Source organism: Periplaneta americana, chromosome 5 (assembly GCF_040183065.1).
Source record: "Periplaneta americana isolate PAMFEO1 chromosome 5, P.americana_PAMFEO1_priV1, whole genome shotgun sequence".
In the NCBI taxonomy this organism is placed as follows: domain Eukaryota; kingdom Metazoa; phylum Arthropoda; class Insecta; order Blattodea; family Blattidae; genus Periplaneta; species Periplaneta americana.
Window position 1 is genome coordinate 181,685,937 of NC_091121.1, and position 72,089 is coordinate 181,758,025.

Genomic DNA, 72,089 nt, shown 5'->3' on the forward strand with positions numbered 1-72,089 from the left:
TGACAGCGAAATAAGTGTAGTGCCGAAAGGTACTTGTGCAGGTATGAACCTGTCATACTCGTGGGTCTTAGCTCGAACTTAGGGTTAAGATACAAATTAGATTTACTTTAAATGTTATTTTAAGTGACCAAGGTTAATTTAATTTAGGATGCTCCTTGTTGTTATTATTATTATTATTATTATTATTATTATTATTATTATTATTATTATTTATTATTATTATTATTATTATTATTAATTGTTTTTATTAGTTATGTTTATTATTAATTGTCATTATTGAGTGTAATTAGTTACCACTGCCACCGGGTATATACCCATTTGTAGTGTGAATACACATACATACATACATACATACATACATACATACACACACATACATACATCCATTGCACAGACAGAGTTATGGACATAATGTTACCCCATTGCAGATAGGAGGAAAGAAAATCAGAGAAAAACGAGGGGAAAAATAAAGGTGAACAAAAGAGGATAAAAAGAAAATGAAAGACACCTGGTGGAAGAAAGAAAATAAGAAACCATACAAGTATGAAGAGGAAACAGAAAACAGCGACACAGGAAAAAAGTAAAATAAATAAGAAAGAAAGCAAAAAAAAAAAAATATTAAAAATATCGCGCTATTTGGATCGTCACTTAAGATGACTTTGAGGACACCAAATATGGAAACTGGGTATTTTTAGACAAAGTGTAATTTCAGTAAGTTTCCACAACATTTTCAATCTGCGTTTACATTGGAAATTTATCTTTTGAAGACGTGGAGATGTTCAAATATCTTGGAGCAACAGTAACAAATATAAATGATAGTCGGGAGGAAATTAAACACAGAATAAATATGGGAAATGCCTGTTATTATTCGGTTGAGAAGCTTTTATCATCCAGTCTGCTGTCAAAAAATCTGAAAGTTAGAATTTATAAAACAGTTATATTACCGGTTGTTCTTTATGGTTGTGAAACTTGGACTCTCACTTTGAGAGAGGAACATAGGTTAAGGGTGTTTGAGAATAAGGTGCTTAGGAAAATATTTGGGGCTAAGAGGGATGAAGTTACAGGAGAATGGAGAAAGTTGCACAACACAGAACTACACGCATTGTATTCTTCACCTGACATAATTAGGAACATTAAATCCAGACGCTTGAGATGGGCAGGGCATGTAGCACGTATGGGCGAATCCAGAAATGCATATAGAGTGTTAGTTGGGAGGCCGGAGGGAAAACGACCTTTAGGGAGGCCGAGACGTAGATTGGAAGATAATATTAAAATGGATTTGAGGGAGGTGGGATATGTTGATAGAGACTGGATTAATCTAGCTCAGGATAGGGACCAATGGCGGGCTTATGTGAGGGCGGCAATGAACCTCTGGGTTCCTTAAAAGCCAGTAAGTAAGTTGAACCAGACACAGCAGGTTTGCGACAACCAGGGATGGAAGTTTGGACACCGTACCTGTGAAGTTAAGTACGTTGCGTCTTATACAAGTCGTGTTGTTTACATCAAATCAGAGTGATACAGAGCACTGCTATGCTAGAATAAAAACATTGCTTGGTATAGTCAGGTGACTTAAAACAAACGGGGTCTAACACACATTTACGAAAGCGACTTACCTCATTTTCCTGAAGAAAATGGTGATACATCCAAAGTTGCGGAGATACTGTGAGTTGCTTGTGTGAACAGATTATAGTATATACACAGTAGACTACTTACTTACTTACTTACTTACTTACTTACTTACTTACTGGCTTTTAAGGGAAGGCAGAGTGAATATTTCAAAATCCACAAAATTTATCCGACTTGTTTGAAATTGATCATGGATACTAAGTACGGTATGTTATTAGTAATGGACATACCAAGTTTCAACTTTAAGTACAATAGTTCTGTAAATATTAATAATTTTGTAAAACTTTATATCGTTTGATATAAAATGCTCCATGCACCATATTGTAAGAGATTTTCAATATTTCTCTTTATTTATATGTTGAGAGAAGGTATATAAATAATGATAAGTATTAGTTTATTATGTGAATAATATAGTAATACAGTTATCTTGGTTATAATTTCATACTTTTAAGGGCACAAAATAAAAAAAAATTACATCGGAATATCAAAATAAAGATAATAAAAATGTAAAAAACCAAATGTTTATTTTTTCTTCAGTTTTGTTCGAAAATTTCACCTCTGCCTCCCCTTAAGGAACCCGGAGGTTCATTGCCGCCCACACATAAGCCCGCATTGGTCCCTATCCTGAGCAAGATTAATCCACTCTCTATCATCATATCCCACCTCCCTCAAATCCATTTTAATATTATCTTCCCAAAAGTCTGTTCCAATTCCTCATAGAAGCTATTCTTTATATGGTCGTCTTTCTCTTCTGTAGGGGCATGTGCCTTTATAACTACGATATCGCACCATCTACCCTTAAGTACTAAATACGATAACCTATCACTGATAAATTCGACCTTTTTTACTGCTGATGTTATTCTTTTATGAACAAAGAATCCTATTCCTAATTGGTGATTATCGTTTCCTTCCCCATAATACAACAAACAATCTCCTATTTGTGTTATGCCGTTCCCATCTAACCTAACCTCCTGTACTCCCACAAAGTCTATTCTATATCTAGCTAGTTCTTTTACTACTAATGTTACCCCTCCTGTTCTATATAGACTTGTAACATTCCAAGTACCATATCTCAAAACCTTATTCCTTTGCTGTGGTCGTGCCAGAGTATCAGTCCCATTCCGAGGCTTATTTGAAGGATTCGTAACAAGCTTTTCTTTTTCACGGTGATGGATTGTTAGCCCTCCGCCCAACCCCCAAGCTGGAGGACCACCCCTCATCGGCTGTCCGAGAATGCTTATTCAATACATTCACAGCTACCCTCCATATCTGAGGCCGTCTCCTCTATCCGCAACCTGAGGACGCGCCATGCCGTGGTGATAGAGACCCACAATACATGGGTAGACAACTAGTCAGATGATCTATATTCGTGCCTGCACGCAATCTCAAATCTGTGTTTTGGTACGAACTTCCTACCTTCAGCGATAAGTTATAAATTATGTAACATACATAAACTCCATATTCGATAGCTGTAATTGGAAACAATATTTTGCAGTAGCTTTTCTACAGCTTAAAGTAGTTATTTTTTACATAATCTTCGGAAATGTAGATACCGCTTATGTTGAAACTCGAGTTTCTATCTCAATGGTAGATGCTATGTAATCCACAACGCCTTCTTCCGCAAAGGATTTCAGTGGCATTTTTCGTTGCATATCTTAAAGATTTGCCCTGAGGCTATCGCATAAGACGTTTTTACATCAAACAAAGAGTACCAATGAACACCAAAGGAAGAGGCGGAAGGAAAGAAGACTAAAGAAAAAGAAAGATAAAAACAGAGGAAGGATGAAAAGTAAGACGCAAGAAAGATATAAAGGAAAATAAGAGTACGAAATAAAAATATAGATAGGAAGGAAGACAGGAAAAGGAAAGGAAAATGGTGGAAATAAACGACAGAGTGGGATTAAGGCATAAGAAAATCCATGTTGAATCTTTCGTACACTGCTTTTAACACTTGAATATAAATAATTGATTAAATGTTAATTATGTAAGCATGTGCGGCTTACAGCTGTTTCGGTGCTACTTGACACCATCCTCAGAGCGTACTAGATCTCGGCGCTATCTCAACTTCGCTGCCTGTTGTGTGGGTGCGTTCGTGTGATGAAGAGTTGTGTCAAATAGTGTGTGTGTTCTGAAATTGATCTGTGTGTTGAGACAGATAGCATGCAATAGTTGCGACAGTTTCTACATTGGACAGACAGGCAGATCTGGATCAAATATCCTATTTTAATTATGTAATTACTTTATATTTATTTCTAACGGGTGCAGCGGAGCGCACGGGTACGGCTAGTTATTAATAAGAAAATAATACAAAAGTAAAAGGAAATAAAGAAAAGAAGTAAAGAAAAAAGTAAAATGGAGGAAATGAGAAGTTTTAGAAAAGGAAACTGGAAGCAAAGGGAAAGGAAAGGTGGAAGACAGGAAGAGAAAGGATAAATATTCTACAACTAAAAAGTGCAAGTATTAACCTAGATGTTTTATAAAAGGGCTTACTAGTGGAAAGTGTTAAGAAAGAAGGACTGGCGTCCATGAGGAAGAAGAAGGGGTTCCGTCAACTACAGCAGGGCACATCCGATCGAAGAGGAATTTGTTTACATTCTCCAGTTGATCATCTGTCTCGAGCCTGCCATGAAAATCCACAAAAATGTCTCCCTCCAACCCTTCTTGGTCGTGCCTTAAGGGCCTCGCACACACACACACACACACACATAACTTGGGAGACGACATGAAACGAGCACTTGGAGAGATTTAATGGAAAACGGGAAGAAGCATCCATATAACATAAATGCATCCTTCCCGTTCGTTTGTAGTACACTCGATTTTGCAGGACACTTTCCCAACTCTTCCACTCCACTGTATATAAACAGAATCGTAAAGGTTGTCTGGAAATCTAGCGCAGTTACATTGCAGTTGGGTCTCATTTATAAAGTGGACAAGTTCTGATAAGGCTGTCCATTTCGTTTGCTTTAAGGTTTCTTCTCTTCCTTCTTCAACATACAGAAAAAAGAAAGTGGGAGAAAGAGAGAAAACAAAGCAGAAGAGAGAAAATGAAGAAAAGTGAAGACAAAGAAACAGCTATTATAAAATAACGATAGATAGAACAAAGCAACATAAAGAGAGAATATAGGAAGGAAAAAATAAAAAGTCAATGAGAATGACATATTATCAGAATTGAGTAAATAAACTGTAAAGGAATAATAATAATAATAATAATAATAATAATAATAATAATAATAATAATAATAATAATAATAATAATAATAATAATAATAATATTGTTACGAGAAAATCCACAAACGATTAGGGAAAACACGGGAATTTTACTGGAAGCAAGTAAAGAGATAGGTTTAGAAGTAAATACCGAAAAGACAAAGTATATGATTATGTCTCGTGACGAGAATATTGTGCGAAATGGAAATATAAAAATTGCAAATTTATCGTTTGAAGAGGTGGAGAAGTTCAAATACTTGGGAGCAACAGTAACAAATATAAATGATACTCGGGAGGAAATTAAACACAGACTATATATGGGAAACGCCTGTTATTATTCGGTTGAGAAGATTTTATCATCTAGTCTGCTGTCAAAAAATCTGAAAATTAGAATTTATAAAACACTTATATTACCGGTTGTTCTTTATGGTTGTGAAACTTGGACTCTCACTTTGAGAGAGGAACATAAGTTAAGGGTGTTTGAGAATAAGGTGCTTAGGAAAATATTTGGGGCTAAGAGGGATGAAGTTACAGGAGAATGGAGAAAGTTACACAACACAGAACTGCACGCATTGTATTCTTCACCTGACATAATTAGGAACATTAAATCCAAACGTTTGAGATGGGCAGAGCATGTAGCACGTATGGGCGAATCCAGAAATGCATAGAGAGTGTTAGTTGGGAGGCCGGAGGGAAAAAGACCTTTAGGGAGGCCGAGACGTAAATGGGAAGATAATATTAAAATGGATTTGAGGGAGGTGGGATATGATGATAGAGAATGAATTAATCTTACTCAGGATAGGGACCAATGGCGGGCTTATGTGAGGGCGGCAATGAACTTCCGGGTTCCTTAAAAGCCGGTAACTGCTGCTGCTGCTACTGCTACTGCTACTACTACTACTACTACTACTACTACTACTAATAATAATAATAAAATAATAATAATCCGTGGCGCTACAGTCGACGAAGGGCCAAGACCGACCAGCCGGCTGCTGGCCTCACAGCCACATACCGAAGCAGAGGTGGACGACCATCCAACCAGAATGGAGGTACCGTGTGGTTAGCACGATGAGTCGTCCAGCCGTTATAGCTGGTTGTCGGATTTCGCTACCTATCGTAGCTCCTCAAGTGCATCACGATGCTGGGTGGGCACCGGTCCCATACACTGGTCGAAATTTCATGAGAAAATTTCTTCCCCCACGAGGAATCGAACCAGCGCGCATTCCGTAACGCGGGTCCTATGCAGGATGCCTTAGATCACGACGCCACGGCGCGGGACGTCAAGGAATAAAAGAATAAAAAATCACAAAATGAGAAATTGGGAAGATGAAAGGAGAAGCGAAATAAAATATAGAAAACACCGACAATTCGTCAAGAGTTGTTTGACGTTCATCTTGAAATAAATTGGGCTAGACTTCTGAAAAAATCAAACCAGTAATCAAGGCAAACGGGATTCGAATCGATGCCCAAGTATACGATGACGTTACAAGCTCCTTACCATTAGGTGGCTTTGAAAGAAGATAATGCAGGAAAAAATAGAACGAAAAAAACAATGAGAAAAGAAGGATAAATAAAAGATAAATAAGAAAAAGAAATACGAAATAACAAAAGAAAAGTGTGTGGCAAGAAAGTCTAAAAGAAGCAAAGGTAGCAAGACGAAAAGGAAGAAGTAACGACAAAACAGTCCGCACCTGTGAAGTAACGGTTAACGCGTCTGGCCGCGAAACCAGGTGGCTCGGTTCGATTCCCGGTTGGGACAAGTTATCTGGTTGAGGTTTTTTCCGGGGTTTTCCCTCAACCCAGTATGAGCAAATGCTGGGTAACTTTCGGTGCTGGACCCCGGACTCATTTCACCGGCATTATCATCTTCATCTAATTCAGACCCTAAATAACCTAAGCTGTTGATAAAGCGTCGTAAAATAACCTACAAAAAAAAAAAAAAATAAACGACAAAACAGATCAATTTATTTCGCTGGTCATCCTTAGCAATGCGATCTGAAGCCTTTTCGACCTAAGATATCGATGTTCTGTCTTGTCCGATATGTTGAGAATGAAACTCTAGGTTTCCTCCGAATACTTTGCTTTAGCTCTCATAATTTCAAAACTCTTCATTGTGGAATAATGAATATCACGTTATATTTCAGTTAAGCGTTATGCAAACATGTAGAAATTACGCTGATGAGATTGAACGTGGCAGTCCAAGCATTGAACTTAGCCTCTAAAGAATTTGCTGGGGACACACATAATATACTGTGTCCCAAAAGCCATGGTGGGGTTTCAGAGGATTGTATTTTTTTTAAATGAATACAAATATAATATATGCTGATTAAATCATATACATGGGCTATAAATGTATTTAATCAAATTGAAGACATTAACCCATTAATGCCCAGCGTATGATTAAAAATACGGGGTGAGAAATATTTTTTCATTCATTTCCTTTTGACTCCAAGTTAACATTTTTTTTCATGTAGGCAGTACATGGATGTGGTTTAAGATTCAAGCATTGTTGAATGCTCTGTGATCGTTTCTCTTGTTGGTATGAGGTTTCGAGTTTGGATCTTAAAGAAAAGAAAACACTGATTGGAATAAAGCTGTTTATTTTCATTATAAATTATATGATGAATTATGAAACTAATGCTAATATTACTTGTTAGGTATTCGTGAATAATTCAGGCCATTTGGCGTACATGTATCTTTGTATAGAAGCATAGCAATTTCAGTTTCTAAATATGGTATGATATATATATCATAGAATCTATGGAAGACATGTATCAATACCTTGGCATTTTGTTTTTGTCTGAATATCTCTAATTGCCTTCGCGAATAATGTACTGGAAGATTTCTTCCTGATAGCCATAACATTCTAATTGCAAACTGTATCACCAGAAACAAATTTGAAACAATTCATCATTTCCTTCATTTCAATCACAATAACACAATTGACAAGAATGATAAAATATACAAACTTAGGCCCCTCTTCAATCGTTTAAATGAAATGTTCCAGAACATGGTTGACATTGTTCCAAATTCATATTCAGTTGACGAAGCAATGGAACCATATTTTGGTCATCAGAGTATCAAGCAATTCATACGATGAAAAAAAAAAAATGAGATCTGGGTATAAGCCTTCGTGCTTGACGACGCCTGCAGGGTACCTTATAAAGTTCGAACCGTATACAGGGAGAGTCGAACGAGCACCAGGGGTGACTCTAGGAAATGCTATTGCATGGATGCTTTGTGTTGGATTGCTACCTGATGACAGTAAACTGTTTATAGACGATTATTTCACTTCCTTTGGGTTATTGTAAATATTTTCAGCAGTAAATATCACCTGCTTTGGAATTATCACAGATGATAGAATTGAAAAGGCACCTTCAAAGCATCTGAAAAAAATTCGTTAGAGGTACTTGCCATGCCATCAAAGACACACCTAGTAATCTGACGATGGAATGACAATGCTCAGGTCACTATAGCAACAAATACAGCAACACTAGATGTAGTTTCTTTAGGCTCATGCTCACGGTGGAGCACTAAGGATAAGAGAAAAATAGGTGATGTGGACATGTTTGGCAAATTGACAGGACTCTATCGACTTTGACTATGGTCCAAGAAATTGTACTGGCCACTTATCAGATTTTATATCAAAGGATCAGTAGTCAACTTGTGGATGCTCTACAGACAATATCAGAAGGTAATATCTTTGCTGGAATTCACAAGACAAATTGTAAAGTCATTGCTTGCAACACCACTAATGGGCATTTCCAAGACTGTAACACCTAAAGGGAGAAACCAAGTTCTGAATGAAATACGTTATTATAGACTTGATCACCTAGTTGCCTGGTAAAGCACTCGGCGCAGTTGGCTTACCGTGGGAAATGTGACAAATTTTGTTGTGTCAAATATAATGTTGATCTTCATCCTGATACTTGTGTTCTAAAATATCATATAAAATGAAAAAACCGAAAAAAATGTTGTTGAAGTATCTAAAATAATAATTAAAGTGATTAGACATGGATATATTGCTCAAATATTAGTTCAAAATTCCTTTCTTACATTGTAGGAGCCTATTAAGTATTTGTATGAAATTGATACTGTAACTGCCCAGCGTATGTTATATCATACAGGTCATATCTACCATACCGGAAGAGACAAAATTGTAATTTTTGTGTATTTGTACTCAGTAAGGTGTAAAAATTATAATATTATAAAATTATACGATTATGAATTCCTTTTTTTTATCTGGGCATTAATGGGTTAATACGTTTCTAATTTTCTTGTTATATGTTACTGGGTTACATATTAGAAGTTCTGGGTGTAATTTAGCTAAAGAATTATACAACCGAGGGCCGAAATTAATGCTATGCTTTAGAGCAGCAGATGTGAGACATTTAGGTTCTACTAATGTTGAATTATTATTTCGTCTTGTGTCATGATTATGTGTCTGTAATACAAACTTATTACGATTTTTATCATAAAATTTTAACAGAGTATATTTATAAATTTGTTCAATACTAAATACAGTAAATTCAGAATAAATTAATTTAGTTGGATAATCAGAACGTTTCTTCAAAACAAATTTTAATTATTCGTTTTTGTAGTAAATTTAACGGACTAAGATTAATGTTTGTACTTCCATCCCAAACAATAATGCCATATTGAATGACAGACTTGAATCATTTTGACTTTCCTTTTCTAACAATTCCCATCAAATAAAACCATAATTATTCCATTCCCATTATCTGAAAAATGTAACAAACCTCCTACATTTATATTAAGTATTAAATTAGATAATTATGATTGTTGTCTTATACAGTGTAAACGTCCGATTATTAAAGAGTCCTCTGAAGTTAAGTATTTAGGCATAATTTTCGATAATCAGTTAAAATGGAACCAACACATTAATTACCTTTGTAATAAATTACGTAAAATAGTATATTATTTTGTTTTATTGAGGAATTACTTGTCAATAAGTTTATTACGTACAATATATTTAACTTTATTTCAATCGGTAATTATATATGGAATTATAGCATGGGGAAGCTCATTTAAATCCAATTTTAATCCACTTTATTTATTACAGAAGAAAATAATTAAAATATCTCTTCATAAACCTATTGATTTTCCATCTGAAAATTTGTTTATAGACTTTAATGTACTTAACGTAAGACAAATTTATTATATTGTATTAATAAAATTCATACGTAAAAATCGAAATAATTTTGAATTGTATTCTCATAGTTATGAAACAAAAGGTGTGAATTCTTTAAGATTGTTTGAACCAAAATGCAACACTGTTAGCATTTAATCATAGTAGTAATTTAGGCCCAAGAATATATAACAAATTTATATTTAAATATCCTAATATTGTCAATTCTAATAGTTCTAGTATTAAATTACAAAATTTATGTATGGATTTTATAAAAATTGAAAAATTGTAAATTTAAATTTATATATTATAATTGCATAGTAGACATAAGACAAATTGTATTGTATAATTATTAATTTCAATTCAGGAATCCGCCCCTGAGCACGAGTTCTCCTCTTTCAGGGGAGAGCTAAAATTTTTCTGTATATATTATATTTTATGTTACAATTATTAGCAAAATAATACATAAATAGATAGATAGATAGATAGATAGATAGATAGATAGATAGGTAGGTAGGTAGGTAGGTAGGTAGGTAGGTAGGTAGGTAGGTAGGTAGGTAGGTAGGTAGGTAGGTAGGTAGATAGATAGATAGATAGATAGATAGATAGATAGATAGATAGATAGATAGATAGATAGATAGATAGATAGATAGATAGATAGATAGATAGATAGATAGATAGATAGATAGATAGATAGATAGATAGATAGATAGATAGAGAGATAGATAGATAGATAGATAGATAGATAGATAGATAGATAGATAGATAGATAGATAGATAGATAGATAGATAGATATATAGATATATAGATAGATAGATAGATAGATAGATAGATAGATAGATAGATAGATAGATAGATAGATAGATAGATAGATAGATAGATAGATAGATAGATAGATAGATAGATAGATAGATAGATAGATTAGATAGATAGATTAGATAGATAGATTAGATAGATTAGATAGATTAGACAGACAGACAGACAGACAGACAGACAGACAGACAGACAGACAGACAGATAGATAGATAGATAGATAGATAGATAGATAGATAGATAGATAGATAGATAGATAGATAGATAGATAGATAGATAGATAGATAGATAGATAGATAGATAGATAGATAGATAGATAGATAGATAGATAGATAGATAGATAAATAAATATCATTTCTTATTCTTTTTTATTGCATTGTTTGTCAATTTCTTTAACGTTTCGTTTAATTATTTCTCTTTTCACCACATTTTTCTCTCGTTATTTGTCTTCCTCTATCCCTTCTTCTTTCATTATTAGTTTCTTTATATTATTCTTTATTTTGTCCTTTCCTCTTTTCTTACGTCTTTCCTATTCTTCTCTTTTACTAAATAAATTTGTTGCTTCAAGTTTACTGTAAAAAGTAAATACTTTGTATCCATTACTTGAAAGTAATTTCTCGAATTCGTCTTGAAGACCATGAGCAGGATATGATAACACTTTTACACTCATGACGTTAAACAAGAGAACATCTACATGAAAACTCTCTCTAATACAGCCATGCATTCCCCCACCCCCACTGCTCTGAACCTTCTGCAGTTTTATTTTAACTCGTGTTGTAAGATAATTGCAGTTTTATGGAAGAAGCGGAGGAGTGTCGAAGATCTTGGCACAATGTCCTACAAATGTAACTTGAGGGTTATTAAAGATTTAACATTTCATTCTGCAGAGTTCCGTTTTACTGTAAAACTTAACAGTTGTGAGGAAGAATAGCATAGAATATTCCAGAAAGACATTCTGAACACCTCTTGCTGATGTGAGGAGTAAAATATCACCGGAAATAATACAGGTCAGGCTCCGACAAGCGCAAAATAAACTTTATAGGAAAAGAAGGAAAGTTACGTATGGAGTTCTCAGTTTTAGATTTACGACAAGCAACGGAAATCTCGCCCCGACTATCTGTGTGTACACTGTTTATATCCCACTCTCTTTATTTCGTCGTTCTAGTTTGACTCGCGGTTGCCATTTTTCCTATCAAATATAAAAGGTTCGCGAGTTCAAATTTGGTCGACGGTGGAGAATTTTAAAGAACGATAAAATTCTAAGGATGTTTCCTTCATGAGCTGAGGGTCCCGTGTCATAGATTCACGGTGCTTAAAATAGCCCTATTTGAGGCAAAATTTGTCGCCCTTTTATCACTCATGTAGAATTTCTATGCAGAATAAATTCTGCGTCATTAAATAAAATAATATTAAACTGAATCGGTTAATTGAAAAACGACATATGTCCTTAGGTATAAGTTTTGAGAAAACTGCAAAAAAAAAAAAAAAAAAAACTGTCTTCAGCTTATAAATATTGGATGTATGTCCTCATCGCTTCAGGGTGAATTTTTTCATAATTACAATATTTCTAGGTATATTCAAGAACCTTTTATTATATTTGAGAGTGTCTGAGTGCCCTGACGTTCGTGGACATGTGTTGTTTCTCAAGTATCCGAGATGTTTTCAGTCAAAATCATAATAATCTGTATTTATGTTGTATGTAAATTGATAAGGACAAAAACTATTAAACAATAAATTTATAACATGATGTATTTTGTCCTTCATATTAGAGAATGAGAAGAAAAATTCTAAAAAGTTTCAAAGTGAAAACACTGATATCTTATTGAAGTCCCACACTACAGCCCCTCATGACATCACTTAAAGTGAATATTTCTACCTTCTCATACAGACATGCAAATATGTGTATTAATGCTTAGAAAGACAATAAACTCATTTTGGCTAAAATGGACTTGTGTGGTTTCTCAATTAACCGATACAATTCTTTTTAATCTTTGTTAATGTTATATTAGTATGAACAATGAGTCACAGCCATTTATGTAATACGAAAGTTGATCATCAAGTAAGATTCCCTGTTTTGCTAAGAGTTTCACATTTTACGCACAAATTACATATAGAGTGTTGAACTGTTAATTAATTACTACTTTTCTAGATAATCTCTTAGATGATTTATGCACTTATCCCATCGTGGCACAAGTTTTAAGATTCCCTCTCTGTAGAAACCTTGGTCCTGATATTCCAACAAATCTTGGACAGGACTCTGTAGAGTTGCATTACCCTGAAATTGTCTTCCCCCAAGATGTTTCTTCAATAGCCAAGAAATGAAAATCAGATAGGGCTAGATCCGGGCTGTAAGGAGGATGCTCCACAATGTTCCAATGAAAGGACTGAAAAAGTTACTGTGTTCGCGGGATGGTAATGTCGGATCTTGTTGATTCATGAGCAGTGTGTACATATAGGAAAAAAATTAACTTTCCCAAGCACGCAAGGAACTATTCCCAAAGCAACCTAAGTTAATAATAAGCCCTTGTAGTTTTAACTGATACACTTACCTCACTTCTAGGAGATTTTTGCGAAAGATATCTCACAGACGTACCTGAAAAACAAAACAAAAAGAATTTACTAAAGATGTTATTAAGTGGTCCGATAGGATATTATCTGTTGTGACAATATTACAATGCCAGTTGGTTTGAAATATAAACGTCAACGTATATGCCCAACTTGGAGTCAGGCCACAAAAGGGAAACACTGTAGGAGAGGAGTTCGATCCGGTGTTGTGGATTGAATTCGGCGTAGCTCAGTGGTCAGAGCGCTTGGTATGTAGAACCAAGGACCCGGGTTCGATCCCCGGCGCCGGAGCGAATTTTTCTCCTCAAATATTGAAACAAAAAGAAGTCAATCATGTGAAAAGTTTTCACTGTAAATGAATGACCTATATAGGCTAGAATCTGAGGAAGAAACCAGTAAGTACAGTACATCTAAAATTTTTTAACTGCAAATTTAAACCCACGTTTTAAGGTCACTAGAATTGAATTTAGAAATTTTTACAATTTTGAATCGATTTATTTAATTTTTAACTGTTTCTTAGATGCATTAAAACAAAGTGTATGAAACGTTTGAGCTCAATCATACTGCCAGTTTCTAAGTGAATTTTAATTCTGAAAATTAGTGATCTAATCAAAATGTTCCATGCACATTTACATTCGAATACAGCAAGTTCATATTTTTCGCACGGATCCAAATTTACGGGCAATATTTTACAGTTGAGAAATTCAGGGTATCTAGTTTAATTTGGGCACAAGGAATTTTTGAAAATCAGACATTTATTTATTAATATATTTTTTTAATATACTGTACTTAAAATATCTGAACGTTAGATTTCAGATAATGTATAGACACGTACGAATATTTTCATTGATTAGTGAAAACTGCATGCGTATGGAGCATTTTGAATATCAGAAATTTAGTTCCGAGAAAAATAATACTATATAAGTTCAATCATAAGACATATCTCTTTGCAAATGTTTATTTGTTATGAAGGGATTAAATACATATTAACGTTTTCGCCTTATTTGGCATCATCAGATATAACAAAATGAGTGATCTGAAACTTGAATGAATTGACAAACAACAGTACAATATACATGGTAAATGAAATCTTCATGAGTTTGATGTATGAAACTAATATAGGTTGTTATAATTGCAATACAAGTTTGAAAGAAAACGAAGGTAGTTGTATATACATATAACTCATGTTACAGGTGTACATACATGATAAAATAGTGAGCAATTGAATTATGCAAAATGTCGGCGATGTTAAAACATCAATTAAAATTTGATTATGAATGAAAATGAAGATATATAATAGATTTAAAATTTACGAAGGATAAAGCGTATTAAAATACTATATAATTAGTGTAACACTATGTTACAAGTTGATAAGTCTTGTGTTTTATGTTTCCAATTAATCATTATCAAGAACATATGCTTTTGGCTTCTGCTGTGATGTAGTATATGTACGCTTGGATTTAGACATGAATATTCTATCTGATATAATGCATGCTAAAGTAGTTGTCATTGTTGGTTTCTTGTAATCATGGTTAACATGTATATATAAATGCTTTTTGTGTATGTGCGTCTATTTGTTTGTAGATGTGTGTTGTTCGGTGGTTTGAAGCGTACTGAGAACAGGGTGGTCGTGTGTGTTTTGCTGTGTCATGGCGAGAAAAATGCAAATTAGAAAAAGAGATACAGTACTGACTTATGGAACAGGAGTATGTAAAAATCGCTCGTGCAGCTCAAAGAAGACATAGAGGCAAAAAATCGCTTAATATCATCTTCCTAAGAACCCAAGAAATATTTTCGTACAAAAAAAAAAAAAGAAAAAATAATACTTTGACCTTTTTTATTGTAAAAATTCAGTTCTAGTTTCCGTCAAGAGACAAAAAATGAAATAAAATGAAATACAGCGCACTGTCGTCTAGAACAAGCCAAGTGACGTGTCTTCAACGCTATAGATGCACAGTCTTAGACAAAAAAAAATTACCGGCTGCCATACGCTGAGTCCCCTTCGGAACACTTCGGTTGATTCCGTGAAAGCTTAGGTTTACAAGTGAAGGAGTTTCTTAAGCACGCTATGTTTGCCCTTTGTTTGTTTGTTTGTTTGTTTGTTTGTTGCTTTTTCTGTCTGTTTATAAGTCAAGTGTTATGAATAATCTATAACGAAGATATTATATTCAAGCAGGGTTGCCAGATTGGGCGATATTTCGCCGTTTGGGGTACACAGACAGAGATTTTGCGACCTATTTTTAAACAATTGCGACTAACGCCCTTTGGGCGACTTTTGCCCGGAATTTTGCGAAATTTGGGCAACATAGAAAAAGAATGACGTAAGCGTAATAGTTTATTAATTTTCTTTATAGAGTAGTCCAGGGATGCAAAACTGTGCTAGAATTATGGCACACGTCACAAGCCGAAACACGTGACTCATCCCTTCCTTTCACCCTCACACGTCATTGGATGTGATATTTTATTTTTATTTTAGTAGGTTATTTTACGACGTTTTATCAACAGCTTAGGTTATTTAGCGTCTGAATGAGATAAAGGTGATAATGCCGGGGAAATGAGTCCGGGGTCCAGCACCGAAAGTTACCCAGCATTTGCTCATCTTGGGTTGAGGAAAAACCCCGGAAAAAACCTCAACCAGGTAACTTGCCCCGACCGGGAATCGAACGCGGGCCACCTGGTTTCGCGGCGAGACGCGCTGACCGTTACTCCACAGGTGTGGACTTGGATGTGATAGGGGTAGAGGGAATAATTATGTATTCAGTGTGCTTGCGGACGTCAGAGATACAAAATTCAAGGCCTGGGGATTGTGGACGGGCAACAAACTCTTTCCCCATGCTTCCACCCCTCTCTTCCCCAGTTCTGCATCCCTGGAGTATTCCATTGCTGATAGGTACATCACTGGTCCAATCCAATGAGTGACATGAAATTCAAGACATATCATTGTTGACAAGCCGGAAGTTGTCACCGATCTTTGACAATTGTTTAAACAAACGTATCGGTCTTTCTTTCAGGAAGTAGGCCTGCTGTGCTATTTTTTCTTCATCTGAGGACCAATAAACTGATCAATACTGGAACGTATAGACGAAGCATTGTAGGGAATTTTCTAACAACGTAAAAAAATAACAATCTAACCGTTCGGAATATGTATGGTAATACTTTCATGTGTTAAATTTCAACGTAGGTACCTCGTTTACATGTTTCGACCTATTTACGGGTCATCTTCAGAACTGGTCGTTGTTGGTCTTGGCGCCACTTGTTCTGTTTCCTGTGAGGGTGTGTTCCTATGGTATAGTGTAGAGTCAAAGTATACAGAAAACCCACAACAACAACGCACATACACAACACATCCAACCACCCAACACAACACAAACAAGCTGCATTCCGAACAATGGTACACAGACCACTCAACATACCAATGAACCAACAGGATTACAACGAAGAGCTAAACACAATCAAATACATAGCACAAGAAAACGGATACAACCCTAACATAATAGACAACATAATACGTAAGACAAAACATAATCACAAAAACATAAGAATACAACACAAACACAAGAACACAAAAAATACATCACACTAACATACGAAAACAAAAAACACACACAAAATTGCAACCTCATTCATGAAATTAAATTACAACATCGCATACAGAACAAATAACACTCTACAAAAACATCTCAACACACAAACAACACAAACAAACTAATACAACCATACATACGTATACAAACTCAAATGTAACACCTGCAACAACTTCTACATAGGACAGACAGGCAGATCATTTCAAACACGTTACAAAGAACACATCACAGCCATAAAAAAATTACAAAACACCTCCACAAATGCTAACCACACCCACAGAGACATCAACACAGACGTGGAAAATACTATACATCCAACCAAAAATCCAGAAACTAAACACATTAGAACAATATGAAATATAGAGATACACAAAAACACACCCCAACGAAATTCTCAACACACAACTCAACTTCAAAACACACACACTCTTTGACTGTACACTATACCACAGGAACACACCCTCACAGGAAACAGAACAAGTGGCGCCAAGACCAGCAACGACCAGTTCTGAAGATGACCCATAAATAGGTTGAAACATGTAAACGAGGTACGTTGAAATTTAACACAGGAAAGTATTACCATACATATTCCGAAGTGATACAGTGTTAAAAGTTGTGTAATCAAGGTGTATAATCTAACCGTAGTTCCTATACCAACTGCCTAAATGTTTCAATCATTTAAAGCTGTTAATATTGAGATTCGTTTAATTCGTGGGGGGGGGGGGGATAAGAGTAACTTGGGTGTGCAAAATTGGAGAAGTATGTAAAATTTGAGATCTGTACAAAAAGCAATGCAAAGCGTATGCCATAAATGCTAGATTTACAGAATTTATTACATAAATAAGATATAAAATAATGATTTGTTATTATAAAAACGCATACATTAAGATGAGCCCTACTTGGTTTTAAAGTAGAAAATTGGCGACGTTGGGCTATAATAGCACTAATATTTGACGACTTTATGTAAAATGAATCTGGCAACCCTGTATTAGTTGTAAAATAAATATCCTCTCTCTAGCAGAGTGAACCAGACGCTACGAGAGGTGGACTTGACAAAATTCACGCAGCAGGAAAGCGGTCACTGGGTCACAGTGTGTGTCTAAGGCTGTACAGTAGCCAAAAAAAAAAAAAAAAAAGGACCAACCCTTGCAGCTGAATCCTGTGCTGTGTATTGTGACAAACTGTGGTAATTTTAATATGGATAGTGAAGCCAAAGGTATGTACTGCTATTTAATGTAACAATACGCAGTTATCTTTATCGAATAGAGGTAGAAATGTAATATTGATGACAGATGAAAATAAAACTCTCAAAGTTTTTTTCGTCTGTAAGTTTCAGGCACTGAAGGAAACAAGAGACGGTAAGAATCGAACAAATGCAATAAATTCCATTGTTACAATTAATTATACAAGATGGATGTGTTTTGTGACTAGCAAAATTTGAATCTGTGACTCTGAAACAGCTACAAGGGTCGGTCCGGTTTTTTTGCCACTACTGTACATATTTTGAATAAGGTTATGGTTGTCTAGTTTTCATGATTATGTACTGTAGACGAAAGAACCCAGGCACTGGCTCTTCGAAATTAGAGTCCGAGTACCCAATGTAGACAGTAGAAATCCTAGTCGTTTGATAACCACACCACACAAGAAATATTACGAGTTAAGTGCAGCAGCGAATCCGTTACACCGCGTGAAACTGATGCGGCGTCCTTTGAGCATAGCGTTGAATGGGAAGGGTAATAAAGAAATTAAAATTTGCCTGCGTCAGCGAGTTTTAAAACAATCGTAAACAAAACAGAACACAGCATGTGAAATATAATTAATATGATTAATAATAAAATACAATTAAAACAGCGGAACTCTCTTCCAACGCTAATTGGATATTATGTAAATTAAATCATTAGTTCAACGTTCATCATCCATTAATTTAATTGTTGGTGCGTCTGTAGGATAATGATGATTTTATTGTAACGACGGCTAATTTTCATTAATCACCAGTAATTTTAAACTTGTACTCGTTAGAAGTCCGTGCAATAAATACTACGATCCTGAATGAATCTGTTGCCAGAAATTACACACTAACATTCATTAAGTACTATAGAGCATTCCACATTAAGAAAAAAGCATTGGTTTTATGCGCCTTCCCTAGTACATTGTACAAGCTATGTGGTAGATAGGCGTTCCTATGGCAACTGGTCATTTGATGGAATAGCCTCATATGCTCAATGTTTTTTTTTCTTTTAACGTGAAATGCCATCGGCCTAACCCGGGATCGAACCCGCAACCTCGGGCATAGAAGACCAGCGCTATACCAACTGCGCCAACCAGGCATTTAAAAAGGAAAACTCTCGAAATATGCGTTTATGCAAAATAAAGTTGCCTTCATTCGAACATAAAAATCATTATCGGCAAATTTTCACTTGTAATTTTTCAATATGCAAAAATAAATAAAATCATGTAACTGATATAATTAGGGACATTAAATCCAGACGTCTGAGATGGGCAGGGCATATAGCACGTATGGGCGAATCCAGAAATGCATATAGAGTGTTAGTTGGGAGGATGGAGGGAAAAAGACCTTTGGGGAGGCCGAGACGTAGATGGGAAGATAATATTAAAATGGATTTGAGGGAGGTAGGATATGATGGTAGAGACTGAATTAATCTTGCTCAGGATAGGGACCGATGGCGGGCTTATTTGAGGGCGGCAATGAACTTCCGGGTTCCTTAAAAGCCAGTAAGTAAGTAAGTAAGTAAGTAAGTAAGTAAGTAAGTAAGTAAGTAAGTGAGTAAGTAAGTAAGTGAGTAAGTAAGTAAGTAAATAAGTAAGTAAGTAAATGAGTAAGTAAGTAAATAAGTAAGTAAGTGAGTAAGTAAGTGAGTAAGTGAGTAAGTAAGTGAGTAAGTAAGTGAGTAAGTAAGTAAGTAAATAAGTAAGTAAGTAAGTAAGTAAATAAGTAAGTAAGTGAGTAAGTAAGTAAGTGAGTGAGTAAGTAAGTAAGTGAGTAAGTAAATAAGTAAGTAAGTATTATCGTGATTTTATAATACGCAATAATCGTACACAAAACACGGAACGTGCTTCTTAGGCATGTGTCAAATTTTTTTCCGCTGCCTGTACTTGAAACTCGTCGACTACATTCTGACCGGCGTCGTATGTCCATCTTCAAGCTAATACCGATTTTTTGTTAGGTTATTTTACGACGCGTTATCAACAGCTTAGGTTATTTAGCGTCTGAATGAGATTAAGGTGATAATGCCGGTGAAATGAGTCCGGGATCCAACACCGAAAATTACCCAGCATTTGCTCATATTGGGTTGAGGGAAAACCCCAGAGAAAACCTCAACCAGGTGACTTGCCCCGACCGGGAATCGAACCCGAGCCACCTGGTTTCGCAGCCAGACGCGCTAACCGTTACTTCACAGGTGTGGACGCTAATACCGTTGTCACGGTCCTAGTAATAACACGAAAATAAAAACTGTTAGATTCTATCCAACAACGCCAGCGATGGCGAGTTAATGATAATTGGAAATGACTGTGGAACTGTCTCTTCTCCTATTGAGCGAATGCTACTGATTACTAGGGAGCGGATTTTTATGTGCTAAAAATTTAAAATATATTTATTTTTTATGTGCTAAAAAGTACGAACATATTTGCTAAATACAAAAAAAAATATTTGCTAAAAACAAAAAAATATTTGTTTTAAATATGACAAAAATACCTTACTTAGCTTGGAAAAAAAAAAATGTTACTAGGTACTCACCAACCACACTTGAGTGCTAGTAGTTGGCCGAGAATTGCAGTGAACAACAAAGGTCATCTCCAAATTCTCCATCACAAATGCATGCCGATTATCTCTGAACAACGACTTATGCTGTGAAAACGATCTTTCCACATCACAGGACGTCAGACGTGAATATTTAAAGAGAGGAATGTCGCAAACACAAACACCGTCAATTTCACCTACAGGCACATCCTCCAATACTTGAGCAACTTCACACATTTTTTTATATCCACTGTTTTTCCCAAACACATTCTGGAATTTGTCCCTTAGTAATTGTGCTTCTGAACCTGGTAGCGAGTCTAGTTTAATTTCCACGGCACGCACCTCCCTGTTTCAGACAACAGGGTTTTGGATGTTTCGAGTTATTTTTATGGTGTCACACAAAAAGCTTAGATTTGCTAATAGGAAAGCCAAATCGTTTTTTAAATAACCACCTTTCAATATATCTTGAAGGATATCGATTGACGAAGCCCGATAACACGGAATCACAACAAGACATAGGTCTACGTACTTCATGGACATGAGCGAGAGGCGAGAGATTTGTTTAAATTAAATAATGTTCATACCCGAGCTCTTATCTGTTGTGTTTCACAAACAAAGCGTGAAATGAAATCATCTTTAGCAACAATAAACATTCCTAATTATGTGCTGCAAGATCTCTCCTCCTTGTCCATGTTAATTTATTCTCTAATAATAACACTGATATGCTGCCTAGCAGTTCTCAGAACTTGAGGCGATACTATTACAAAAATGGATGACGGATACACCACACAGCGCTTAGAAACACGAAGGAACCAAGAATTCTTAAAAAGATAACGTACTTCTGAGTGACATAATTGATTTAGTTTTAAAATGTTTAAAAGTTCTTGTAAAAAAATTATTTAAGTAAAAAAAACTCAAGATTTATGTGTTTATGATAGATTTCCTGAAAATATGTATTTACATAATTTTTTGTGGAAATATGTGTTTTTATGTGAAATAAAATTCGGGTTTTAAACTTGAAACATCATCTTCGGAATTTTTAACTTTGTTAATTGTGTTCTATCACACGCAAAAATAATATTTAATTACATAGAAATCCGCTCCTTACTGATTACAGGCCTATCTCACGGGTAGGGGGCGTGATGTTTCCTTGGATGAGACTGTACAGTCATACTTATCAATTTTTGTGCGAGCCGGGAAGAGAGTAGCTGATAGGCGGTATCACGAGGCCATCACGCCAGATTGGATTGGGAAAATCGGATAGAAATTGTATACCCTTGGGGATGAGAGACGGAAGGAATAAAAATGTATCTGAGAGACGAAGTTAACTTAGGAATGGAGAGTGTATGCAAAGCATTCCAGTATCTTTAAATAATCTCGAGGGAATTGCGGCGGAAATCACAATTAGGGTGAAATGGCGTCCTCAAGGGATGTGATCCGAGGGAAATTCACATATGGAGAAGTTACGTGGGTTTAGATCGTGTAGGCTGGCTTTCTATATGCTACGGGGATCTGGGAAGCAAGACTTCCTGCAGTATCAATTCAATCCATTGATATTGTCGAAAATGTGTCTCAGTGATATCAACTTTTACAATAGTTTTATGATTCATTGCTAGTTTCCTATTATATAAATCATGAAGATAAAGACAGTATTGTAGTAAAACAAATTTCGTTTGTGCGAGATCGTGCGTATTTGCTTGGTTTTCGCACAAAACCAAACCGCGGAAAGTCTAAAATTCCACATTCAGTATTCCCAACCTAACACACATAACAATTTCCCTCTTCTTACCGCTTAAGTGACATATTGATTTTACTGCTTTAGGCTTTTAATATATTATTTTTAGAGACGTTCAATATAGTACTAATTATAAATTGGAAACTTACCACTGCAATTTCACCTAAATTGCAATGTTAATTATTGTTTTTAAATATTTGCAAAAATTAAGTAAACTCTACAACTCCACTAAAGTTACTGCATTCGTGATGCAAGTAACATTAAGGAAGCCGTGAAAAAATCAACAAGATTCCAGACTCATCATAGACTGGGGGGAAAATGAAGACAGACGTATATCACGGCCTGCTGGAGTATAGTAAACACAGAAAATATTTTAAAGCAACAATGTTGAAGATAGATATTTTTGTTTTGCAAATTTGCCGTCATTGAACAGAAACCAAGATGGAGATTTCATTGCAACTAATTAGAAATTCCTCTTTCAGGTATGTAATAAACGATCTTCGCACAAAATAATGTTCGATACACGAGCGGTATGTTTTCTTTCAATTCTCGGAAATTAAAAAAGCTCAACTACGTTTAGCTTCTTCAAACTTTTCCTCGAACACGAAAACTTCAACTTACCGCTCTTATAACGCATATTACTATTTCGCACGATCGTGTTTTTTGTTCTATTTACAGTTATTGTTGTTAGCCCTTGAAAGTTTTATAAATTCCAACTTTCAGATTTTTTGACAGCAGATTAGATGACAAAAGCTTCTCAACTGAATAATAACAGGCATTTCCCGTATTTATTCTGCGTTCTATTTCGTACAATATTCTGGTCACGAGACGTAATCATATACTTAGTTTTTTCGGGATTTACTTCCAACCCTATCGCTTTACTTGTTTCAAGTAGAATTTCCGCGTTTTCCCTAATCGTTTGTGGATTTTCTCGTAACATATTCACGTCATCCGCATAGACAAGAAGCTGATGTAACCCGTTCAATAATTTATTCCAAACCCTCTGTGTTATCCTGAACTTTCCTAATGTCATATTCTAGAGGGAAGTTAAAAAGTAAAGTTGATAGTGCATCTCCCTGCCTTAGCCCGCAGTGAATTGGAAAAGCATCAGATAGAAACTGGCATATACGGACTCTACTGTAAGTTTTACTAAGACACATTTTAATTAATCGAACTAGTTTCTTGGAAATATTTTTTTAGTAGTGATTTTACGACGCTTTATCAACATCTTATGTTATTTAGCGTCTGAATGAGATGAAGGTGATAATGCCGGTGAAATGAGTCCGGGGTCCAGCACCGAAAGTTACCCAGCATTTGCTCATATTGGGTTGAGGGAAAACCCTGGAAAGAAACTCAACCAGGTAACTTGCCCCGACCAGGAATCGAACCCGGGCCATCTGGTTTCGCAACCAGACGCGCTGACCGTTACTCCATAGGTGTGGACTTCTTGGGAATACCAAATTCAATAAGAATATTATATAAAACTTCTCTCTTAATGGAGTCATACGCCTTTTTTAAATCTATGAATAACTGATGCAATGTACCCTTATACTCCCATTTTTTCTCCAACATCTGTCGAATACAAAAAATCTTATCAATAGTCGATCTATTACGCTTTAAACCACACTGATGATCCCCAATAATTTAATCTACATATGGAGTTAATGAAGAACCTACAAGTATGAGAAATATTTTACTGTGTGGTTGACAAATTACGTTCAGATTGAGCCAGATATGAAGAACCTACAAGTATCAGAAATATTTTACTGTGTGGTTGATAAGTTACGTTCAGAATGAGCCAGATATGAAGAACCTACAAGTATCAGAAATATTTTACTGTGTGGTTGACAAATTACGTTCAGATTGAGCCAGATATGAAGAACCTACAAGTATCAGAAATATTTTACTGTGTGGTTGACAAATTACGTTCAGATTGAGCCAGATATGAAGAACCTACAAGTATCAGAAATACTTTACTGTGTGGTTGATAAGTTACGTTCAGTTTGAGCCAGCTATGAAGAACCTTCAAGTATCAGAAATATTTTACTGTGTGGTTGACAACTTAAGTTCAGTTTGAGCCAGTAATGAAGAACCTACAAGTATCAGAAATATTTTACTGTGTGGTTGATAAGTTACGTTCACATTGAGCCAGATATGAAGCACCTACAAGTATCAGAAATATTTTACTATGTGTTTGACAAGATACGTTCAGTTTGAGCCAGATATGAAGAACCTACAAGTATCAAAAATATTTTACTATGTGGTTGATAAGTTACGTTCAGTTTGAGCCAGATATGAAGAACCTAGAAGTATCAGAAATATTTTACTGTGTGTTTGACAAGATACGTTCAGTTTGAGCCAGATATGAAGAACCTACAAGTATCAAAAATATTTTACTATGTGGTTGACAAGTTACGTTCAGTTTGAGCCAGATATGAAGAACCTAGAAGTATCAGAAATATTTTACTGTGTGTTTGACAAGATACGTTCAGTTTGAGCCAGATATGAAGAACCTACAAGTATCAAAAATATTTTACTATGTGGTTGACAAGTTACGTTCAGTTTGAGCCAGATATGAGGAACCTTCAAGTATAAGAAATATTTTACTGCGTGGTTGACAAGTTGCGTTCAGTTTGAGCCAGATATGAAGAACCTACAAGTATCAGAAATATTTTACTGTGTGTGGTTGACAACTTACGTTCAGTTTGAGCCAGATATTAAGAACCTACAAGTATCAGAAATATTTTACTGTGTGGTTGACAACTTACGTTCAGTTTGAGCCGGATATGAAAAACCTACAAGAATCAGAAATATTTTACTGTGTGGTTGACAAGTTGCGTTCAGTTTGAGCCAGATATGAAGAACCTAGAAGTATCAGAAATATTTTACTGTGTGTTTGACAACTTAAGTTCAGTTTGAGCCGGATATGAAGAACCTACAAGAATCAGAAATATTTTACTGTGTGGTTGACAAGTTGCGTTCAGTTTGAGCCAGATAGGAAGAACCTAGAAGTATAATAAATATTTTACTGTGTGGGTGACAAGTTATGTTGTCATAAAGCGTCGATAAAAGGTCATGGAGAAATTAAGGTATGGAAGACAGAAGTACCCATGAAAACCTCCCTCAATATATCATCTGTTTACACTAGAAATTCTGTTACAACTTTTTTTTTATAACTGGTTTCCCTAATAAAATGCAAACTCGTCCATACAATAGGATATTTTCCAGCATGTAATTTCTTTGTCGGATATTACATGAACTGTGCAGAAAGTTCACTGTGTATTTTTATTCAGTTTTGAATGTGAGTGTACAATATATGGAAGCTTTAATTAATGGAACAGAAACCAATTTCGTTGTATTACCTTTGTTATTATGTTTTACCATTTTCATTTAATGTATACCTGTTGTTTACAAAAATAGAACGTGGTACATGTATATAATAAGTATTAATTAATACTGTTTTAGGGATATATTCATTAAGGTGCATTCGGCCTTATGATCCCAAACATAATTCAGCTACAGCGGAGCTTCGTAGCACAAAATTTTAATTATATTCTGCTGATGATATTGTATTTCAATTGTAAAATATTCTAATTTGCTCATAACAAAATTTTCCGGACCGTGCAGCAGTCTCTCTGGTGCAGTAGCAATTTATACAGCAGCATAAAAATATTTCATTACCGGTATGACTATGAAATTATTCATGCAAAACTCATTTTATGTGAAGTATGGCATGAGAATAAAAAGTACAGCATATAAATAAAACTTCATCGAGAATCAAAAGAAAATAATCAACATTTCATAAAACAGTTATTTCAGGCGAGGTGTAGAATGGACTTTTTCTGTTACTGGTGACGAATAAGGAAAATTACAACTTTTCCAATGATTAGTTCAGTCTTCGCCTCTTCAGTGAAATAGCTGTTCGAAACGACCCCAACGAAATAGAACCAATCTTAGAAATTATGTGATTTCCTCTTTCAATCTATACCCCATCTAAAAATTCACTATTCCTTTCTCTTTCATTTAGGTATTATTTCAAATAAGCTCACTAAAACGCTTCACTGTATTTTTATCAGGGAAAGGAAGTTCATGCCCTAAAAACGTGAAGAATATGTATGCATTTATGCCGTCAAATAGATAAATTTGCTACAAAATATGCATTATCAACAGTAATCTCACTAGACGTTTTGATTTTATCGATAAATCTGCGAGTGGAACACGAGCAGATTTATCTGAGAAAATCAAAACTCGAGTGGGATTTAATTGACTATTACACGATTAGAAGAAAGTATATAAAGATTAGAAGTAACGAAGTACTCCAATACAATAAAATATTAATTAACTTAAGAAAATACAACTGTCTTCAAATGTATTATTGTACCATCTCAACATTACAAATATTACGCTAGATGCATGCTAGATGGCAGTAGTGTCTTTATACAGACACTGTAATGATTACTATTCAATAAATCTTAATATTAAACAATCTCTGATACATGACTATCCATAATATCATATAGCAGAAGTTCTTTTTATCCTCTCAGAGCAGAAGCTATAACATAACCTAACTAATATACACAATTGTTAGAAAAGTTTTAATTAACGACGATGACATAAAAAATAAACATTAATAATTTTAAAAGGCATAATTATTGAATGTACAATTTTCAAATTTGAATGTGGTTGGTGGTTCAATTGATGTTATATTGGACGTGTGCTTAATAGAAGTGGAACTCGTTGATTTAGGCCTACATGGTGTATTCAACTTATTCAGAATTTCCGAATGAATAATTTTAAAAGAAATAATTATTGAATGTACAATTTTCAAATTTGAATGTGGTTGGTGGTTCAATTGATGTTATATTGGACGTGTGCTTAATAGAAGTGGAACTCGTTGATTTAGGCCTACATGGTGTATTCAACTTATTCAGGATTTCCGAATGGTGCTCTTCATTTATTTGTAAATCGGATTTCAGAAGATGCATAGGTATGATCAGTGATTTTTATTAATTCTTGTTCTTGAATGCCAATGCGAGTCATATTTGAAACTGCTGTGCATCGACTGGAGTGGTTTGTAATTTTATATATATTTTTGACGTCCAGACCAGCGCAGTTTCAAATGTTGGCAAACAAAGAAACAAATGCTAGGGACGCGATAAAATTAAACAAATGCTAGGGACGCGATAAAATTGTGCGATAACCAGCCATGATTGGTTGAAATACGTCCTTTCGTACCGTTTTATTGGTCAAAAGTAGTATGACGTAGTAAGAGTGTAATAGTCTGTTTAAGATAACTAAGCAGTGACGTATGTTTTCTGTTGTCATTCTTCGTCTATTGTCTCTCAGCATAGCTTTGTAGCGCGAAAAACTTCGTTCTACGTCACAAGAAGTAAGAGGGGCTTGCACAAAAGCTGTCAGCGGTTCTATAGAAAATTTTATTGGTTTTTGGGGTGTTTTTCCTTCGAGAATATCTTGAATATCTTTAACTTCATAATAGCCAGGATTTTTATCTCCTACATTTCCTGGAATTGTTCTGGAACTAGGTGCGGTTTTTCCCCTCTGTTGTTTCTTATATACATGAACCATATTTTATACATTTGGAGGCAAAGTCATCATGCTGGATTTCAAATTAATCGAAACACAGTTCTCGATACACTAATGTTTGCCGACGATCAGGTTATTATCGCTAAAACAGAGGAAGCTTTACAAAGAGCCATTTATAATTTGCAAATAATCGCCTCTGATTTCAATATGGAAATCTCAAAAGAGAAAACAAAAGTCATGGCATTTTCGGGAGAGAACCCAATTCCAAGTAAGATCATGATACAGTGGCGTGCAAATTAATCCGAACAAGACATATTTTTACATGTTCTGTCTTTGTTGGCCTCACAGCTGCTCATACCGCTTTAATTGACATCTGTAGTACATGTAATTCCATTCTTGAATGTCTGTCATTATTTTTTTATAATATGTGACATTTTGTCTGTCGTTTTGTACTTATAAGCATTTCAGTTGTGTTGAAGACTTAATACTGCAATCCTGTGTTCATTCTGTCGTCTTCACAAATGGATACAACTCCACGAAAATGGTCTAAAATTATAACATTAGCAGAGCATTCTTCTATGACACAGAGGCAAATTGCTGCAGAATGTCACATCAGTTTGGCTACTGTTAATTCGATCATAAAACGATACAGGGAGACTGGATCCATCACACCCCAGAAAAAGGAAACTCTGGTCGGAAAAGGAAGACTTCACCTGCAGATGATCGTTTAATTGACAGGGAAAGTAAATTAAATCCTACACTAACTGCTGTCCACTTAACCCGCGAGTTAATGGCTACCACTGGGACGAATATTCACGTCACAACAGTGCGGCGTAGGCTTTTGGAAGCTGGACGAAGGGCTCGTAAGCCTATTAAGAAGCAACTGCTAACCCCTGTTATGTGCAAAAAACACTTAACGTGGGCAAAATTACATCAACACTGGACAGTGAATGACTGGAAGAATGTACTTTTTCCGACGAGTCTCATTTCGAGGTCCACGGCCACCGTGTTTCTTACGTACGGAAAGGATCCGAAAAAGTAACAGCAGCTCATCTCCAACAAGCACCCAAATACCCGCCTAAAGTAATGTTTTGGGGTTGTTTTACACATGAAGGACCTGGAGCATTAATACCTATCAAGGGAATGATGAATTCTGACAAATATATTCACTTATTGGAAACCAGAATCGTACCCCAGTTGCAAAAATCATTTCCGGATGGCAGAAGTGTGTTCCAACAAGACCTGGCACCATGCCATACGTCTCGAAAAACTACAGAATTCTTCAACGAGAAGAATATTCAGGTACTCCCCTGGCCAGGCAATTCACCCGACATCAACCCCATTGAGAACTTGTGGTCAATTTGCAAAAGAAGAATGCAAAAAATGAATTGTTCTACAAAGGAGAAGATGATTTCTGCCCTCATTGGTGTATGGTTTCGCGATGAAGAAATGAAGAATATTTGTGAGAAATTAGTGGAATCCATGCCAAATCTTCTCAGAGCTGTTATTAGGAACAAGGGAGGCCACATAGATTACTGAGGTATGTCTTAGATCCTTTTTTTTTAATCCCGTTTGAGTATTTTTGCATAAGTAATTACGTTGTTCGGATTAATTTGCACGCTACTGTAAATAATACTTTAATTGAACGTGTTAATTCATTTAACTATTTAGGTTATAACCTCTCTTACATCACTGATGAAGATATGTCAAACAAAATATCTAAATTTATGAAAATCACTGGCATCATTAACGCCGTCTTCAAATCCTCCCATGTTCAGAAGCATACAAGGCTGAAGGTATATAAAACACTAGCTCGACCGGTCCTCACTTACGGTAGCGAGGCATGGACAATCAGAAAATCTGATGAGCACAGGCTGACGACAGCTGAAATGAGGTTCATGAGACGAACAGCGGGATGCTCTTTGCTGGAACACCGTAAAAATGTGAACATATTGCAGGAACTCAAAATGGATCCTATAGTTAATTTTGTTCAACAAAATCGACTTCAGTGGAAAAAGCATTTCGAAAGGATGGATCGCACTAGATGGCCTAAACAGATTCTTACTTATGTACCAAGAGGAAAGAGGAAATTGGGAAGACCACGCAAGCGCTGGCATGAGACCGTAACAGATCCTGTAGGGTCTAATACGTGAGGGATATGATGATGATTTCCTGGAACTGATGTTAAACTGGATATTGTTCTATCGGAATCTGCTATGACTGCAGTAGAGGAATACCAATTGCTAACTTGAGAGGCTCCCTTTGAGGGCGTCATCGTTACGTTCAAAAATCATAAACATAAGTTAGTCGTGTTTACGATTAAAAATGTGGGAAAGACAAATAAACATACATAATATGCAGTTGCCCTGCATAAATGTTAAAATATGATGCTTTTATAAGTAAAGGCAATATATGCACTTTTATGCACAATAAAAATAATATCATTGTACTCATAAATGTGTGATTCATGTAGATAATCTTTCAGCATATTCACACAACGATAGAGAGCAAATATGCAAATTCATGAACTTCCTTTCCCTAATTATTATGTAGTAAGTTTTAAAATTATTTTCCGGAAAGAGAAGTAAATGTTAAACAAAACACTGTAGCATCTTTCAGTAGTTTATTCGGTACAAAACATAAGAGCTTCAAAGAACAAAGCTATAATAGAAACACAAAATGCTTTACAGATCTGTATCACTCAATGGCAAGTAAAGTTTATACAATGTAATAACATAACATTCCATGTATGGTGGGTCCCTATCACCACGGCATGGCGCGTCCTCAGGTTGCGGATAGAGGAGACGGCCTCCAGATATGGAGGGTAGCTGCGAATATACTGAATAAGCAGTCGTGGACAGCCGATAAGGGATGGTCCTCCCGCTTGGGGGTTGGGCGAAGGGTTAACAACCCATCACCGTAAAAAAACAGCTTGTTACGGATCCCTACAATAAGCCTCGGAATAATAAGGTTTTGAGATTTCATCCTTCGAAGGGGTGGAAAAATTCAAATATCTTGGAGCAACAGTAACAAATATAAATGACACTCGGGAGGAAATTAAACGCAGAATAAATATTGGAAATGCCTGTTATTATTCGGTTGAGAAGCTTTTATCATCTAGTCTGCTGTCAAAAAATCTGAAAATTAGAATTTATAAAACAGTTATATTACCGGTTGTTCTGTACGGTTGTGAAACTTGGACTCTCACTCTGAGAGAGGAACATATGTTAAGGGTGTTTGAGAATAAGGTGCTTAGGAAAATATTTGGGGCTAAGCGGGATGAAGTTACAGGAGAATGGAGAAAGTTACACAACGCAGAACTGCACGCATTGTATTCTTCACCTGACATAATTAGGAACATTAAATCCAGACGTTTGAGATGGGCAGGGCATATAGCACGTATGGGTGAATCAAGAAATGCATATAGAGTGTTAGTTGGGAGACCGGAGGGAAAAAGACCTTTGGGGAGGCCGAGACGTAGATGGGATGATAATATTAAAATGGATTTGAGGGACGTGGGTATGATGATAGAGACTGGATTAATCTTGCAGAGGATAGGGACCGATGGCGGGCTTATGTGAGGGCGGCATTGAACCTTCGGGTTCCTTAAAAGCCATTTGTAAGTAAGTAAGTAAGTAAGTAAGTAAGTAATAACATAACATTAACATAACAATAACATACACTGTGTCCCAAACGTCATGGTCATGGGATCATGGGGAAGGGCACATGTATCAATTTGAGATAAGGAACCCTGGTCAGGAAATGATTGAGTCGAAAATTATAAGCAAAAATAATTGTGTGGAAATAGAATTGTAATTAGGCACCACGTGCCCTCCTTCCCTTAACTTTTGGAACAGTCGTGGAAAGATGGTATAGGCCGGATGTCTCCCACGTGGGTACTTGTCCCGATACAATCTGTAAGCTTGTCTACTGTTCCCATTGGCTCATCCATATTCGAAAATCAGGTCTGCTTATTCCACTTTCGTGTACTCCTGCATTTCACTAGGATTGATCGACTGGACACTGCAACTTGTACACATACACTGCTGTCTACAGACGTGCATATCATGACCGACCATGTCCGTTACACATTACGCTATCTGCATTGCTTTAGTGTAGTTTCCTGTCCCCACCCCTCAGACAGCGCACTGAATGGAATACTGTAAGTAGACAACGTAAACAACGTCAGATGAATACAGTATGTGTAAGATGTACAGATAAATACACATAAATAAGGTGTACAGAGGAATAAAATTACTTCATTTCCACATAACTAGGAGCGGTATTCACCCGCTTTCCTGAATATGTACGTATTAGTATTAGTATTTATTTATTTAACCTGGTAGAGATAAAGTCGTCAGGCCTTCTCTGCCCCTCTACCAGGAGATTCCAACTATAATATGAAGAATAAAATTACAATTAGTATTAAATTTACAATTACAAATAAAATCACAATTAGTATTAAATTTACAATTACAATTACAATAAAAATTAAAGTACGAAAAGATTACCTGACTAATTAAAGCTAGATACAGTAATTTATCATAGAAAAACAAAGAATATTTTATATTTACTGAATTACAAATTAAACCCACAATAACAAAATTGTATAGTGATGAAATTATCGTATACTGAAATATTTTTTTAGATTATGGAAACTAATTACAAAAAATCAATTACTGACCAAGTGCCTAGTAAGTTTGCGTTTGAATTCAATTTTATTTCGACAGTCCCTGATGCTAGCAGGTAGCGAAATCCAGAGTCTTGGCAGGGCTATTGTGAAAGAGGATGAGTATGAGGAGGTTCGATGGGATGGTATTGTTAGTATTGTTTCATGACGAGAACGTGTGTTCAGATTATGGTGGGAAGAAAGGTAAGTGAAGCGAGACGACAGGTACGAAGGAATAGAAGACGTAGGGATATAATGAATCCTTTGGGGGGAATGATCCCATAGAACTGTCAGTATCAATATTAGCAATAGTCAGGGGAAATGACAATGGGAAAGAAGTAGTAGTAGTATCAGCACCAGTACAGCAGTATCAGCAGTAGTGCCAATAGCAATAACAGTATCTGTTACAGTAATTAATGATAGCTTTAGGGAGAGATTCTCGGTGAACCGTTAGACCAGGGATGTCGAACAGCGCTCTCGAGCTGTGAACTGCAGAGCCTTCACTCCCCCCTTACCGTGCAACGGTTGAACACAGGTAGCAGGCAGTCCGGGCGAATGATCGTAAACAAAAGCGAAACTGCGGCGGCTGGTTCTGTGATAACTTTTCTACATCTTACCAATTGATTAGGAACTCAGTTTAGATTTGCACTTTTTGAACTCTGATAAACAAAGAATGTAGCCTACATGAGGATGAATTATGATGATGATGATGATGATGATTATGATGATGATGATTATGATAGAGTTTTATCTACTGGGTCATTCCATGTATGTTGTTCGTTAGTGACGGAAGTAGGTAAATCATAATAATAATGTTGCTAATTCATGTTTAAAATATCAACTTTATGTGCACGTGTTGTAGCAGTGCAAGTTCAAAAACGTAAACTGCTTTGATGTATAAAAATAATTACTTTTATCGTGACTTGAAATTTGTTCATAGTTTTTGATACAGATTCATAAATACCTCCTCCTCGAGTTCGATCCTTTAGTGAAATGACATCTACAAGATCCCCATGAACATTAAAATCTGAATCGACACTCCTTATGAATACACTGTAGCTAGCTGCGCCGTATCTTTCAGGTCGGTACTTTCATATACAGCTATAGTGAGTAATAAGTGAAAGTTTTCATTCTTGCTATCAGTTGTTCCTCCAAGTTATCTCCCTTTTATAATATGCGCTTTGCAACAATATTACGAGACAAACATACAGATTTAAAATCATTAACGTATTCCGGACATATCCCTTTTGCAACAGCTATGAGACAGCCTATCACAAATTCTCCGTCAGTAAATAGCTTGAGGCCGTTGCAATAATTTCACAAATTTTGTAGCTAGCACTAACCAAGCTTATTCTACTAACACCCGATGATGATGGAAGGTATTCTGAATTCAATCTTGATTTTAATTCTTCTACAGCCTTTTCACGAGTGAAACCGGATAACTTTTCTGGTCCATAAGCTTCAGCATGACGTGTAGAATTAAAATGCCTTTTAATATTATGATGGTTAATGTATCCAAGTTCTTTTCTACATATTAAGCAATGTGCTTTCCGTCCTTTAAGATAAATAAATATTTGTCTGTCCACTCAGTATTGAATCGTCGTTCCATATCCATACCAGCCGCCAGAGTTGATAAACACACTGCTTACAGAACACTGCTAAAGCGAGCTGACTGACTGTCGTTTCAGCTGAGCTACGGTAGGAAACAGTATTAATCGTTTCACAGTTTGAGAGCGCTGTTCGACATCCCTGGGTTAGGCATTAATGTTACGGTACTTTCTGTGGATGAGATCAGTTGTGAAAGAAGGAGTAACATGTAGTTAAAACCTAATTACGCATCCACCTCGAGGCGATGTTATTCCTGCTAGTTCAACAAAGGTGATGCGCTTTAAAACCCTTTGTGGTAAACAAAACTGAACATGTGAATAACGCCGTTAAAAACCTACTCGTTATATTTCTGTCCTTTTCCGCTTGGTTTTCTTTTAAGTTGGCTACTTTTTTCCTCTCTTCACTATACCTTTTCTCGTGTTCTTCCATCTATAGCACAACGTGTGACCCTTTCATTATCTCCTTAGGTCTGGTCTAATCCGGAGTGACAACAGCACACAGGGCCAGTCCGACGCAAACTCGGGGCTTTCCCGCGAGCGCTTCGCGCCTCATTTATCCCAAAACTGTTTCTGACGTCCTAGACTGCCTAATCTAAAACAACTCAATAACTTTCGTCCTCTCGCTAACACTTTCAACGCCTTTATGTCACGACAATGCAGAATGTATACAATATCAATTTCTGTATACCTCAACTGATTGAAATGTTTATGTCTTTAAATTGAATGAACTTACTTCCTATGTATTATATTTTATAGCTCAGCTGATGAATAATCGTTTGGGTTTGTAAATTTAATAATCTGATTGACTATATACTGCATATTTTTAGTAGAGCCATCAATTCAATTCAATTTATTAAGCTATTAAACATACAGTGATAGGCTTCGTCACAAAAAAAAAAAAACATACATTTGAAAATACACATATAATTGAAAACAGTAAATAGAATGAAAAGGCAAAACATTTTGAAACTCTAAAATTAATGAAAACACTTCAGTCTTATGTAATAATTGTAACTAAATGTAAATAACTTTATTTATTAAAAACAATTTCGTATGAATTTATGTTAATAAACTCATCTACAGAGTAGAAAGCATTCATTAAAAGCCAATTATAAAATCTAGCTTTGAAAGTATTGGTTGGTAACTTATAATATTGACTGGGAAGCTTATTATATAATTTCATCCCCATGACAGAAAAATTTGTACTAGTTTTATGTAATCTACAGTATGGAATATTAATTTGTTCACCATTTCTAATTTCATGATCATGTATATTGGCTATTAATGAGTAATTGTCTATATTTTGTCGAGTGTAAAGGACTAGGTCGTATATATATAAATTTATGACAGTTAACATCTGTGATTGTTTGAAAAGAGGTCGACAATATATATAAATTTATGACAGTTAGTATCTGTGATTGTTTGAAAAGAGATCGACAATATATATATATAAATTTATGACAGTTAACATCTGTGATTGTTTGAAAAGAGGTCGACAATATATATAAATTTATGACAGTTAACATCTGTGATTGTTTGAAAAGAGGTCGACAATATATATATAAATTTATGACAGTATCTGTGATTGTTTGAAAAGAGATCGACAATATATATATATAAATTTATGACAGTTAACATCTGTGATTGTTTGAAAAGAGGTCGACAATATATATAAATTTATGACAGTTAGTATCTGTGATTGTTTGAAAAGAGGTCGACAATATATATAAATTTATGACAGTTAATATCTGTGATTGTTTGAAAAGAGGTCGACAATGTTCAAGATAGTTTGACTGACATAGAATTCTAATGGCTTTCTTTTGCAAAATCAAGACGCTCCCAATTTTGCTACCATTTCCCCAGAAAATTAAGGCATACCTAATTATCGAATGAAAGAACGAAAAGTAGGCACATCTTAAATAATTTTGAGAAACACAAGTCACTAATTTCTTTAATAAATATATAGCTCTTGATAATTTTGTGCATATATATTCGATATGTTTTTCCAATGTTAAACTGGAGTCTATAAAAAGTCCTAGAAATTTGGTACAGTTTTGTATGTTGTCCTTCTTTATTACATGATTTATGGTAAAAGTTATGTTGATAGTCTTTTCTTGATAAGCAAAAAGGCATTAGATTCAAACCATAAAGCCATCTGTGATAGAATATCATTGGTTAAAGTATGTAGTTCATTCAGAGTAGAGCTCAGTCGGCAGACTAGCTGGCCTGCTGATCCGGAGCTGCGTTCGGGCTTGGGTTGGATCCCCCTTTGGTCTGATTGTTTGGTTTCTTCCGAGGTTTTCCCCAGCCGTGGGACTGAAGCCGGATGGTCTATGGGGAGTCCTCGGCATCACTTCATTTCACCCCCTTTGGTCTGATTACCTGGTTGGGTTTTTACCGAGGTTTTCCCCAACCATAAGGCAAATTCCAGGTAATCTGTTGGCGAATCCTCGGACTCACCTCATCTCACTACATCTAGCCAAAATATTGTAAAAAAATTGAAATTAAAATTGTAAAAAATTGTAAAAATTGTAATTGTAATAATGTAACATTTCGACTTGTTCCACATCTTAAAGCTTCATTGCCAATGTAAGATCTATGGAATACAATAAATGAAATTAAATACTTAATATTTTAGGAGAAAAATTCCCTCCGGTGCCGGGGATCGAACCCGGGTCAAGTGGGTCGGCACTAAGAGGCACTCGTAACGAGTGCACCTCTGCACATAGTGTGTTGCACATTGTGCCACTGTCACACATCTGTGACGCAGTGCATGAGGGTTGGCCACTAAAGGGAAACTAAGAGGTGGAACTTAAACTGAGAGGACTCAATCCGGCATCGGAGCTGGAATCCGGTATGGCTTAGTGGATAAAGCGTCAGCATATAGAGCTGAAAATCCGCGTTCGAGTTCCGGTGCCGAAGAGTTTTTTTCTGTTCTACCCATCCTTCATCAGTTTCAATCACTAATAACGGTTTCTATGCGATAAGGAAGAAACGGATTTCATTTGTTCCTAATTCGTGCTCGATACCTATTTAAAATCTCCAAACAACTGATTTATATTTATACGTGGTAAATTGGAACCTACATTTGTAAGTTTGTGAAGCTTTATAAATTGATGGTGGTCGGGTAAAGAGAGTTGTCATTTTTGTGCAATTGAAGTTTTGTTTCCCAGGTGGATACGTAAGTTAAATTCTACAAGATGGTGTGTAAAAAAACGAAATACTACTATCATTTGATGTCTTCTATTTGTGTGTAAAGTTATTTGCAATGAGGGTTGGAAATTTATTTATTCATTCATTCATTCATTCATTCATTCATTCACTTACTTACTTAGTTACTTACTTACTTAGTTATTTACTTAGTTACTTACTTACTTACTTAGTTATTTATTTATTTATATATATATATATATTTATTTATTTATTTATTTATTTATTTATTTATTTATTTATTTATTTATGTCTATAACAGGGCAAAGCCCCAATTACAATAGGCAGTACAGATATTTGTTTAAAAAAACATAGAATTGCATATAACATGAAAAAAGAGATGAAACAGATACAAATGCAAGATACAAGTGTAATTACAAATTAAAAATCAAAAATGAAAAAAACAAATAGCTACTACCTAAATAAAAGACACAGATATAGATATAAATGAAACATATCAAATAAAAATAAATTAAAAAGAGTTAAGTATAGATATCATAGCCAAAATGTAAAATGTAGCTATAATTGGCAAATTACAGAGTAAATATAAAACTATGTTAATAAATTCAGTATACAGTAATATATAGTAGGACTAATAGGCTTAATTTATTTATTTAAGAAATTCACTACTACAGAACACGTATTCCAATTAGTAGGATATCTGATTATATCTATAACTAACATGCAACTAGAATTAATTTAACATATCATGAAACTATTGCTGTATATAACTTTTCTTGTACATATTGTACTTACTTACTTAGGCTACTTACTGGCTTTTAAGGAACCCGGAGGTTCATTGCCGCCCTCACATAAGCCCGCCATTGATCCCTATCCTGAGCAAGATTAATACAGTCTCTACCATCATATCCCACCTTCCTCAAATCCATTTTAATATCTTCCCATCTACGTCTCGGCCTCCCCAATGGTCTTTTTCCCGCCGGCCTCCCAACTAACACTCTATATGCATTTCTGGATTCGCCCATACGTGCTACATGCCCTGCCCATCTCAAACGTCTGGATTTAATGTTCCTAATTATGTCAGGTGAAGAATACAATGCGTGCAGCTCTGCGTTGTGTAACTTTCTCCATTCTCCTGTAACTTCATCCGCATAGGCCCAAATATTTTCCTAAGCACCTTATTCTCAAACACCCTTAACCTATGTTCCTCTCTCAAAGTGAGAGTCCAAGTTTCACAACCATACAGAACAACCGGTAATATAAGTGTTTTATAAATTCTAACTTTCAGATTTTTTGACTGCAGACTGGATGACAAAAGCTTCTCAAACGAATAACACACAATTATTCTGCATTTAATTTCCTCCTGAGTGTAATTTATATTTGTTACTGTTGCTCCAAGATATTTGAATTTTTCCACCTCTTCGAAGGATAAAACTCCAATTTTTATAGTTCTATTTCGTACAATATTCTTGTCACGAGACATAATCATATACTTAGTCTCTTCGGGATTTACTTTCAACCCTATCGCTTTAGTTGCTTCAAGCAGAATTTCCCTGTTTTCCCTAATCGTTTGTGGAATTTCTCCTAACATATTCACGTCATCCGCATAGACAAGCAACTGATGTAACCCGTTAAATTCCAAACCCTCTCTGTTATCCTGGACTTTCCTAGTGGCATATTCTAGAACGAAGTTAAAAAGTAGAGATGACATTGCATCTCCCTGTACATATTGTACGATAACGAAAAATCTAAATCCAGTTTATTTGATAGATGGTTGTAAGTTCGAAGCATTAATACAAGTGGAGACATTTAATGAGATTTTTTTTATGTCTGTAAATATCTTAATAGTAATATACGTTACAAGAGCGGTATGTTGACGTTTTCATGGTGGAGGAAAAGATTGAAAAAGCGAAACGTAGTTGAGCTTTTTTAATTTCCGAGATCATGAAAACAAACATACCGTTCGTGTATCGTACATTATTTTGTGCGAAGATAGTTTATTACATAACTGAAAGACGAATTTCTAATTAGTTGCAATGAAACCTCCATGCTGGTTTCTGTTTAATGACGGCAACTTCGGAACACCAAAATATCTTTCTTCAACATTGTTGCCATAAAATGTTTTCTGTGTTTACTATACTCCAGCAGACGTGATATACGTCTGTCTTTTTTTCCCCCAGTCTATAAATGCGAACTTAAAACAAACGGTAAGGTTATGTAATGATTTATTTTTCATTTTAATATTTTAACAATATTATTTATATAACATATTGCAGTAATAACATCGGCATCTGGAATCTTGTTGATTTTTTCACGGCTTCCTTAATGTTACTTGTATCAGGAATGCAATAAGTTTCGTGGAGTAGTAGACTTTACTTAATTTTTGGAAATATTTAAAAACAATAATTAACATTGCAATTTAGGTGAAATTGCAGTGGTAAGTTTCCAATTTGTAATTACTACTATGTTAAACGTCTCTAAAAATAATATGTTAAAAGCCTAAAGCAGTAACATGAATGTCGCGCTTAAGCGGTAAGAAGAGGGAAATTGTTATGTGTGTTACGTTGGGAATACTGAATGTGGTATTTCACACTTACCGCGTATTGGTTCTGTGCGGAAAACAAGCAAATACGCACGATTTCGGACAAAAGTAATTTTTATGACTTAGCTCCCTTTACCCAAACACCACTGAAATGTCTCTGTAGTTTAAAAAGGAAGTTAACTGATTACGGATTGCTGTAGCTAACACTTCAAGAAGTGCGATTAGACAGACAAGTGAGCACAGGTCTCATTGTCGTCTCCACGAGAGCCCTTCTCCACCATTCATTTCTCGCTCCCTTAATTTTATATTCCGCCATCTCATTTTTATCCTCCCCCTTCCAGTCGGTCCATTCACACGTCCATCTCTGCGCAATATCCTTGTCACGATGGGAAAGTCCTCGTCTCCCTCTGTGATGAAGAGACGCTATCCAAACGTCACCATTCTGAGGAGACTCATCCGCTTTATAGGGCCTTATTATCGCTAGAAAGTCTGCGGTTTCAGAGTGAAGCCTCCAACCAAGTGGAAGACAATAGGATGCACGAAGGAGGCGGGAGCAAATGTTGACGGATTGCAGCAGGGAATGTCTGATTCTTGCCGAAGCTGGACATGATATTATCTAGGAAGCGCTTCATTGAATAAGTGCCATCACATATAGAAACAGCTTTACACTTTTAGGTACGTTATTAGCAGGGAACGGATTGTATGTATGTATGTATGTATGTATGTATGTATGTATGTATGTATGTATGTATGTATGTATGTATGTATGTATGTATGTACTCGTATGTATGTATGTATGTACTCGTATGTATGTATGTATGTATGTATGTACTCGTATGTATGTATGTACAGTATGTATGTTGTGTGTATGTATGTAAAGTATGTATGTACAGTATGTATGTATGTATGTATGTACAGTATGTATGTTGTGTGTATGTATGTAAAGTATGTATGTACAGTATGTATGTATGTATGTATGTATGTATGTATGTATGTATGTACTCGTATGTATGTATGTATGTATGTATGTACTCGTATGTATGTATGTATGTATGTATGTATGTTGTGTGTATGTATGTAAAGTATGTATGTACAGTATGTATGTTGTATGTATGTATGTATGTATGTACAGTATGTATGTATGTATGTACAGTATGTATGTTGTGTGTATGTATGTAAAGTATGTATGTAAAGTATGTATGTACAGTATGTATGTATGTATGTATGTACAGTATGTATGTATGTATGTATGTACAGTATGTATAGTATGTATGTATGTACGTATGTACAGTATGTATGTTGTGTGTATGTATGTAAAGTATGTATGTACAGTATGTATGTATGTATGTACAGTATGTATGTATGTATGTACAGTATGTATGTTGTATGTATGTATGTATGTACAGTATGTATGTTGTGTGTATGTATGTAAAGTATGTATGTACAATATGTATGTATGTATGTATGTATGTATGTACAGTATGTATGTTGTGTGTATGTATGTAAAGTATGTATGTACAGTATGTATGTATGTATGTACGTATGTATGTACAGTATGTATAGATGTATGTATGTACGTTGTACGTATGTACGTTTGTGTGTATGTATGTACAGTATGTATGTAGGCTTATGTATGTATGTACAGTATGTATGTATGTATGTATGTACAGTATGTATGTATGTATGTACAGTATGTATGTATGTATGTATGTACAGTATGTATGTATATATGTATGTATGTACAGTATGTATGTATGTTTGTACAGTATGTATGTATGTATGTATGTACAGTATGTATGTATGTATGTATGTAAGTATATTTTTTTCTTCCATCATGTTAATAATGTCAAAAGAAGTGCTTATACAAATTTTGGCCATTCGACCGCAATTACGAGGCCGTCCAGAAAGTGATTTTCTCTGGGGCCGTTTATAGAAAAAAAAGCAGAATTGCATGCAAATATTTACTGAAACAGATACAGGAATTGTTGCGCTATTTATCAACATATCCCCTACTGGAATTAAGACATTTGTCATACCATGAGATCAATTTTTGTGTCGTAGAAGTCAGCCGCCTCAGATCGGAACCAGCGTCTGACTGCGTCTGCACCTCTCTCTGTCGATCCCATGATATGAGAAATATCTCAATTCCGATGGAAAATATGTTGAAAAGTAACTCAACAATTGCTATGTGTGAGCCAATAAATTTGTCGAATGAAATTGTGTTTTTTTTTTCTGTTAACGGCCCCTGGCGAACTTATAAATAAATAAATAAATAAGCAAGCAAGCAAGCAAGCAAGCAAATAAATAAATAAATAAACAAATAAATAAATACATAAATAAATAAACTATATAGCTGCACATTTTCCTTTTACTCTCCCCGCGACCCTGACAATGCCATGACAAAACAATATCCGACTTCCACAAGGTGTTCAAGAAGAAACTTCAGAAAAGATTAACCAAAAAGTATTAAAAAAATTCATTGTAAAATTAAAATTGAAAAAAGGAAAAAAAAAGGGGGGGGGAAAGAGAGCGAAAATGCCGCGCCCCCTGGAAACTGTCGCCCTAGGCAACTACCTAGGTTTACCTAGGACTAAAACCGGCAGTGATTTTGCCTGTTTCCTTCTTTCTACTACCATGGAACAATCTTCATCTAGCCACGGTTTATTTTTTAATAAATATCATAATAACCTATGCTCTGTGAAGAACAGCAACAAAACAAAGAGAAAAGTAGATACTAGAAGGAATATTTATGAGGAAAGACTGAGATTAAAAGGAAGAAAGACAAAAGAACGATACAGATAAGAAGGGTAGACCGTTACCCGTTTATTCAGCTGTGTCACTCATCGACAACTGCAGTTGAGTCCTTATTACCCAGAGGAAGGAGGTGTCATGTACGAGACACACAGACGGGAAGTTCGCGTAAGAACGTGAGATCTGTTCCACAGGATGTAGTGTTAACGCTCAAACATGTACACGATTTCTGCCACAGGGCTTCCCCACATATCCTCCGTCTCTTGCGTCTACACTAACTGGTTCCATTTCGCAATAACACGCAATACGAATTCTTGTCTCGCTCCATCTAGTATCTGTATTAATAAAATGTCTTCAAAATGGGATGAACTTAAAAATATGCCTATAATTGCGTGGAATGTACAAAGTGGTTCATGATTTGGACATTTGTAGGTTATGTGTATGAAACAAATTAAAGATCATTATGTATGTTGCATTATTAAGAGATAATTCATGTTTCAATTCTTTATACTAAGTTGTGGATTGCATCGGCGCGCTCCCGCTAAGGAACAAGATTAGCGTGGCCAGTTCCTTTCCCTATCCATTGCATAAATAGCTGACTATATCATAGTTCTTTAAATAATGCAAGCCAATAATTTACACTTCCCTTATCAAGTCAATAATTTATATATTAATCCATTCACTTGTTCATTAACCAGTATATTAATTCGTTGATTACATAATCTAGGCCATAATTAATTTATTGCTGCTGTCATACTTGCTTGCTTTTAAGGAACCCGGAGGTTCATTGCCGCCCTCACATAAGCCCGCCATTGGTCCCTATCCTGAGCAAGATTAATCCAGTCTCTATCATCATATCCACCTCCCTCAAATCCATTTTAATATTATCTTCCCATCTACGTCTCGGCCTCCATAATAGTCATTTTCCCTCCAGCCTCCCAACTAACACTCTATATGCATTTCTGGATTCGCCCATACGTGCTACATGCCCTGCTCATCTCAAACGTCTGGATTTAATGTTCCTAATTATGTCAGGTGAAGAATACAATGCTTGCAGTTCTGTGTTGTGTAACTTTCTCCATTTTCCTGTAACTTCATCCCTCTTAGCCCCAAATATTTTCTTAAGCACTTTATTCTCAAACACCCTTAACCTATGTTCCTCTCTCAAAGTGAGAGTCCAAGTTTCACAACCATAAAGAACGACCGGTAATATAACTGTTTTATAAATTCTAACTTTCAGGCTTTTTGACAGCAGACTGGATGATAAAATCTTCTCAACCGAATAATAACAGGCATTTCCCATATTTATTCTGTTTTTAATTTCCTCCCGAGTATCATTTATATTTGTTACTGTTGCTCCCAGATATTTGAACTTCTCCACCTCTTCAAAAGATAAATTTCCAATTTTTATATTTCCATTTCGTACAATATTCTGGTCACGAGACATAATCATATACTCTTATTTGAAGGATTCGTAACAAGCTGTTTTTAAGGTGATGGGTTGTTAGCCCTTCGCCCAACCCCCAAGCTGGAGGACCACCCCTCATCGGCTGTCCGCGACTGCTTATTCAATATATTCACAGCTACCCTCCATATCTGGAGGCCGTCTACTCGATCATTGCTGCTGTCATAACGTAATTAATCAATTAATTCACTCATTCATTAATCTAGTCAGTCATTTATTTTCCCGTATAAGAATTCGTTCACTAAGTAATCTACTCTCTCACCCCTTCTTTGACTCACATATTATTCAATAATTCGTGTATTATTTCACTCATTTATGTACATTAGTTAATTTTATTACTATGATGTACCGAAGTACATATGATATATCCGTGCAGGAATTCTGAATTACCTTATGGTGAAGAGTTATTTATTCACTTATTAACTAAATAATGCAATCACTGTATAATTCATTCATTCACACATACATTTCCCTTTCAAGGTTAAGAGCTTCACGCGTCGATTTCACGCTCTCTTTTTTATCTCCTCCATTATTATTTATGCGAAACAAATTCTGAGACAGATTAGAAAAAAAAAACATGATAAAAATAAGGTGCTTTTTATATTGTGAGCTACGTGGTTCAACGTACCAAGAAAAACTAAAATATGAACCAACATACAACAGGAACTTGCAGAAGTGGAAAACTTGCAACAAAACTTAGCAGATTACGCCATTTCATCATCATCAGAGGACCATTTCAACGGAAGGTGAAGTTATTAGTTCTCAAGACCATACAGATGGATGAGAAATATCTTTTTCCCCACCTCACAATTCATTTTCGCTCGTATTGAAAAGCAGAATCAGACCCGAGCATTCAGACTGGCGGCAACGTGTCGGATGGCCAGCACTTTGATATTATTACATCTCCGCTACACAAGTTTGGCGCTAGTCTAGGACCCTCTATCCCTCAGTTAGCAGTTCTCACCAAGCCTCTGGCACAAATGAGGGTGAAAAGGGGTGGAGGCTTGAATGAGGACGAAAGGAAAATGATGCGCACCATGTCAGCACATTTCAGCAGGAGGGAGAGAGACGGAACCAGTTGCAATATGGTAATTGCGTCATATACGGCGTGATGAAAAAGACATGGCAAGAGATGAAGGCGTTGATGACTATGATGTATTGCTCTTTTTTCACGGCCAGGTTCAGCAATTTTACCACAAGGCTTATAATGGGAATGGATGCAAATGAGGATTTTTCAAATTGTGAACTATAAACAGATACAAAATAAAGTTAGTGATGAATACGAATGTAACAGAGTAAGTATTTCTTTTCATCCCGGTTTCCAAAAAAAAAAAAGGAATAAATCCATAAGATGTCCATCTGTGTATCTGTGGGACACCAATAAGGCATCACTCATGCGGCAACTACGCCAAAAGATAAAGGGGTAGGGTGGCCGGTTCTTTTCCCTCTCCATTGAATACATCGCTGACTAGTAACATATTACACTAATCAGACTTCAGATGCTTATGAACATTTTATGTTCCTTTCTCCTTTTGCATTAAAGAGAAAAAAGAATTGACTGGGTCACTGAATGAGAACACGATGCCTATTGAAGGACGCACTGGAAGGAATAGTGAACGGGAGAAAAGTTCGCGGCAAAATAAGATATCAGATAATAGACGACATTAAGATTAAGGACATTAAGGAAAAATTGGAGAATGCTGGGTTTGCAGTGAAAGACCTGCACTTGAGCAGAAAACTATGAATGAAAACAGTTGTTATAAAAGTAATTTTTCCTTTTAAAATCATTTTTCAATAGGCCTACTACAAAATACATAATATAAGAGTCATTTTAAAACATATACCCAAATGACATACTATACAAAGGAAACAAAAGACAGATCCAAAACCTGCATCAACACATATACAAAATATAACCAAAACTACACCACACATTAGAAATTGAAAATAACAAACCCATAAATTTTCTAGACATCACAATAACAAAAGTCGACAACAGAGACACATTCAAAGTATACAGAAAACCCACAACAACACACACATACACAACACAACACAAACAAGCTGCATTCCGAACAATGGTACACAGACTACTCAACATACTAATGAACCAACATGATTACAAAGAAGAGTAAACATAATCAAATACATAGCACAAGAAAACGGATACAACCCCAACATAATAGACAACATAACAAAATAGAAAAACATAATCACAAAAAACATAAGAATACAACACAAACACAAGAACACAAAAAATACATCACACTAACATACGAAAACAAAAACACACACAAAATTGCAACCTCGTTCAAGAAATTAAATTACAATATCGCATACAGAACAAATAACACTCTACAAAAACATCTCAACACAGAAACAAACAAATACAACCACACAGGCGTATACAAACTCAAATGTAACACCTGCAACAACTTCTACATAGGACAGACAGGCAGATCATTTCAAACACGTTACAAAGAACACATCACAGCCATAACAAAATTACAAAACACTTCCACATATGCAGAACACATCACAAATGCCAACCACACCCACAGAGACATCAACACAGACATGGAAATACTACACATCCAATCAAAAATCTAGAAACTAAACACACTAGAACAATATGAAATATACAGACACACGAAAACACAACCCAACGAAATTCTCAACAAACATAACTCAATTTCAGAACACACACACTCTTTGACTCTACATTATATCACACGAACACACCCTCACAGGCAACAAAACAAGAGGCGCCAAGACCAACAAAGACCAGTTCTGAGGATGATCCATAAATAGGTCGAAACATGTAAACAAGGTACGTTGGAGTTTAACACAAGAAAGTCTTATCACACATATTCCAAATAATGCGTCTAAATATGTAAAACATAAAAGCCAGAAAAATGTCATTAAATGACACCTCCCACATAGGTGTTATATTAATATAACTAATGTGTGTATTGGATAGGTTCCTTCATACCAAAAAAAAATGTTATTAAATTTAATTAAAATGTTTACTCTCTACACCTAAATATTCATAAATGTTTTTTGTACACAATTTGCATAATGTGCTAACGTTGAGGTTTAATGACGTCCTTTACAAACTTTGCAACAGTCAGCAGCGGATTATTTTCATTTCCTCTTTGATGTTGGTATGACATCCAGCTAATAGAGGATAACTAAAAAGCTAGGCCTTCTTTTGGGATTGCGTCTTGATCGAAAACGACAATTTATGTAAATTTATTGTAAATTTTACCAGTAAAGCTATTTCTGAAATGAATGCAAATGAAACTGTTAACCTATATAGACCATTCCTTATCTCGTGAAACCAAAGGAATGCGTGCACAGTACCTTAGCGTAAGAACCTCACAAGTATTTATCATCAGTGTAAAACATAGATAAGTCTCTACATTTAAATATTCAAATGTTTTATTTTCAAAAAGAAAATATTTTACAAGTTTTATGAGCATTGAATCTAAGTGGTCTTTTCTGGGTAATGGGTACTTTTTGTTTCCATAAAGTTTGCAGCACTTCTCATAGAGAGTTCAGCTGTTAATATATGTTTTTCAAGGAGCTATTGTTGAAGAAATACTTTTATAAACTGCACTGTTAATTCCAGAGCTCTAGAATCAAGGAACTTTTTACTCTCTACTATATTCTTTCTGTCATTTATTTTAAGTAGATTGGATTAATAACAATTGAGGCATTGACACGGGAAAGGTCGTAACTGCCAAAAAATTCGAATTTTTAGGTTTTTCATTGAGACTGTACTAAATGGCCATGCCAATGGCACAGAGAAGGTAGTATGTCCGTATGTAATGAAACGAAGTTGGAAACGTAGTCACTAGATGTTGTAAGTTGTATGTGCGCGGAGAAGGTAGTACCTCCTTTTACAACATCAGAGTGTATCTAGACAAATATGGGCTGATAACTGTGCAGGGCAGAATAAGAATCGGGTGATTCTAATGGTCCTGATTTACATTATTTCCAAGAAACATTTTGATTCAGTGGACTTGAAATTCCTGGTTTCAGAACATTCCTACATGCCATGTAATAAGGAATTTGGCATCATAGAGAAAAGAAAAGAAAAGATGCAAGACCATGGTTCCAGAAGAGGTAAGGCCTAATAATGTAATAATGATGAAGGATGAGGATTTCTTCGACTTTTCTGCAGAATGTGACAAGTTTTTGAATACAACTCCTATCAAAATCAGCACCCTCAACTGGATTAGACTCTCAAGAGCTCATTTTCCTCTGATAAAAACAAGACAGTCATTTAATGACCTTGAAATGTGGACAGAGCATAGGATTTTTAAGAAAGGACAGTCATTAACGTCAATCACTAACTTGCAGTGCTTGCAACGCCTTGAAAGAAGACCAGTCGTCCCTGATGCCAAAAAGAGAGACTTGTTATCTATGTTAGACTTCCTCGATGAAAAGTATCATGCATTTTACCGAAAAATTTGTGCATAATGTATAAATAACGTTAATTCTCAGTTTAGCTAAGGAGTGATTTCAATTATGTATTTTCATAAAATAGGATTTCACAGATAAATCTGTGCCAGACTTTTCAAATTTCATACGTAACACAAACATGAGTGTATGTCTTTCATTTAAAGCAGTTTCTATAATAATGTAAGTGAGAAAGTTTCATAAACTTGTTTTTTGCTTCCCCTGAAAAATTTTGTTTTTCGCAGTTGCTACCTTTCCCATGTCAACGCCTCAATTAGAAATCTTACAGTTCAAGTGAATATTTTGACTTAGAAATGTTTTAAACTGGAAAAATGAAGGACATTAATTCATCAGAAAGAAGAAACAGCTATAAAATGTTTATTTATTATGTTTTTGTGAACTAATTGGATGCCATGAGATTTTCATGGCTTTCATGTGGACACTATGAGACTGAATCTTTTCTTGTTTGAGGCAAATACCTGAGTTTTACATTTTTTGTTGAGAAGGTGTGAAGTGAGTTCACAGATCTTGTAACATCCGTGACGGAACCTTTTCTTTATTTTCTGCAATAATAACAAATTTTATTCAAACAACTTTTTTCTGTAAAATGATACTGATCTTCTAAATTGATTCTAATAACAAAAGTTGACAAAGGCAGTTCATTTTCAATATATAGAGTTTGAAAATAGTAAAAGTGTCACATCGTGACAACTGGAAAGGATGTATAGGTAGTTTTCGTAACGGGATTTCGCTACCTATCGTAGCTCCTCATGATACTGGGTAAAAAACTTTTCATGAGAAAATTCCTTCCCCATGAGGAGTCGAACCAGCGCGCATTCCATAACACTAGTCCTAGACACGATATCTTAGATCACTTAGATGATATCTTCCATTGCCGCTGTAATTTAAATTTTAGTTCCTATTTTATTTTATTTATTTATTTTTATTATTTTTTTCTATATTTCTCTTATATTAATATTGTATTATATAATTTCTGTAACTGTAATTTTAAGTTTATTTCCTATTTTACTAGTGGCTTGTGCAGCAAATGCTGCAAACTAAGTTCATTAGACGTTCGAATAATTTTTAAGATTTATTTTCAATGAAGAATACCAGACATTTTGAAAGTTATTTGCTTCCATAATAATGAAACAAACTCCCTCTGAATGGTTTTTATGTCCAATACTTTTCTTGAAACTATGTATCCTATGTCTCTTGAGTTTCAACGCGAAAACGTAAGTAACAATGTCAGGGCGATCAGTGGGTTTTTCATGTGGGAGTAAAGCAATAGCTATTTCAGGTCATAGTGGATTGTAAGAGTCAGGTTTGTTATGCTTTGGAACAATAGACATAGCATTTTGGTATAGCTGCTGTATGTAGAGATTGAAATGTAGAGGTAAAATCATTTTATCCTCCTAAGAGATTTTGCTGAAATGATCGAGAGACTACAACATTTTGTAGGTCTCTTATTTTATCAGTAAGTAGTAATACCGTCTTTCCCTAGAAACTGTAATTTTTGCGCTCTCTCGAGCCAATACTGAAGAGCATGACGCACATAAATATCTACACCTCACCGCTATATGAAAAAGACCCAACCCCACTTGATTAATAACTATAATCATATTTGATTTTTAATAACAATAGGCTATTATTATTTTACGTAAGTTTTATATAATAATAGCCGCTACTCAGTAAATTATAGAAATGAAGATCTAATTAAACACATTCTCTATATCTACTTCTGTAACCCCAAAAGTTTCACTTTCATATCATTAGTATAGCATTAATATGTATAATTAATGAAAAATAATCACAGCATGGCATTAACTATAATGAAATTTCATTGCTAATGGTAATAATGTAATCAAACCACTTAAGTTTTGTAGATTTCAATATCCAATACACAGCTGTACTCAGAAAATTACACACCACAAAATCAGACCTATAAATTAGCGAGTCTTCAAGTTTTTAATAACCAATTGAATCTGAACTCTAAATGTGTCAGGAATCCTGCAGGTCATGGCCTCCGTGTAATAGCTATTGTTTATTGTAGTGTGTGTTTTGTTTTATTCTGAAATCACGGCCTTGCTGAAATGCAATTAGTTCTCAAAACTGACAACGGATGGATTTTGGAAAATAGGAAAATTATGTAGGAAAATTGACATTTCACTGAAAACTACTACTTTTCCGAAAAACTTTGGGTTCCAAGCTTCAAAATGAGGGGCCATTTATTAAAATCCGTTCAGCCATTTTCCCGTAATTTCCATTACAAGTTCAAATTATATATATATATATATATATAGATTTTATTTTATAGTCTCTTTTAGGCCTATTAATATTATATCTGAACTGCGACCGAACACGAGCGCTGCTCATTCGGTCTCAAATTTTGTTAATACTACTGTACCTCATTTTTTTATATTGATTGTATTATTTTATTTCTACTTCTCTTGTTTGTTTGTAATTATATTGTTTATTGTGTATATTTAAATTTAAATAAATAAATAAAATATAAAACGATGCTACGGAGCGGGACCTTAAATACTGGATAAGGAACGTATTTATAAAGCAGATACAGTATCAACACTTTCCCAAGTACGATCAAGGGATCCACAGTCATTTTTTAATTTGGAGGTAGATGACTGAGTTGTATTCAGGTTGACATGGAAACGGTACAAATCAGATAATCCCGTTTACAGTATTTCATAATAGTAAAACCGAGAAATATTTTCCTAAACAAAGCAGAGATATAAAATATCAGGTTGTAACTGTGAGCAGTACATGAGTTGGTTTTATACGCCATTAGAAGGGAAAAGTTTCTGATGGACATTTATTTATGAGATGACTGGGTGTGTTCATTATCTAAATGTGTCCGGTGGCGTCATCTCTGTCGAAGTTTAATAAACGTCAGCCCGTCGTCGCCTGGGACGCGGTGCTAATTACACGAGGTATATACAACAACGCACCCTGCGCGCGCAGTGCGACGAGTTATACACGCCCGCATAACAACTCTTCGCTCTCTTTCCAGGCAGTGACGGGCCCGATCTCTTCCGCCCGGGCGGTGGAGTGTACGGGTTTCAAACTCTGTGTATCTCACTCAGCGAAGAAAATTTATAGACTTCGACGTCTATAATAAAACAAGCATTGAGGTAATCGTGGTTCTCAAACTGTGGCCCACGACCAATGACGTGACAACAGGACTAATTTGGGAGAGAGATTTATCTGAAACGAATGCTTGAATTTCCTTCCTTGCAAGATTAATTTTTTCGTGAAACTGTTGTGCGAAGAAAGTATTGTACAGAGTGTCCCAAATTGATGTATACACTCTTTCAAATACTATTTCACAGAAAAGAAATAAGATAGAAATATGATTTTTGCGGTTTATGATTCAGAAGGCAGTGGAAAGCATGGAAACACGTTCATCTGTTTATTATTTATTTATTTATTTATCTATTTATGTCCATAACAGGGCAAAGCCCCAATTACAATAGACAGTACAGATAAAAAAAACATATTGCATAAAACACGAAAAAAGAGGTAAAACAGATACAAGTGTAATTACAAATTAAAAATGGAAAAGAGAAGAAAAAAATAGACACCACCTAAATAAAAAAGACAGATACAGATATAAATGAAAAACACCAAATAAAAACAAATCAAAAAGAGCCAAGTACAGACATCACAGCCAAAAATGCAAAATGTAGGCGTAGATATAATTGGCAAATTGCAGAGCAAATACAACACCATGTTAATAAATTCAATATACAGCACTACACAGCAGGTCCAAGAGGCTCGATTCATTTATTCAAAAAACTCACCAACACAGAACATGTGTTTCAAGTAATGCTTTACATAACTTTTTCTTGCACATATTGTACGATAACGAAAAATCTAAATCCTGTTTATTTGATAGATAATAGTAAGTTCGAAGCATTAATAAAAGTGGAGACATTTTATGATATAGTGTTTTTGTTGTGTGTAAATAAAAGAGAGATCGCTTTCTCAAATTTGATTTACCAATATTGAAACTAATTAGCTCGCCGAAACGGAGAGGAAGATACGTCAGAATGACATAGACTTGCTATAGGTAGAGGAGAGGGAAACGACCACTCAGCTATCTAGTGGAGTGCAGTGTGTAGGCCTATTCTCAGCAACTGTTTCACGTTGCTTACCTACTGCTACAGTACAGTATGGAGGAATCTAAAAGACGGAACATAACATTTAACATTTAACGATTTACAGCTCGAACTTATTGATCTTCAATGTGACCTAAGGGCTAAAGATCGTTTGAATAATACTACTAGCCTGGTTGAGTTTTACAAGACTAAACATTAGCAATAATATCCACGACTACACAGGCTGGCTGTGAAAATGATTGCTATGTTTGGCTCAACATTTATATTTGTGAGCAACTGTTTTCTATAATCAACTTTAATAAAGGCAGACATCGAACATCTGTAACTGATGTTTCATTACGATCAGTAGGCTACAGTTCCTTTCAGCTGCCAACAGCATAAAACCTCGTTTTGAGGTATTGATAAATAAAAATATAACAAAATTATATTGTACATTTAAGTAGCTATAGAATTTCTATTATTTCTGTAAAATAAACATTTCTTTATTATTTAATAATAGTCCAAGATAGTTTTGCAAACACTGAACGGGAATTCATTTCATAAACACTCGTAAATGTACTTCCTTTTGTGTATATTTTGTACGAGAAATACCCCTTCTTCCAGTCCACCCTTATACAGAGCGCAGCTAATATCTACATTCCGCTCATGAGCTGTGAGCCGGCTCGGAGAGCGCAAACCTTGTGCAGGCCTGATCTAGATTCTTTGAAGGAAAGATTTTCCAATAACAATTTACCCGCATTTTCGTCACTAAAATTAAATTATGGTTTATTTAACGACGCTCGCAACTGCAGAATTTATATCAGCGTCGCCGGTGTGCCGGAATTTTATCCCGTAGGAGTTCTTTTACATGCCAGTAAATCCACTGACATGAGCCTGTCGCATTTAAACACACTTAAATGCCATCGAACTGGGCCGGGATCGAACCTGCAACCTTGAGCATAGAAGGCCAGTGCTAATACCAACTACGCTACCCAGACCGACTTTTCGTCACTATTATCGCATCCTGCTGTTATATTGGATATTTGAAACGAAGAATTTTGAAAAAAAAAAAATACAGTGTGTCTGTTATTATTATCATTTTGAAAAATGTTGATATTGAGGCGGAACTCTGGTATAAGTTTATGTGAGAGAAGAAATCTAGGAATATAAATAATCAAGTACGACAGCATATTACTTTAGGTCAGGCATGGGTATAAGGGAGGGGAAGTATGTATGATCGAACTTACTCCTTACACAATATTTCGGGCATAGCTGCTGTGTTTCCATCAACGGGTAACTACATGAACTTGGCTTCTCTTCGACTTAGGGATGTACAAAACTAATGCGGCATGCCATTACATTGAACAATTCAAATCGAGTCAAATACGCAATATAGGCATTCATATTTATCATATCATATTTATCTGATGCATGTAACCTATAAGATAAAACATTGTAATAAATATAAATAGATCATTTTCTTAATTAATAACAGTGTATATCTCCAATAAATGATTCCTTAGCATCGCTACAGATACACTTGATTGTACTTGTCACTATCTCTGTCACTAGAGAGTTCTTGAAATTTATATTTTCCCCCCTATTCATAAAATATTTTGATATGATACCTCTTGCACAAAAGGAGAGATCTATAACTGAAACTAGATTAATATATTTCAGTATTATTTGTATTTATCCTGGTAATAATGAACAGTTTGACTCGTAGACTTTTGTTTTTGCAGCATTAACTTCCCATGATTGTACGAGAAGATTCGAAGAGAACGGCAGTTACGTAGACTTTCGGCTCCCCCCTACTACCAATAATGCACAACACAATGTCAATACGGCGGTTGCTGTCGTCTGCGATACAACGAACTTTTCTGTTGATTTTCGAGTTCGTCATTTTTTTCCGGTTATTTATATGCTTATTTAAGTTGTGTTAACTCTCGCTAGTGGTTTTATATTTTATTTTATCCGTCTTAGTTTCTATTTTATTATTGTAAATATTTTTGTTTTATTACTATTATTATTATTATTATTATTATTATTATTATTATTATTATTATTATTATTGTTACTGTTATTTCTATCATCAACATTATTATTTGATCTCTGTAAAATTTATGTAGACTACTGGACTGTACCCGAGCACGAGCATATGGTCATTTCGGGTATCTATTCATATGTATTCATTTCAAATGTAAATTGTAAATAAATTTGAATTTGAATTTGAATATGATCACTATGGCTTAACACCCACCAATTATAAATAATCAATTATAAGTTGTAGATCGCCTATAATATTTAGTGAGGACGAAAGTATCTACTGGGTGTTCATTTCAAAGTGTGTCATGACGTCACTGTTGTTGGGTCACTGATTTGAAGCGAGTTTCAGTTTATATGTTAGAGAAGTTGCCTATTATTTAAGGCGTTCTTCAATCTGAACTTGAGAACGTGTACGGTATAACTTGAACGTCGTAGCAACAGATGGCGGTCTGTACTGTCTGTGTGCTACCATAACCTCTTTCGAACTGTGTTTTGCGCCGGCAAGTCGTACGTAGGGTATTTGTTATCATCGGTTGCGTACGGTAACATTCCACAGCAGAAATCAAATGCTCCGTGTCCATGTTGACCGTCGAAGTTAATGTCAACAAATACGTAAGTAATCGTCTTAACCCTCTCCCCATATCCCGACAGTACGTATTTCCAAACAGTTCACATTCCTGCCACTACCGGCGTTACCGTACGTATCGGCACGTACTCTTCAGAATGAACGCCGTACTTGCTAGCCAACTTCTCTGCCTCTTAGATTATACACCTGAGCTGCGGAAGTGTAGGAAGATTGAATTCTCTAGGTTCATCAGCTAGCCACATGACGGCATACAGCGAGCCAAGACACATTTTGAACTGAACACCCAGTATATTAAGGCGAATAATATTACTACATAAACGTCAAGGAGTTACGAGATGATAGTCTGTTAGACGTGTACACGCAATATTTTTTATCAGGTTCGGTTTAGGAAAAAAAAATTGTTCGCAGACATATGTGGATTCAAAGATTTCCAGCATTTTAGCTGTGAAATTACGTACGTTAGGATACTTGTCATTAGGTAATAATTCATACAATCCTTGACGGTTTTATCTGGCATTTGAAAAGGGGTATTGTTCTCTATGACTCGCCTATGTGTTTGAAATGCGATAAATTGATTGGACTGCATTTTCAACCAGTAGTTCTCGTGGATTGTTTTTTTTTCAATTAACGAATTATTCTTGCAGATTCTTGAAAACTTTTTCGCTATTTCAACCGGCACAACAAAATAGCCCATTGCTTTATTGCACGTAACAACTATTTCATCATCAGTAATCTCACTACAGGTTTTTATTTATCTAGAGGAAATCAAAACTCGAGTGGGATTTAACTGACCATTACACGATTAGGAGAAAGTTATATAAAGATTAGAAGAAATAAAGTACTCTAATACAATAAAATATTAATTGACTTACTCAAATTCTATTTCTCTAATGTTAGCTCCACCAAAATGTTTGAACAGAGCCACCATTTTCAGTTGACTGTCTATACGGTAAACAATTGACGATCGCAAAGCATGTTTTATAGTATCGTAAAGAATTTGCAGTTTGAAATATTGACAGACAAAGGAATAAATAGTAGGGAGGTGATAAGAACAGAAGAAAGTATATAGAGATTAAAAGAAATAAAGTACTCTAATAGACTACAATACAATAGATATTAATTGACTTACTAAAATTCTATTCCATTAATGTTATCTTCACCAAAATGTTTGAACGGAGCCGCCATTTTCAGTCGACTATCTATGCGGAAAACAAATTACGATCGCAAATTATATTTTATAAAAACGTAAAGAATTTGCTGTTTGAAATGTTGGCAATCAAAGAAACAAATGCTAGGGTAGTGAAAAAAAACAAATGTTAGGGAAGCGATAAAATTAAACAAATGCTAGGAAATCGACAAAATTGTGCGATAAGCAGCCATGATTGATTGAAAGACGTACTTTCGTACCGTTTTATTGGTCAAATGTAGTATGAGCAGGCTTAGAGACTTTAGACCCGATAGACGAAAACAGTGCGGTTTCAAGTTGGAAAGCAGGACGATAGTGGGTGGAGGCACTGATGGTAGCGACCGACCTGTCGTCCCATGTGCTTTATTTACTCAGTCATACTCATAAGGCAGGTACTGTTCTGGTAATAAAAACAGTCCTGTAGGCCTAGTTCACGTTGTCAGAAAAGAGAGGACAGGAGATAGCAGTCTAGTTTCGATGTGTGCATGTGGTTATCTGATTAGTAGAAGAATATAATTAACAGTAAGTATGCCAAAAGTGAAATACTCTAAGACGCATTTATTTGTGCAGGAGTTCGAAAGTGATTATTTTGAAGTTAATGGGGACCATGTTACATTAAATTTTGTCATGTCAGACTAAGGGGAGACAAAAACGATACATTGGGACCCATTGTAACTCCCAAAAACACATTTCACATATAAACATTTTGTCTCTTACCAAAGAAGAAATTCCACCTGTGTCAGATTAACTTACAAATAAAGAATCCGAGTTCTTCCCAGTTCTATGTGAAATGATGGTGGCTGTAAACATATAATTTAATAAAGTAAATAACCCTAATTTCAAAGCTTTCATGGAAAATTATACCAAGAGAATAGTCCCTACTGACTCGACATTGCGGCAGACTTACTTGAGAAAGTAATACAATAGAACATTAAGTAACATTAGACAACAAACAGCAAATAATAAAATCTGGGTGTCGATAGATGAAGCCACTCATAGTCGGAACCCTCGTCACTGACAGCTCAGGAAAAAAAAATTCTACTAACCAGTGAGGTTATAGAAAACGTCAATTATTCGTCTCCTGAAGCTCTAACATTAATTGAGGAGATAACGAAAGTAATTCATCAAGCATCCGCTACACCAGCTAGTAATCGTGTTAAACAGAAATTAAGCTCAGTTTTGTGTAAAAGCAGTGGATATGTCATATTCTGTGACATAAAAGACATGCTAGCAGGGAAGAAGTCTACGGACACTGCTGGGGTAGCGAAGACAGATTTCAATGAGTAGTGTTTTATCGTTTTGCACCCATTACATCATGTGATGTAGAGCGGAGCTTCTCCCAATACAAATTTTGTCTTGCCGACAACCGAAGAGAATTTAGTTTTGAGACCTTGAGAATGTGTGTTGTAGTACATTGTAACAGTTCAAATAGTATTCTAGAAGATAAAGCTGGAAAATAAACAAGTTGAACAGAACATAAATTATCATTACATTATATTGTAAATATATTGTAAGTATAGGCTATATTGTGGGGATATCATGGATTGTACATTATAAGTTGTGTATATTGTGTATGATTCTTATGTATGTTGTGTAAGTATTGCACATGTGCTTGTGGAAGAAGGCGAGAAGAAATGCATATTAATTTATTTTGAAAATTTCGCATTATAGGTTTGTATTTTAATCTACGTATAGATTTTTTTTTGATCCTACAGAATTTTTCTCCTCTTCCAATCATTTTATTTTAATGTTTGATAAATTAGTTGTCTTTCTTTGGAACGTCACTGTACAGCACCAGCAGACTGGACTGGACTTGGTTTCACGTACACATGTCTCTCCTTCTGCCGACTCCCATCCACCTCAAACACAGTGACAAAGCTGCCTATAGTATGTATGGACTTAGTAAACTTATTCTATCGGGTCCAAAATCTCGATGTCTGAGTATGACGTAGTAAAAGTGTAATAGTCAATACAAACCATTTTTACTTTAAGTGTTGTCTGATATTATAATGTTTTATATAAATCTCAACTAAACAGTTGAAGCAGCATTTAACTTTACCGTTACTCATAATAACAAAATAGTCTTGTTCCCATGTTTCTTGAAAATTAAAACGAAACCTTCAATTTATTCGCCATATTCCACCAATTTACAGACCACTGATTAAAACGCTATGGTACCGAGTTCAGCCTCTGCTTGCTGTACGTACACGCAGACAGGTAGAATATTTGTGGAGGGAGGAATGAAGGGATGAAGGGATGGTATATACAGTGCCCGCGCGAGAACATATTGCCCATGCCTGCTTTAGTAAATACCACATACATTTTCAGAGAGATTTGTTGTTTCCAGTTTTAAGAACATAAAATTATCAAAAATAAAGCCATATAAATTTCACTGAAGTAAATACAATTCCTTTCTTGTTTGTTTTCAACACGTACAATAAAATCTGTGGGTAGTGTATTTGTCTGTGTTAATACTCGGAATAACACAATAATGTTTTCAAGTTTTCGAAACATTTCACTTCATGTTACAAAAAACGAATCACGTCCCTATATTGCATTATCACAGATAACTTCGGCTCAATTACTCATTTTTGTGAAAGCTATCGTCTAGTTGCCATACAGGCGGATAGACACTGTAGGAGTGGGTTTTAAAGGTAACACAAATATACAGAAAAGTAGTGGACAATGAAATCTCTTTTATGAAGGTGTACAATTCACATATCAAATAGCTAGCACAATGCGCTGTATTTGCACTATACAATTCTATACAAAGGAGCCAGACTTGTTGTTGTGTGCACAAATGGACTGTCAACAATAAGACATTAAAAAAAGCAAACAAATACTCACTCCAACTACATACTGAATAATCGTGTGTGACATGTCAGGTTCGTTATCCAGCAGATAGTTAAAAGCGCCTTGCCCCTCAATAAATTAACACCCTACGTGAGATAGGGGAAGCTTGTATAAAGAATTTCTATGAAAAGTCATATTTAGGAGTTTCCGAATAAACAGGAATTCACAATATTCGAATTTTGAAGAAAAAAAAGAAAAAGATCTGTATTTCGTTAATATGCTGGTTCCTGAAAACCAGACCAAGGTTTACAATGACTATTTCGTTTATATGACGTCATTCCATTTTCGACCAATGAAGTGTAATGAAATTTTGAATTCCAACCAATCACAGTCAGACTTTGCGATAATTTTTGCAGCTAGATTTATCGCTATCAATTTATCGCATGGTCGTTCTTTTGTTTAGTTGTCGCCAACTGTTTCCCCGTGAATTGACGATCATGAATACATTAAGATGCAACTACACGGTTAAACTTTTCTTTCAACTTTAAAGCAACGAATGCAAAATTGATATTTAATATTAATTAATATATTTACCCAGTGAAGACGACGTTCCAAACAACGCACATTATAGACACAAAAACTTCATGTACCTTAATTGAACGTACCTTTTAAACTTGATTCTTTCAATATTCTTCCCAGATTGCATGCAAACGCGATTGGAATACTGAACTGTGTAGATGCAGCTTTAGTTCCGTTACACACTACAGCGAGAATGCATTTGTCGAGCTATAAAAAATGCTTTCGTGTAGCACTGATTGTAAGTAACGGTCGAAATAAGGCACAGCTGACACTGGTCCTGCTCACCAGCTAACCTTACCTATTGTAGCCTATAAAATACATCATCTTCTAATTCCATGTCCATTGTAGGCTATTTGAAAAAAATTACATTCCTTCATTCACATTAGATAACTGCGTTTTCAACAATTCTTCATTTAATTAATGTATTAATCAGGTTACTATAATTACCAGGGAAAGGATTTATATGTAAATACATATTTACTTATAAAGCTAATATAATTTATATTATGCATTATCTTTATGTTTCACAATGTGTAGGGTTGAAAAATCCTACTTTTATTTTCCATATTTTTCCATATTTTAGAGTTTAGTACATATTTTCGTTAATTTCCATATATTTTCCATATTTCATATAAAACAGTCCATATTATATTAGGTTTAACAATAAAACAAAACAAAATTCCATTAACTTTTAAAAATACATTTCAACAATAGAGATTTAAACACATGTTCAGTAATCCCTTTAACATCAGAGTTATTTGAAAATTAGCAGTCCTATCAACAATGGGAAAGTAAGTTACAAAACTGTATTAATTTAATTTAAAATTTTTAACAGACTTCAGTTGTGCAGCTCAACAGTTAAATGCCAGTCAGAGTACACATAGGTTCAGTTTTGTAAATCATACTATAAAGACAGTAAATATGCCAAAAGTACGTCATTCAGTCAATTTAAAATCAAAACTAACAAGTTACATTTCAGAATTTAAAGAAGATGGTTTATCAACTGACAATAAAATATTATTTTGTAATTTGTGTCAGTGTGCAGTATCATCTACACAAAAGTTCCTGGTGCAACAACACATTACAACTAGTAAACATCAGGCCAACAAACAACTAAATTCCAAGCAGAGACAATTGTTTTTAACACAACCAACAACATCGAATGTAAGATCTGAGTTTAACATCGACCTGTGCCGTTCTCTCATCTCTGCTGATATTCCTCTCTACAAACTAAAGAATAAGGTCTTCAGGGAATTCCTTGAAAAATATACTCAACATACAATCCCGGATGAGTCAACACTTAGGAAGACGTATGCTCCATCCATCTACGATGAGACAATACAGAAGATAAGAGATGAAATTAAAGATAGTTCAATTTGGGTTTCCATTGATGAGACTCCCGACAAAGAAGGTAGACTTGTTGGTAATGTAGTTATCGGTTTGTTAAGTGAACAATATTCTGAACGAATTCTTTTACATTGTGATGTTCTAGAAAAGTGCAATAACAAAACTATAGTTAAACTGTTCAACGAAGCTATGGGTATCCTGTGGCCAAAGGGTATTATGTACGATAATGTGTTATTCTTTATTAGCGATGCTGCCCCTTATATGGTCAAAGCTGGACAAGCATTATCTGTTGTATATCCTAAATTGACTCATTTTACTTGTGTGGCGCATGCATTTCATCGTGTGGCAGAAGTGGTCAGAGACAATTTCCCTAAAGTAGATTTGTTGATTTCATCAGTGAAAAAAGTATTTCTCAAAGCTCCCAGTAGAGTTAACGTGTTGAAAGAAATGTACCCTGAAATTCCATTGCCACCAAAGCCAATTTTAACTAGATGGGGTACATGGCTAGAAGCAGTTGAATATTATGCCGAACATATAGACTCTATTAACAATGTTCTCCTTGCATTGGACTCTGAAGATGCAGTCTCAATTGATACTGCGAAAACAGTTACCTGTGACATAAGTGTGAAGAATGACTTAGCTCACATTCAGCATACATTTTCATGCATCATAAAAACGCTCAAAAGTCTCCAAAATAGGCACCTTTCACTATCTGAAAGTTTTGAAATTATAAATAGTACTGTGGAACAACTGAATCGTGGTAGAGGTAAAGTTGCAGATGCAGTAAGAGCTAAGGTGGACACTGTACTTTCAAAAAACCCTGGATATGAAGAACTACAAAAGGTTGTTGCTGTGATGAGTGGTGAATCAACAGTGAAGATTAACTTGGACTTATCCCCAGCAGACATTGTGAAATTGAATTATGTACCAGTTACTTCTTGTGACGTCGAACGCTCTTTTAGTCAGTATAAATCTATCCTCAGAGACAATAGAAGAAGATTCACTTTTCAGCACTTGAAAGAAATGTTTGTAACCTATTGTTATGGTAACAGACAATAAAAATTGTGTTTTGTTGAAACTACATTGGAAGATAAGGTACGTCCATTATATTTTTTGTTTAGTTTGATTAAAATGTACCAATATTTAACGTACATAGTCATTTTTTTTATAATTTTAAGTCCATATTTAATTCCATATTTTGGTAAAAATCCATATTTAATTCCATATTTTGGTAAAAATAACTACATATATATTTAGATATTTCATATATTTTTAGTCCATATAAATCCGTTCCCTGATAATTACATTATAAAACTTTAAATTAAATCATGATTTCAGCAGATAATGAAAATGTATTTATGTTATAATAATAACAGAAAAGTGGAGTACACGTAATTAACATTGTTAAACCTGTATTTCGCTTTTCGCAATTGGCATTACTGAATAATAACATCGAATTTCTTTATTGCAGTAATCGATATTCTTCTATTTCTACTTCACAATGTCTGAATAGATTAAGTATTCGTAAATATACAATTATTAACATTTTGTGTTCGAATTTTAGGGATATATTATTTACATTTTTATTTTATTCACGAAATAGTCCTAACAAATGTCACTCGAGGTCTGAGATTTCCCAGACAAATCCACTCGCTTCGCTCGTGGATTTATCGCCATATCTCAGACCTCTCGTGACATTACTACAGATTAATCCTATATGCTCTGGTTATGACCGTTAAATATTTTGACAAAACATGGAATGAATATACAAAATTAGAGAAAACTATAAATTAGAACAAAGAACGGTTATACAGCCCGCATTGAACCACAGTAAAAGACACCAAATTTTTGTATTTCATGGTCTAAATCAAGCTTAGGCATAATGTGCTCGCTTATATTGTAAGCAGCTCCCTCGCGGGAGCATTACGCCCATCCCTGACCTAAATGTTGTTTATACACAGAAAATGAAGCGTTCAGAGCCATAGTGGGCCAAGCGCCATTGATTAAAAACGGAGAAAACAAGGGTTAAAATTAAATGCTTACCATAATTGAATGAAACTAAATGTGTATGTCAATCTTCATTAAACTATGGTATTTACTTAATTTAACCCTTGCTTTCTTTGGTTTTAATAAATGGCGCTTGGCCCATTATGGCTCTGAACCCTTCAAATAATTATTATGTAATCATTTAATAACCTGAGATTCCTATTTGACTGTACAATACAGTTTACTGTAAAGTCATGTTGTTTACTGAACTGTTCGAAGACAATTCTGAACCTCACAAATGATACCAACATGGCACCAATTATGAGGCAACTAGGCTAGGAGATAATGGGTAGAGTGGCAAGTTCTTTCCCCCCCCCCTTCATTGCATACATCGCTGACTAGATAGATACTACACTAATCAGACTTCAGATGTATACAAACAATTGTTCTTCCTCTGACACATATCAAGTGAGATGTATAAATGAAGAGGTCAGACCTGGCATGTAAGCTGTGTGAGAGGGTTTGTTCAATGGTGGTTAATATTATATGAACCTACCGACACGGAAGTCATCTCAAACTCAAACCTTTGTTCCCCCTCCATACCCATTGGTAATACAGGCTGTTTCAGGAGGAATGGTAAATATTTCCACATTGAGTCAAGGCTAAGCGAACATATAGGGATCTAGGATTTTTTTTTTTTTATTTTTAGTTTTGCTAAATTTCAAGACAATGTGTGCATACGATTCGTCTGCAATACTAGTAAATTTGACCATATAACATCTTCCCTCCAGTTACTTTCATGGGTGCGTCTGAAGGAACGAAGAACAATACATTCACTGTCTCTTCTGTTTAGAATCATGCATACTTCTACTCCGAAATATCTGTTATCGCGCTTTTAATTTCTTACAACTCTTCGAAACCGACATCAAGCACTTCTTTCTATCCCTCATCATAGAACGTCTTTATACTCATCTTCCTATACTGTAGAAATACCTCGCCTCTGGAATTCGTTACCTAATGATGTCAGGGACTGCCGGACTTTATCACAATTCAAAATTAAATTGCAAAATTTTATCTTAGTTAATGTTTTTTAGGTATTGCTAGAAGTATTGATTTGTGTTTTTTTTTTCTTTTTTAACCTAGATTAAAATTGCAAGTTTCTTGTTTATGTTAGTTAATTAGTTAGGATGGAATTAATTATGATACTTAATCACTCATTTAAAGTTTGTGTGACTGCAACCTGTATATTTTTGTGTGGCTTTACTTTGTTTATAGTGTTTTTTTTTTCTCTCTTTATTTCTTGTGTAGCTTTACTTTGTATATTATAGTGTATTTTTTTCTGTTTATTTCTATTATTGTATTTGTATTCCTGGTGTTGTGGAAGAGAAGGCCTGATGGCCTTAACTACATCAGAATAAATAAATAAATAAATAAATAAATAAATAAAAACAAACATAAGGCACATGATACAATGTTTTCTTTTCGGTGCCTGATTTCCAGCTATTTTAAATTGAGTTAACTCTGGCAGACGTATTTTAGTAGGTTATTTTACGACGCTTTATCAACATCTTAGGTTATTTAGCGTCTGAATGAGATGAAGGTGATAATGCCGGTGAAATGAGTCAGGGGTCCAACACCGAAAGTTACTCAGCATTTGCTCATATTGGGTTGAGGGAAAACCACGGAAAAAACCTCAACCAGGTAACTTTCCCCAACCGGGAATCGAACCCGGGCCACCTGGTTTCGCAGCCAGACGCGCTGACCGTTACTCCACAGGTGTGGACGGCAGACGTATTGGCTAAGAAGTCAATTAATTCGTGTAAGTAACGCTAAATAAAAATTAATCTTTAGGCACGAGAAAAGTTTAATAAAGACAATTAGTTTGGGTTTTTTTTTATAGTTGAGTTGTCGAGATCTCTGAAAATTCTAACAAATAATTAAATTAAAAACAGAAGCAAAAAGGAAACCCCAGGCAAATCCGGGTGCTTTAAGATAATAATAATAACAATAATGATGGTCCAAGTGAATAATTATATATTACTTACGATTTCTGAATTGTTACAAGTTTTATACCACTATTACGATCTGCTTCATGTCCAAACCGATTACAGTAACTCTTTTACAAAGAAGCAGGAGAGATCTGTGAACTAATTAAACCTGAAAAAGCGTCGTTAAAAATTGTATTGATATAAATCAAGTGATTTCTATTCACTGTGTATATATTTTTTTTAAATCATGCGTGTTTCACGGGCAACCAATTGTGTACAGACTGTCATACATTTGGCCACATGGTTAATGCTTTCATCACGTATTATAGCCATTTCCGAACACGGTTTTGTGTGCTCATGAGTGGCCTAGCTCTGTCATTGTGAATCCATGGATTACATTTTTTATACTCTTCAGAAATATATGCCATTAAATTCATAGCTCAAAGAGATAGCATGCTGAGGATTACAGTATATTACAAGCTTTTTATAATGCATCGGGGCACACACTAGCTTACTGTATATTAATGAAATGGAATACCAATTAGTGCAATCAATTTGTGAATAGGTTAGGGCGTTCGTACTATACTAATTTTTAACCTCGAATTTAAGCGGAATGTACAGGCCGTTTTGGTGATTAGAAGATTAAAAGAGAGTGGAAAGTTTGGTGGAAAGGGTAGGGGGGGAAAGGGACTCATTTATTCAATCAATGAATGTGGGGGTTAAAATGCAATTACACAGTGCATTAATGTATAACATACTCGTGTTTTTTATTTCTGTTGATGTTCATATTTCAATTCTTTCCATTTCTACGAACCCAATCGTGTACCATGTGACAAGGCAATACATAAATGTTCTTAGTGTCTTTATGAAAAAGTCTATAGTAATTGAAAAACTTAACCAGTCATTATACCGCATTATTATTATTATTCTGTCACAGTTTATCTCCAGTATTATCAAAATCCTTTTCTTATCTTCTTCTTCTTCTTTCTCTCATATCATGAATTAGGCATGTTGCCTGTCTTCTTATCTTCATAGTAGATTCCTTTGCTCTGAATTTCATCTAGAATAGTATTTCAATGTGGTCCTAAAATGATTCTCTCATTTATATTAATACTCGTCTAATGTATGTATTTATTAACACTACAATTGGGTATACACCCGGTGGCAGTGATATACAGGGACATAACTTTATTTTTACTAACATTTTTAACATTAACCTGGCTATACTCGGAAACACTGTTACCCCCCTCCCATTACAGGAGTTTGGAGTTGCTAGTGCAATATGTAAGCAAATCATTTTACTAGCTATAGTAGGAGAGAAAAGTAGTGTATCCGTTCATGTTACAGGGAAATACTGGGTGTTCATTTCAAAGTGTGTCATGACGTCACTATTGTTGGGTCACCGATTTGAAGCGAGTTTCAGCTTATATGTTAGAGAAGTTGCCTATTATTTAAGGCGATGTTCAATCTGAACTTGAGAACGTGTACGGTATAACTTGAACGTCGTAGCAACAGATGGCGGTCTGTGTGCTACCATAACCTCTTTCGAACTGTGTTTTGCGCCGGCAAGTCATACGCAGGGTATTTGTTATCATCGGTTGCGTACGGTAACATTCCACAACACAAATCAAATGCCCCGTGTCCATGTTGACCGTCGAAGTTAATGTCAACAAATACGTAAGTAATCGTCTTAACCCTCTCGCCATATCCCGACAGTACGTATTTCCAAACAGTTCACATTCCTGCCACTACCGGCGTTACCGTACGTATCGGTACGTACTCTTCAGAATGAACGCCGTACTTGCTAGGCAACTTCTCTGCCTCATAGGTTATACACCTCTGCGGAAGTGTAGGAAGATTGAATTCTCTAGGCTCATCGGCTAGCCACATGACGGCATACAGCGAGCCATGACACATTTTGAACTGAACACCCAGTATAGTATTACGATTTTCAGTTTAGTCATTACTTTACAGTATTTTATCAAAAAACAATAGAATAGTAACAATTTTTTTTACAAACTCAAGTCTTCAGGCGGTTATATACATTATGTAATGTCTACTTTATTCAGCATATTACTAACCTAATTTATTCCTGAGAATTTTGTGAGCACTTCCGTAAGAAACCCCAATTTCTACAGCTAACTTCCTGACCGACTTATTACGACCTCGCTGCATCCTTTCTCTAGCATCTTCTACAGCATCTTCTGTCACCTTTGTTGGCCATCTTACACTTTTTTCCTTTCTGTACACTTTGTTGTTCTAAATTTATCTACCAGATTAATGGCATTTCTACGAAAATATTCCGTAATGATATAATCAGGAAATTGTGAAAAAAAACTGTTGTTCACATTCGGTTATATTGTAATTCCAGTTTCCATCATCGTCCTTCATACCTACAAACAGTAAATAATGCTGTTAAATACCGTACCATATTATAGGGTACCGTACTTTCGGTAACTCTAATCTTCACTTGTGCTCAGTCCACACAGATAAATTCAGTTATGCTACACACCATACTTGTGTGAAAATAAACTTCAATAATATAAGCTTTTCCTTCTATAGAAAATGCAACATATTTCTGAAACACACTGTACTCTGTACTATTTGATCACTGCTAGCAACAGCGGCTGACTGACGTTAGCAAGGACATTAGTGAAAGGGGTGGGAGTCAAGTACATTTAGAAACGCAGGTACAATAAAAATTGAAGTAAAAATAAAATGATGTCCATGTATAATATACAATAATACCATTATAATTCTACAATAATTACAACAATAAAAGAAAAATACTTACTTACTTACATACTTACTTACTTACTTACTTACTTACTTACTTACTTACTTACTTACTTACTTACTTACTTACTTACTGGCTTTTAAGGAACCCGCAGGTTCATTGCCGCCCTCACATACGCCCGCTATTGGTCCCTATACTGAGCAAGATTAATCCATTCTCTATCATATCCCATCTCCCTCAAATCGATTTTAATATTATCTTCCCATCTATGTCTCGGCCTCCCTAAAGGTCTTTTTCCCTTCGGCCTCCTAACTAACACACTATATGCATTTCTGGATTCGCCCAAACGTACAACATGCCCTGCCCATCTTGTCAGGTGAAGAATACAATGCGTGCAGTTCTGTGTTGTGTAACTTTCTCCATTCTCCTGTAACTTCAACCTCTTAACCCCAAATATTTTCCTAAGCACCTTATTCTAAAAGACCCTTAACCTATGTTCCTCTCTCAAAGTGAGAGTCCAAGTTTCACAACCATAAAGAACAACCGGCAATATAAATGTTTTATAAATTCTAACTTTCAGATTTTTTGACAGCAGACTGGATGATAAAAGCTTCTCAACCGAATAATAACAGGCATTTCCCATATTTATTCTGTGCTTAATTTCCTCCCGAATATCATTTATATTTGTTAAGTACTGTTGCTCAAGATATTTGAACTTCTCCGCCTCTTCAAAAGATAAATTTCCAATTTTTATATTTCCATTTCGTACAATATTCTCGTCACGAGACATAATCATAAATAAAATAAAATAAAATAAAATAAAATGAAATAAAATAAACCTAAATTTATTTCTAACTATAAATAAATAGATGCAATAAACCTAGGACTATAAATAAAAACTATTTTATAATAACGACTACAATAAACAAAAGTAAACCTAACTTATAAGTACTTCTATTTCACCCAACTATTACCAATTTAAGTAATTACATATCACCTTAATTATTTACAAATCAACTTAATTAAATACCATCTTAATTAATTACATATCACCTTAATTTATTTACTTATCAACTAAATTACATATCATCTTAATTAATTACATATCAACTTAATTAAATATCATCTTAATTAATTACATATCACCTTAATTTATTTACATATCAACTAATTATATAACATCTTAATTAATTACATATCGTCTTGATTAATTGCATATCAACTTAATTAATTACATAACACAACTTAGATATTTACACTGCACCTGCAATTACATTTTCAGTCTAATCTTCTCCACCTTTCCTTAAATGTATTGATTTTGAGAGGACTACCTGAAAGATTGCCGCAGGTAAGCTGTGTACTATTGTGCGGTTAACAAAGGAAAATTTTGTCACGTCCGTTGTTTTCTAATAATTCTAATAATTTGAAGAAGTTGGGAAGATGAGACAGAAGTCAAATAGGAGCAGAGAAATGTTTAGAAACAAAGGAGAGGAAATTATAGAAAAGAAGATAAGAAGGAAGATTGGAAAGAGAAATAAATAAAAGGTAAGAAGCGGAAACAGAGGGACAAAGAAATAGAAGGCTAGGAGGAGAAAATTGAAAAGAGTAAAGCGAAAGTACATAAACATGTGGATGATGGATAGGAGAAATAAGTTGAGAAATAGAAAAAGGAAGAGGAAGAGGAGCGGAGTGGAAGAAAAAGAGAGTGAGAAAGATGAGGTTGAGAAGGAGAAGGAATCCTACACACTGAAGGAGCTACAACAATTCTGCGTAAGTCAACGCAGACTATTTTTTTTTTATCTGAGATGCTGATTCATTGTAAAGTTGTTGTCTTTCGGACTGCCATGCTAAATCCATATCTGTTCCGTGTGTAGTGAAAAAGTTTCTAAGGTTAGGCCTATGTTCGAGTGTGAATCTTGGGAGGTCGTGACACACTAGATGTTCATAGGGACAATATCGAAAGAGAAAAGTGGACGCAAGGAATCATGAGTGTAGAGGCAACTCTCACATACAAGGGAGCAAGAAACGCTTCTTTGCTGAGGAGGAGGGGAACAATATATCTTACCTAGATGGGAAAATCATGGGTAGGAATGAGATCCCCAGCATATTGATGATGCCAGAAGGACCCAGGGAAAAGTTAAAAGGGAGGTACAAAGAAGAAAAATAAAGGCTAAAAAGTTGCGTGTATTCTGTTTAAAGATAGGGAAAATGATAGCAACTTCTGAGGTCAACAAAAGGCAATATATTGACGAAGTACAACAGGAAGAGGGACAGAAGGTTTTAAAGCGAGAGAGAATGTGGGAAAGAGGGAGAAAGATAGAGAGTAAAGCGTACAAGAGTAGCAATAGTAGGGAAATGGGGGTCCATAGGTCAACCCGAGATACGACTCTTTGCAGTGCACATCGTGGTAATGGTAAAAGGGGGGAGAGGGAGGGAACTATAAGTTAGGTTATGGGCTATTTAGATGAGAGAGGTTTTCGACCAAAAGCAACACAGTAGCGCTTCCAATACATAAGTGGCACAAGTCACGCGCTTCATACAACATTTTAACATTATGTGACGCTCATATTTATATACAACAAAAGAAACCCTAAGCACTAGACATCCAACTCTTTCTCTCAAAGCAAAGAAGTCATATGCTGGTCTAGTACTAAGTTAACAAGCAATCAATATGTGAATGTGATCGCGATGAAAAAGACTGGACTTATGACTGTTATCACCGTCATTTGTCCGGAACTATGTGCATAGCTATTGCTTCCATTCTCGCCGCCATCTTGCCGTCCTTATCACCGCCATTATCAGACAAAGGAAAGACCCTATATCCCAGCTACGTTTAACTTGAATCTCGTGTGCAGTTTTATTGTAATGCTCGTGAACATAATGAATTATTAGACCAAGAATTCCACCCTTGGGAGAACTGAAGCATGTTAAGTAGGTGAAATAGGAGTGGAGAGGTGAAGGTTAAGTATCTGAATGTATTATACGATAAAGCCTCTGTTTATTTAATGAATAAATAGTACTTTCGTAAGCTAGAGACTATGAAATCAATTTTATTTCATTTATTTCCCACTATGTCGAATTTCATAAGTTTACGTTCAACAAAAGAATGCGGAAAATGTAACTTTACGCAATTTATGCTACTCAACTTCTATCAAAATAAAAACCAAATAGCTTACTATTACAATAGTGGAAAGTAGGGGAGACTCGGGTAGTATCGGACATCGGGTAATATCGGACAGTGCGTTTCTTTCATCTACCACCATATGGTAGTACCTGAATGACATGGTTACGTTTCTCTATGCGACATCACAGAAACGTAACCATGTCAATCAGGTACTATCATCGTGTGGTAGATGAAAGAAACTCACTGTCCGATATTACCCGCTGTCCGATACTACCCGACTCTCCCCTAATGATTAATAACACGCATGTGGTTAGCGACAGCGTCGCCAATGCCATCTAGCGACTCGCTATGCGAACAAATACATAGGCTATATTAAAATTAAAGAGAAAAATGTTAGTTTAAGAAACGTAATCACTAAATAAATTCAAAGCTCTTTCTTTTTGTTTTTGTACCCTTGTCATCTATATGAATTGTAAAATAAAATCTGAATTTTAATAAGGAAATGGGAGGAAGTAAAATTACTATAAAAATAAAAATAATGATTATCTAATAATTTGAAAGAAACGATTTGTTTAATATATTAGGTGTGTGCTACCTTCTTTCATTTTATAATTTTGTAGCCTCTGAAAGTCACAAATGAATTGTTTAATTTTTTTTACATGTGCTTTTTTTAAGGACACTGAAATACTAGTCTACCACCTTACTACCATCTTATTTCTAAATCCATAAAGACTTTCTCACAAAAATTTGTGAAAATTATTTTCAAATATTTCTGACATCTCGGGACAATTTATTTCCACTTTGCACTTTAATTGGCCAAGATACATTGATTCCTTTTCACTGCGTGGCCCGGGTTCGAATCCCGGTCGGGGCAAGTAACCTGGTTGAGGTTTTTTCTGGGGTTTTTCCTCAACTCAATACGAGCAAATGCTGGGTAACTTTCGGTCCT

The 72,089-nt window shown here is 35.2% G+C and overlaps 1 non-coding gene across 1 annotated transcript; it reads left to right on the top strand.

Annotated features, from left to right (window-relative positions):
- Nucleotides 1–13,579: 13,579 nt before the first annotated feature.
- TRNAY-GUA (transfer RNA tyrosine (anticodon GUA)) lies at nt 13,580–13,652 on the top strand. The gene has a single exon. It is a non-coding gene; the product is annotated as a tRNA-Tyr (tRNA).
- Nucleotides 13,653–72,089: the final 58,437 nt, after the last annotated feature.